The sequence below is a fragment of the Sinocyclocheilus anshuiensis genome, unplaced genomic scaffold (genome assembly GCF_001515605.1).
Source record: "Sinocyclocheilus anshuiensis isolate Anshui unplaced genomic scaffold, SAMN03320099.WGS_v1.1 scaffold1463, whole genome shotgun sequence".
Lineage (NCBI taxonomy): Eukaryota > Metazoa > Chordata > Actinopteri > Cypriniformes > Cyprinidae > Sinocyclocheilus > Sinocyclocheilus anshuiensis.
In genome coordinates this window covers 77,059-129,935 of record NW_015536784.1, presented here as the reverse complement: position 1 = coordinate 129,935, position 52,877 = coordinate 77,059, and the positions used below count along the sequence as shown (strand labels likewise).

At 36.3% G+C, this 52,877-nt stretch overlaps 4 protein-coding genes and 1 long non-coding RNA gene across 5 annotated transcripts in view; 1 reads left to right on the top strand and 4 right to left on the bottom strand.

The window, feature by feature from the left end:
* Positions 1 to 1,904, top strand: part of LOC107655678 (fibronectin type III domain-containing protein 5-like) — an 8,271-nt gene extending 6,367 nt beyond the window's left edge. The window contains exons 3-6 of the mRNA XM_016443251.1: positions 135 to 333; positions 439 to 528; positions 660 to 834; positions 1,874 to 1,904. Coding sequence (XP_016298737.1) covers positions 135 to 333; positions 439 to 528; positions 660 to 799 — 429 coding nt within the window. The 3' untranslated portion in view covers positions 800 to 834; positions 1,874 to 1,904. The remainder of the gene's footprint in view (positions 1 to 134; positions 334 to 438; positions 529 to 659; positions 835 to 1,873) is intronic.
* Positions 1,905 to 6,831: 4,927 nt separating this feature from the next.
* On the bottom strand, positions 6,832 to 30,022 carry LOC107655662 (collagen alpha-6(VI) chain-like). The gene is made up of 35 exons (XM_016443227.1): positions 29,568 to 30,022; positions 28,820 to 29,371; positions 27,872 to 28,447; positions 26,757 to 27,350; positions 25,598 to 25,929; positions 25,103 to 25,181; positions 25,015 to 25,016; positions 23,703 to 23,795; positions 23,344 to 23,397; positions 20,079 to 20,150; positions 19,602 to 19,628; positions 18,979 to 19,023; positions 18,124 to 18,177; positions 17,977 to 18,039; positions 17,818 to 17,883; positions 17,278 to 17,331; positions 16,317 to 16,352; positions 15,918 to 15,983; positions 15,741 to 15,803; positions 15,552 to 15,614; positions 14,839 to 14,901; positions 14,675 to 14,725; positions 14,442 to 14,477; positions 14,234 to 14,296; positions 14,057 to 14,119; positions 13,448 to 13,483; positions 13,302 to 13,338; positions 13,093 to 13,104; positions 12,489 to 12,985; positions 11,646 to 11,721; positions 10,073 to 10,711; positions 8,905 to 9,087; positions 8,545 to 8,715; positions 7,921 to 8,007; positions 6,832 to 7,543 (listed from the first exon to the last, which is right to left on the bottom strand). The coding sequence occupies exons 1-35, from the start codon at positions 29,899 to 29,901 to the stop codon at positions 7,353 to 7,355; spliced, it is 5,430 nt and encodes a 1,809-aa protein (XP_016298713.1). The 5' UTR covers positions 29,902 to 30,022; the 3' UTR covers positions 6,832 to 7,352.
* Positions 30,023 to 30,255: 233 nt separating this feature from the next.
* LOC107655651 (collagen alpha-4(VI) chain-like) lies at positions 30,256 to 33,818 on the bottom strand. The gene is made up of 4 exons (XM_016443216.1): positions 33,491 to 33,818; positions 31,816 to 32,388; positions 31,031 to 31,600; positions 30,256 to 30,878 (listed from the first exon to the last, which is right to left on the bottom strand). The coding sequence occupies exons 1-4, from the start codon at positions 33,816 to 33,818 to the stop codon at positions 30,256 to 30,258; spliced, it is 2,094 nt and encodes a 697-aa protein (XP_016298702.1).
* A 178-nt stretch (positions 33,819 to 33,996) lies between these two features.
* On the bottom strand, positions 33,997 to 36,533 carry LOC107655499 (uncharacterized). The gene is made up of 3 exons (XR_001630445.1): positions 36,494 to 36,533; positions 34,174 to 34,258; positions 33,997 to 34,099 (listed from the first exon to the last, which is right to left on the bottom strand). It is a non-coding gene; the product is annotated as an uncharacterized LOC107655499 (long non-coding RNA).
* A 9,004-nt stretch (positions 36,534 to 45,537) lies between these two features.
* LOC107655487 (collagen alpha-6(VI) chain-like) overlaps positions 45,538 to 52,877 on the bottom strand; it is a 32,459-nt gene continuing 25,119 nt past the window's right edge. Inside the window, exons 27-37 of the mRNA XM_016442978.1 lie at positions 51,757 to 51,792; positions 51,611 to 51,647; positions 51,402 to 51,413; positions 50,798 to 51,294; positions 50,143 to 50,218; positions 48,560 to 49,198; positions 48,114 to 48,204; positions 47,557 to 47,741; positions 47,197 to 47,367; positions 46,251 to 46,289; positions 45,538 to 45,905 (exon numbers count right to left, since the gene is read on the bottom strand). Of these exons, the coding sequence (XP_016298464.1) occupies positions 45,709 to 45,905; positions 46,251 to 46,289; positions 47,197 to 47,367; positions 47,557 to 47,741; positions 48,114 to 48,204; positions 48,560 to 49,198; positions 50,143 to 50,218; positions 50,798 to 51,294; positions 51,402 to 51,413; positions 51,611 to 51,647; positions 51,757 to 51,792 (1,980 nt within the window). The 3' untranslated portion in view covers positions 45,538 to 45,708. The remainder of the gene's footprint in view (positions 45,906 to 46,250; positions 46,290 to 47,196; positions 47,368 to 47,556; positions 47,742 to 48,113; positions 48,205 to 48,559; positions 49,199 to 50,142; positions 50,219 to 50,797; positions 51,295 to 51,401; positions 51,414 to 51,610; positions 51,648 to 51,756; positions 51,793 to 52,877) is intronic.

Below are 52,877 nucleotides of genomic sequence, written 5' to 3'. Positions count from 1 at the left end.
GAGGGGAGGGAGGAAAGGTCACATGCTCAGCACTCATATATCTGTATGTTCATGAAGCATCTGGTTAAATAGAGAGAAAGAGAAAAGTCAAGACAAAGCATTTGGTTAAACATTGTTTCATCTATCCATAACAGAAAAAAGATGTTCGCATGCTGCGCTTTATCCAAGAAGTGAACACTACCACGCGGAACTGTGCATTGTGGGATCTGGAGGCAGATACGGACTATATAGTGCATGTTCAGTCTATCAGTACAAGCGGGCCGAGTCCCCTCAGTGAACCGCTGCATTTCAAAACCCCCAAAGAAGTTGAAACACAGGCCTCCAAGAGCAAAGGTACTACTATATTATAAAACCTGTAGATTCTAATCTTATCTAATTTATCAGTATGAATTAAATAATTAATAATCAATGTTTGACACACCACTGTGTTATTCACAGACGAAGTGACCATGGAAGAAGTGGGTCAGAACGCTCAGCTCCGGGCAGGAGAGCTCATCATCATTGTGGTGGTTCTGATTATGTGGGCAGGTGAGTGAGCAGCACTGGATCAGTCAAATCCTGCTGCAACGTTCAGATTTACTGCAACAATCAATTTATTGGATGGTTAATTAAACAGGTTATTGCACATCTGCAGCGTTTGTCATTTTTGTCTCTTTCAGGTGTGATTGCGCTCTTCTGCCGTCAGTATGACATCATCAAAGACAACGAGCCCAACAATAACAAGGATAAAGCCAAGAACTCGTCCGAATGCAGCACCCCTGAGCATCCATCAGGAGGTCTGCTGCACAGTAAGGTATAACCACTGCCCTATGAGAGTTCAGACAGCACAGGCAGGTACAACCGTCCTGAATTGTCAGTTCATGTCTCACAAGAAAATATAAATATAATAATTTTCTTATTGATCATTAGTAATAAATAAATAAAGTCTTAATTTCCTTGGACTATAAACATGCACCTCCCATAATGCATTTCACATTTGATTTTAATAGTGTTATTTTAGTGTTATTGAGATATTATAATAATTTAATATTTTAAATTATTTTTTATTTTCCGGGGTAATTTAAATTTCCGTTAAAGTTTTAGTAATTATTTTTTTTATGTGTGTTTTTATTTTAATTTTATTTATTTTTTTAATAATAATAAGTCTGTGTAGTTTTCATTCATTTATATTTCAGTTTGTTCTTTAAGTACATCAACTTAAACTAAATGAAAGTGATAAATGTTGTTTATTTTATTTCATGGGTTTAATTTTATTTAACTACAAAACCCTGATGATATTTTATTAGGACTATTGGATAAAAATAAAATAAAACAAAATAAAACATGCAATTGACTAAACTACTGTATATTTTATAAGTATATTTATACTGTACATTTTTTTTTGTTTTAGTTTATTTGAGTACATTGAGTTAAACTAAATGAAAATGATAAATGTTGCTTTGGCAACTAACTGATTTTTATTTATTTTATGTATTTAATTTTAGTTAACTACAAAAACTCTGATGCTATGATATTTTAGTGAGCATAAAAGCGCACCCAAATATTGGGTAAATACTAATAGAATAGAATAGAATAGAATAGAATAGACTGACCTGCTATACATTTTATATGCATGTTTTTACTGTTTATTTTTTAACACTTTTATATATTGAAGGAATTATATGTTTTTATAATTAACAATTGTCTTGCTTCGCAATGCATTATGGTGATTGCATTCTCTGAGAACGATAAATGTGATGCTGCTCAAAACAGTTATCATTCGCATCTTTCTTTTTTCATTACTCCACTCATTGCACTATGCTCTCTGCTGATCGCTCCAGGCTGCCCTCCAATCCTCTCACTAACATCAGACATATGCTTCCACTCTCCACAGTTCCCCAAGAACAACAACAATAACCGAACGCCATCTGTGAACATTATCAAAGTGTGACAGGAATGGCTTCTGCTTCAATGGATTCTGCTTTTACCACACGGCTACAGAGGCCATATGTGCTCATCCTCAAAACAGGAAGCAGGGATATTGGAAGTTTCCTGAAAACAGCTGGAATAACCCTGCCGGCACAGCGAGCATCTGAAAGAGAGGCCAGAAAGGTGAACTTTCACACAGGCCCACTCTGGAGATTAGACCGAATCTGTGGCTGTTTCTTGGACAGGAGAAACCCCTCTGAAAGAAATGTATGGAAAAAAGACCCTTCTCACTTCTCTTTATCACTTTACAAACAACTGGTGTCGGCAAGGAGATCCGCACCCATTCAAAATCATCTCTTTTAAACTTTTAAACTCTTGAGCTTTGCTCCTTTATCTGGTTTTCTCTTTTACCCAATTCAAATAGCATGATCCACATTCCTCTCAATGGTGATGAAGGCTTTTATAATAAAAGTAAATCTGTAGTAAGCCACTAAATGCAGGACATATATTTCCAGCTGACAAAAATTTGTTCTAGGAACGTTTTGCTAACATTCCTATGTTACGAAAACGTTACATCTGTTCTCTGAACATTCAAAACGTCCAAGTTTTGGGGGGTTAGACAAACATTAAGGGAACATTCCATTTTAGAATTTTGCAAACATTGTTGCTTTTGAATGTTCTCTGAACATTCTGAAACAAGAAGTAACATTTAAAAGAAAAATGTTAGATGAATGTCCCACTAAAACGTGTGTGTGTGTGTGTGTGTGTTAATGTTTTCAGAACATTATTAAAGACCACATAACTCTGAATGAACGTTCTATTAACGTTTGGCTAACGTTCTGGCAAGGTTCTCTCATTGTTATGAGAATGTTCCTTGTTAGCCGAGTTGGTGTTTAAATGTCTGAAACCACATTAAAAATCTGGGATTTAAAAAAACAGTTAAATACATAAGGTTTAAGGATCTTGAAATATTTTAAACAAAATAAAAGTTATAAAAGTGAATGAGAAATATTTAATTCTGATATTAGTACATTTGTGACAAAGTATGCATGGGTAGATTAGTTCTATTGAAGCTCAAGATTTTCAATTTTCGGACCAAAATTTTCGGTAATTGAAATAAAGCTGAAATTAAACTAATTTTAGATGAAAAACTTAAACTAAAAAAAAAAAAAATACACAAAACTAACTGAAATAAATATAGATACTAAAATTACTAAAACTAAAATAAAAAATATATATTGTTTAAAAATTATAAAAATGACAACAAGCGCTTAAATTACTAAAAATTAAACTGAAAGCTGAAAATATAAAAATTAAAGCTAATTCAAAATATAAATAAATACTATAATAGTAAATAAAAATAAAATAACTCTAAAATAAAATTGAAAACAAGCAAGAAAGTGGTCTCAGACTTTTTGGACCCCACTGTATAATGGTTAGAACATTGACTAATAAACAGTCCTAAATATGGATGTTTGACATCGCCAGGATCTTCCAAGGTTTCATCCAGCGTTCCCATTCCCAAACTCTAAAGCAAAATATTTTCATTCAAATGGCTTCGCTTCTCAAAAGGGAGAGAAGCGTTCATCCGGAGAACAGGTGGCTTATTTTGGACTGGTTGAAATGATTTGACAGAGAGATGAAAGAATGTTGTGGAATAATTTGACTGACAGCTCTCATTCCAGCATAATGAGAAGACTTTTACTTCTATTTCTGATTGTGTTGTTGTTGTTTACACCTGCAGAGATACTTGACAAACAAAACTGGTATAATAAACCAGCAGTGCTGGGGGAGATACTTTCAAACTGTAAGCCACTCCTAATTTAAAATAGATGGAATTTAGAAAAAGATACTCTGAAAAATGTAGTTAGTTACACTTTTTAATTAAAAATGTAATCAGATTTGTTCAGGCACAAAAACAACGAGGAGTTTGAACGACTAAATGAACGCTCTCAATTAGAGCAACTAGATAAACAGATAAATTTACATTAAATGACAATATGACTAGAATTCACTAATTTATATAACCAAGCTGAAAAAATTAACAGCAACATTTAACAAAATATTTCACTATTTAAAAAATACTTAAATGCCATGCATTTTAATCTGAATTAATTTACTAAAATCAATCAGACACTGCAATGTTAGGAGAGCATGTTTGATTATTACTGTATTTCAGTGGGTGATAATGTTGGGTGCTAAACAGTACCTTGTTTGTGGATAAGCTATTAAAGCCAGCTGCACTACACTCCAAAAATATTTAGGTTTAAATTTAAGCTTTCTGAATTGCATCTAAAATTTCTGTCCATTTGGATTACACAATTTTAACATCAGCAAACTAATAAACCTGCATATTTGTCAGTCATAGATAAATGAAAAAATGGGTCAGATTTCTGTAATAGTACTAGTAAACTGACTGCGTTTTAAATACACACTAACCAGATTTATATGTGTATCATTAATAAATCCAATTTAAGTCTCCTGCATTTTGCAACTGCCTGTTCCACAGCTAGACATATTTTAACGATGTTCATACTTTTTAACTAAATACATTTCCCCATTGAACAAATTTATGCTGATAAGCCATTTGAATAAATACATTTTAAATAAAAAATTGGCAGTAGATGCAAATAGTTAGTTTTAATGCAGAAATTGTACCTGTTTTATTTATCTATGACTGACAAATAGGCATCACATTAAGTTTTTAAGTTTATGTTAAAACTGTGTAATCCAAGTGGATGTTGATTATATGTAATTCAAATACATAACTCTTAAATTTGGGCCTAACATTTTTTTATTTTATTTTTTTAAATCATTGTACTGTAAAAGATTTATTGAAAAAAGCATCTATAACTCCCCAACACTGTTAGATACTAGAATGCTATTATCATACTTTAGAATGGTTGTGTATATTTCCTTATAGTATATAGTGATTATTCTTTAATAAAAGGGATTGTAGTAGGGCTGAGTAAACATTCTAATAGTGCTTCTGCTAGTTCTACATGTTCTCATTATGATATCAAGCCTGGTTTCGATTATTTTAAATGCTGTGAGAGAATTGTCTATAAGACAAGATGAATGATTATAGGACATTTTCAGTATTTTCTGGACTGCCGATCAGAGAATTTCTCTCCAGTGCTAATATGATGTTTCTCTCAAGGACATTCCCCTGCGCTTTCTCAATACTGTCTCTGAGGGAGACTATCCTCCTCTCTAAACAAGGGCTGAACATGCTTCACATCAGCAATAATAACCACGGGGGATTCTGACCGGCCTCCAGGATTGCACTTGAACCGGCGGGACCGTCAACGGTGGTCGATAACAATATGGGAATTACAGGACTGAAGTCATTGTACTACTTTCTCAATTTAATGTGTGCTTTTACTACACTATATTAAACACATTAATTGTCATTAAATCTGATAAATGGAATTGAAAAAATATTTTGTGTTGTTACTGGGACCTCAGCTGAATACTGAATAGCAAAACTAATGACAGTTTACCAAACAAACCATTATTCCCATCCTAAACTCACACAAATGGGTTAATCGACCTTTAAATGGTTTACTTATAGTTGTCTCTGCATATTAAAGGAATAGTTCACTCAAAAATGAAATTTTGGTGAAAATGTACTCCTCAGGCCATCACAATCCACAAGTAATCCACACAACTCCAGTCCATCAATTAACATCTTGTGAAGCGAAAAGCTGCAAGTTTTAAGAAACAAATCCATCAAGTTATTTTTAACTTCAAACTGCATATTCCGCTCCTGATTCAGAGACGACTTTATCACTGGAGAAAGCATTATTATGCTTAGAGGACTGTTTGAAATTAAAAATGTCTTGATGGATTTGTTGATTTATCAGCTGTTTGGACTCTCGTTCTGACGGCACCCATTCACTGCAGAGGATTCATTGGTGAGCAAGTGATAGAAAGCTACATTTCTCCAAATCTGTTCTGATGAAGAAACAAACTCATCTAGATCTTGGATGCCCTGAGGGTGAGTACATTTTTAGCACATTTTTTTAGGTGAACTATTCCTTTAAACTGGGAAAGACAGAATGCAATTTAGCTTTAAACATGAGACAGCGCCCTCTTCTGGCATGCATCTTAACCCTAAAAATACATGCAACAGCAGATCAGATTATATAAATGTGTAATAATTTTCAAATAACTAACCTACAGTATAAAGTTTTTTTTATTCTCAATCACTAAATGTTTAGTGATTTAAAAAAAAAAAAAAACGACATCCCCTAAAAATGTTAACGGTTTAGACTGTTTTTTGGTTTTATATCCAGGGGCTTTCCAGAAACACTTATTAAAGAAAAAACAAACAAACAACAACAACAACAAAAACAATTAAAACAAAACCGTGAGCCTCCTTAAATACAAATTTGTACAACACACTCCTATCTTCATAGTGTTTTTATTCCTCTTAACAGTCGTCTTGATGACAATGTGCATTTAAAAAAAAAAATCTAATTCACTCAAGGAATTTTGTGAAATTGAGGTTTTATAAAGGTGATTTAAACAAAAATCCAAAATTACGTTTTAAATTAAATGTGAGCAATGTTTTTTTCTGCACTGCTAATGGCACCAAACAGAATTGCAATCTGTACGTTTAAGCTGTCTAACAATATTATCTCAGAAAGTGGCATGAGTTTAACCGAGCGATGGCTGAAATTACTGAAAGTGAATCATTATTTTTGCAGTTCTTTCTGGTGCAACTAATGACACATCATTATAAACTTCACCTTTAAAAATTCTGCTCTTGTAATCAAATCTTTCCTACACTCAAATTTAGCTAAATATACATTTACATTTAGCTAAATATACAAATACATATAGCTAAAACTGCTTCTATGGCTGCCATTTGAAATTTGTACAACACACTCCTATCTTCATAGTGTTTTTATTCCTCTTAACAGTCGTCTTGATGACAATGTGCATTTAAAAAAAAAAATCTAATTCACTCAAGGAATTTTGTGAAATTGAGGTTTTATAAAGGTGATTTAAACAAAAATCCAAAATTACGTTTTAAATTAAATGTGAGCAATGTTTTTTTCTGCACTGCTAATGGCACCAAACAGAATTGCAATCTGTACGTTTAAGCTGTCTAACAACATTATCTCAGAAAGTGGCATGAGTTTAACCGAGCGATGGCTGAAATTACTGAAAGTGAATCATTATTTTTGCAGTTCTTTCTGGTGCAACTAATGACACATCATTATAAACTTCACCTTTAAAAATTCTGCTCTTGTAATCAAATCTTTCCTACACTCAAATTTAGCTAAATATACATTTACATTTAGCTAAATATACAAATACATATAGCTAAAACTGCTTCTATGGCTGCCATTTGACAATCGTGATGAGAATATGATCATGAATATGATCATGACCATGAAAGAATTAAGCAGTTAAAATTCATTAGATATCACAGTTTAGATGTTTGGAGATACTTTTTTGGCCCTGAGACAGCGAATCTCGCAGTCCTCCTGAGTGTCGAACCTGTTGCTGTTCCCGTCACAGCCTCCGTACCAGAACTGGACACATCCACCACTGCGGACGTTGAAGTACCATTTCACTGAAAAGTTTGAGCAAGATCCTGCATCGAGTTTGAGCTGGCAAATGTCTATGAGCAGAAAAAGTAGAAATAAAGTTTTAAGTTACACACAATAATGAACAGACTGATGGGTTTGAGGCAAATTTAAAAAGTCACACCTTTAATACTTGTATATTTCACCATGCATATTGAGTTCAGCAATAATTTTATACTTGATTTGCATTATTGTTTTAGTGAATCAGAGATGCTCCTCGTATGTATCTCCATTTGTAAAAAAAAAAAAAAAGTAAAATAATAATAATAATAATAAATCATAATGCGATTAATTTTTTTTCATTCTAGAAATGCTAAATATTTTATGGTTAGGGTTAGGGTATTGGAATTGTAATTATCTTTATATAAAAACAAAAAACGGTCTATGGCAAGAACAGTAAATGTGTCTTTACCCTTGATACTGGAATCATCCTTTGGAGGATTTTCAGATTCTGTGGAGGAAGTTTGAACAATCTCAAAACTCTTTACAGGTAAATGGCCTACATGAAAGCATTCAATATATACATTAAAAATGTAATATTAAATGATTATAAATAGTTAAACTACTATATGTAAAAGAGGAATTAATGCATTATGCATTAAAACGTTAATATATTAATTAATGCATTAAATATTAATATATTTAAAAAATGCTTAACATATAATAATAATAATAATAAATCAACCCCATTGCTGTTTTCCGATAATTTTGACCAACAGAGAATTTTCTTTTTCATGAAAATGCTAATGTTCTCACATTGCACTCAAATCTAATAACTTTGCTTATGCAGGGTATAACAACGTTTTGTATGATTTGTTCCCACCTTATTAGACTTGTGGTATTCCTGGTGAAATATGACCAGCTTACAAAAAATTGCTTATGAATCTCTCATTATGCTATATTATTACTAAATATTGGATTTAATCTTTTTATTACCAAGGGTTAAACAAAAAAGTAAATAATTATAATTTACATCAATAAAAAAAAATGGATTATGAACAGCCTAAATATCAGTAAGCAAGTTTGGTCAATTTACCTGTAGACACACATTCCCTAAAGCACTCATCCTCTGTCAAGAATCGGTTTTCATTTCCGCCACAACCACCGTACCAGAAGTGCATGCATTTCTTAGTCTGCTGGCTGTAATACCATCTGGACATATACGATCCACAAGCACCGCCTGAATCTTTCTCAAGGAAGCATCGTGCTGTTGGAAACAAACAGTACACTCCATTAATTCCCTGCAGCACTGAATACTGAACTCTGTCAGAGAAACAGCAGAAAAGCTTGTGCATTTTTAATGTGAGTGAGGATACAGAACTACGCCAGAGATATGTGCAACTCCAAAAAAGCTAAATCAAGGGTTAAATTGGCCAGTAAGATCTAGATTCACCACCTTTAGTCTTTGAGGGCTCCGTTTTGTCCTCTTTGTGCTCTTCTGTAAATTGTTCAGTGTCATCAAGTTGACTGGGTTCAGTGATTGGTTCTGTGTTTTGCTGATCATAAACATCTTCATATTCCTCCAGAGGTTCCTCTGTTGTGAAGGGCTCTTCGGTGGGCGCTTCAGTGGGCAGAATATCTCTGAAACACAGTTAGACACATTCATATCATTAAAAAGCACAGAATGTGTCCTGTACAGCTAATTAGTGTTCAATATTGCAGCATCTGTTTGTATTTCGATGTGCAAATAAAAACAAAATATGTTTTATGAAACCCAGGTTTCCCATTTCTGGCACAGTGCAAAAACTCAAAAGTCAACAAGTAAAAAATTTTAGACCCTAAAACCATTTAATTATTGAGCCCAAAGCTTAACCGACTGTACAAAATGGTTTTGAAAACACACAATTCATGCAGTAACCGTTGTGATTTTATGTATACTAAAATAACTAAAACTAAAACTGAAATAAAAATTAATAAAAAACTATGTGAGCTTATTAAAAAAATGTATGGAAAATACAAAAACATAATTACTAAAACTTAAACTAAAATTAAATATAAAAGAATATGCATAACTCAGTGCATGCTGCAGTGACAAAGAACAACTAAAAACAAATTACTAAAATTCTGACTAAAATTGAATAGAAAACTAAGAATATAAAAGTAATTAATTCAAAATTTTTATAAAAGTGAAAATAATTTAATAAATAATAATATTTTGGGTTATATACTACTTGTAAATTATGAAAGAAGATGTTAGCATCTGTTAATTTTCAGAAGATGAGGAAAGCAGATAATACAGATTCTTTTGGGCTATTGTTCATAGAAAACTTTTTAAAATGACAAAAACACAAAATGACAAAACTTTCAAATTAAATTGAACTATAATAAAACTATAATAAATTAAACAATAAGGTTGCTGGTTAAATACTGCTTAAAAGGCAACAAAACTCTACAGAATGTTTTTTGAGATGCTAAAAAAACATTTATGTTGCAAATGATGAAAGAGGATGTTAGAATCTGTTAATTTTCAGAGGAAAAAGTCTGCAAGTTTACAAAACAGACCATGTTAGTAAGCAGTTCTATCGCAGCGGCCTTATGAAAACACAACCATGAATATTTCTTACTGTGGAGCATATGCAGGAAGGCGTAAGCGAAGCGTGTGCCATAATCTCTGTCATCCAGGAACACCAGGTGCTGCTCCAGAGGAGAACTGGTGAGCTCCTCCATCTGTGTCCAGTCGAATCTCTGTCCCGCCATGAGGATAAACATCACAACATTCTGACACTTACACAGTCTAGACAAATAATCAAGCTGAGCTTTGCTGTGCTCCGAATCTTCACCAAAAACAGCCATGACCATTCGTTTGCTTCGTGGTCTTTCTGCTTTAAGGATAATGTTAGTAATCAGCCTCTCCAAAGCAAACTCAGGATGGGATGTCCCGCCCACTTGCTTCACTGTATTAGTAATATGCCTCTTCATGATATTGCGATCTTTAAATGTGGTGAAGCTGAACTCCTCGCTGATGTAAGATGAGCCGTAAACGGAGCTCTGCTGGTAGACGGACACTCTGGTTTTTCCGTCGGCTCTGCTCGGCTCGCTGCTCACACCGATCCGGTCCAACAGAGACAGCAGGAGCTCCTTCGTGTTTACATACTGTTGAGTGTTCAGGTTATCAGACCCATCCAGCAGCACAGACATGTCCAAATCCATCTGCAGGGGTGGAGGCCGGATTACACCGCACACTGGGTCTGGGTTACAACGATCTGGCAAGAGAGAATAAAAACCCTTGGCTTGTAATTAAAGACATCCATGATCCAAAACCTACCTACATAAGCCGCATCCTAACAGAAATGGAACCTCATCAATGACTGATTCGGAACACTCTAGATAGGCAGCAACTTTGTGTGTCATGTGCTAAGAAAACACACTTAAAAAAAAAAAAAAAACATTTAGAATCAACTTTTCTGTAACTTCATCCACCATCATGCAGTAGATGGATTTTTACTGAGCTTGTTGCAATGCATTAATGGGACTGACTTCTCATTGGTCTCAAGTTGGCTTGTTGGCATTTCTAAGATAATGACATAATTCTCTAATAAGCATAAAATTAATAATGCACACTAATTTTGGTCAAATATGCACTTTTTGGATTAACATTTCTTTAACTTTGTCCACCACTAAGGATTTTTACTGAGCTTGTTGCAATGCATTATACTTGCTGCCTTAGGGGCCATTCACACAGAATGTGTTTCTGCATTTTCATGCACTACATAAACATGGGCTAGACAGACATGTTTGACTGTGGCAATCATATCTTGTGTCTATTACAACTTGCAAGCATGACACCACATTCTAAAACACAGCACTCAAGTTAAAATAAGTAAAAAAAAAAAAACGCATCTCTAGACCTTGAATCTTTCCCCTCCACTGTCCTGTGTCTTGCATTTTTAAATATGAAAAATGCATTCTGTGTAAATGTTCCCTTGGAATTTGAATAAAATTAGATATTTTAAGAGGCAGCGTAATGCTGCGTACATTTTGGAATGGCTTACACTTTGCATCAGAACCTTGTCTATGACTACTTAAAATGTTGTCTACAAAGGTTTTGGAACAGAGCTTTAATTTTTATTCCTTTAAATGTTTGGATGCTCAAAGAGATGAAAAGGATCAAATGTGAATGTCTGCACTGGAGCTTACCAAAACAAATGATGCACTGTTTAATGCGATTTACTCCTCTGCCATCAACGATAATGTAGCTTCCTGTGTCATCAACCTGAGACAGATATTTGAGGTAGAAATTACTCTTATTCAAAGCTGAGAGCACTAGTGAATTATCCGAAAAAAAACAATTTTTTTGATTTTCCACAAATTTCAAAAATCCATTCCTCACAAAATACTGGTTCTTGCATATTTATAACATTTTTAATCTAATTTGAAAAAAGCATGCATTACTCATTCTTTGTCATCACAGTCACTAATGCTGACTGAAATTAGTTTCATAATTGATTAACTGAACTGAATTGAACTGAATCAACATTGAACTGACTTGAGCTGAATAACAACACTATAGAGCTGCATTTAGCTAAATCAAACTTGTTTCATAATTGATGAACTCCACTGAATTAACACTGAACTGACTTGAGCTGAAAAAAAAGAGACTACTGACTTTTGTAGAGCTGGATTAAGCTTGTTTTACAAATTTGCATCACTACTGAGCTAAACTGCATCAACACCGAACTGACATGAGCTCAATAATGACACTATTATACTTTATAGAGCTGCTTTGTGGTTGTTTCATAACTGATAACCTTTCCGCTGATATTGTTAGCGAACTGAACTGAATCCACATTGAACCAAATTGAGTTGAATAATGACACTATTGTCTGTTTTGTGCTACTTTACAGCTGTAATTGTATTTGAAGAACTTTGCAAAATTAACACTGTTATTGTCCTGTTTATTACTGTGGAGTAATATAAATAAATATAAATGAAGGTGACTTGCATTTTTTGCATTTGCAAATCTGATGTTTTCTTATCTACCTGCATTGCTCGGCTCACATCATCAGCAGGATTGAAGGCGATCACTCCGAGGCCAATATCTGCAGCCTTGAACTCCAGCATGGCTGTTGCAAGGCTCGATTCATCCCTCGACGGCCCGTTTGTGAAGAACACGGCCACTTTCCTCATAAGCCTGCCCTTTCGGACACGTTTGAAGATGTTCCGGGCCACAAAGCTCATGGCTTGTCCGATGTCTCTAGTTTTTGTGGTTCTCTCTAGCGCGAATGTTCTTACAGCTTCCAGAAGGCTCTTCTTCTTAGGGTGGTCTGCGAAACGGATCAGGTTCCTGGACTCGCTGCTGTAGGAGATCACAGACACTCGAGCTCCCCATGGACAATTTGTTTCAGCAATGGAAATGTCTTCCAATAAAGATTGGGCCGCAGAACTCATCCGCTCGAACACTTGAGGAGTCACACCCGCAGACATGTCCAATGCTATCACCAGGTCTGTGGGGTAAACTGGACACCGGGTACCATTACCTGAAAGCATTTTGGAAAAGAAAAAAATAAATAAATAAAATTTACAATTCGCAAAAAGTTACTAATAAATGAGGCACTGAAATGTTAAAGTGTAAGGCAACGCATACCGGAGCAGCAAGCTGTGGAGACAAAATGAAAGATAAAATTTAGATGCATTTCAAATGATTTCAAGGTTTAACATACAGAAAGCTAAATGGCACATATAAGAGATCACGAAGAGAGAAATAAAATAATTGAATGAGATAATGCTAATGACTAAAATCACTAGCAGTCATTCTGCTTGGCATTCTTTGGATATTAGGCGCTCTGAACTTACGACAGTTTTTGCGTATGTGTTCGACCAGGTCACATTCCTTGACGTTCAGAAGCAGAAAATAAGGACAGAAGGAAAACAATTAAACTTTTGGAACAGATGAGTAATTTAATACTATTTAAAGATCATTTATCTTAATGTGAACCTACAGGCATTGGACTGATTCCAGGAGCTCCTTTTTCACCCTAAAAATACAATACAATTAAATAAACAATTAAATAAATACATAAACAAACAAATAAATAAATAAATATGAAGATAAATATCTCAGTACACCTTATTTACATTTGCTTAACCCGCCTTCATTTTTGGGTCACACTTGCTACCTACGCGGTCAAAAGTGACAGAATCCTTGAAATGTAACTTTATTTATTTATTTATTTTTTACGAAAACCAATGTAAAATATTTTTGTCCAATAATATTTTTTATTATTATTTAGAATTTTGAGATGATTTTATGATACTATGCAATATTTAAAAAATTTTATGCAATTTGTTTCCATGGTAGTGTTACTTTTTTATTTTTCGACTCTTTAACATATTCGAATCATGTCCATGACTTTTTTGTTCACATAGCTAATTTGACAAAAGTCACCAAGTGTCTTCCCGTTCCAATGAAGCAAAAAAATTAAAAAATTAAAAATATATTTATTTCGGTCAGTTCTGACCGAAGAGGACCAGAGGATTAAACTGACAATGTTTTGTGATGTATATAAGAATTTATTTATTCTGTAAGAAAGTGTTTGCAATTGACTGACCCTGTGTCCGTCCATCCCATTCTCTCCTGGAGCACCTGGAGGACCTCGGAGACCAGTGTTTCCCTGATCACATCAATACATAATACAACATAACTGCATAACTTCCAAAAAGTATACTACAAACATACATAAACTTCTCTATAATGTTAAGTAAAATAATATAATTTAAAAGTGTACCGGTTTTCCTCGATAACCTTTATGTCCTTTACTTCCACTGGATCCTTTGGTACCATCCTCACCCTATTATTATAATCACTGATATTAATAATGTTACATAATGTTATATTAATTTAAAATTATTATTATTATTATTATTAACATTTATACAATTACATAAAATGCCTAGTGATGAGCTGCAACAGATCATTAACTAGCTTTAACAGACCTGCAAACCAGGGAGGCCAAAGTATCCAATGTTTCCCTGAAAACAATTTTATTCTGTTAGTTGAATATCCATAAACATACACAAAAGAAAGAAAACAAGTAACTGTATTTTCCAGAAAATTATGTTTTGCACTTTGCTCATGTGCAAAGCTTTGCTCTTGATGTTAATTGCATTATATTTATAAATCGCTTTGTAAAATAAGTTATAGCATGTTTCAGATATAGCACAGATACCTTGTGTCCTTTGAGCCCTGCAGGTCCATACCCGTCTCTTCCATCTTGTCCCTTTTTACATAAAGTCATACATTAGACTGGAAAGTCGCACAAAACTATTTCATATAGTTTAGATGGGCATTTTAAGATTTTCAAATCAACAATGCACAAATGCAACAACTGACCAGAGGCCCTTTGAATCCCTCTGGTCCCAGTGTTCCCTTGGGCCCTGGGTCACCCGGTGGACCCTAAACACAAGCAGGGACAGTGTGAAAAGAGGAGCACAGAATTTCTTTACAACATTATATGGCTGCAGCACTACTACATAATATACTGGAGACCAACCAGGTATTAAAGAAATAGTTCACACAAAAACTCAGACTCTCAGGCCATCCAAGAAATAGATGAGTTTGTTTCTTCATAATTCAGAACAGATATGAAGAAATGTATCATTACATGACTTGTTCACCAATGGATCCCCTGCAGTGAATGGGTGCCGTCAGAATGAGAGTCCAAACAGCTGATAAAAACATCACAATAATCCACAAGTAATCCACACCACTCCAGTCCATCAATTAACATCTTGTGAAGTGAAAAGCTGCGTGTTTGTCAGAAACAAATCCATTATTAAGATGTTTTTAACTTCAAACTGTTGTTACCGTTGCTAAAATACAAGTCATCTATCCATAATATACTGCTTTAAATTATTATTGTCTTATCTGAATCAGCAAAGACTGTTACAAGTGGAAACAGTCCAAAACAGTTCTAACAAAATTGATGTAATGCTAAATTTCTCTAAATCTGTTCCAATGAAGAAACAAACTCATGCATTTTTCACAGAATCAGGAAAAGAGAAAGAAGGAAGTAAGAAGAAAACCAATACAACAGTCTTCCATACCCTTGGCCCTCTGGATCCTCGACCTCCCTTTGAACCTTCAGGTCCAGGTGGGCCAAAGGGACCCTATGAAAACACACATGGTTCTCTCAACATTCATTGTATTGTTCTTTCTGTGTTCTATACCATATGTTTTGTACACTAAGAGAAAAAGCATGAACATGCAAGTAGTTTAATCAACTGAATACACACCTGAATTCCAGGTGCACCCGGAGGACCATTGTCTCCTTGGAACCCTTTTGAGCCTGGTGGTCCCTGAACAAAAAAAGATCAGGGAGGTATAACAGGTCATAGAATCAAACACTAACATCAGACATCTCTTATCTGTGTGTTTCTTTTTAAATAAAGGTGAAATGTCCTAGTTCTCACCACTTGTCCAGGATAACCAGGAAGCCCTAGCTGTCCAGCTTCTCCTTTTTCACCTGAAGATTCACCCTATACAGATACACACATTTACCTCACATTACCATGACAGAACAGACCAGAACAGATTGTATTAGACAAGAACAAAATTGAACAGATTAGAAAATAGAATGTTATTTAAAACAGAATTGACTTTTTTAACAGTTCCGAGATTAATGGAATAAATGAAAAAAGAACAGAATAGATTAGAACAGAATATAAATACAACAACAGGATACAAGAATATAATAAACAATAGAATATGTTAGAATTAGGAATAGATTACAACATACAAGATTAGAAAAGAATGGTATAGAACAGAACATTTAAGAACAGAATCTTTGTATTTTTTTCATGCTACATTACCGGCAATCCTGGTCGGCCTTTTCTTCCTGGAGCACCCTACCAAAATACACTGAGAAGTTATCTGAAGGATAAAACTTCATTAAGGATGAAAAAAGGACATCCAGGCAATTAATGTTAACTATCCTGAAAATCATAATACAAAACGTTAACACAGGTACTGCTCAAATACCTCTAAAAGTCTCTGTGGTCAAAAATACAGTAGGAACAGTAGCATTGTGAAATATTATTACAATTTAAAAAACTGTTTTCGATATATTTTAAAATGTAATTTATTCCTGTGATGCAAAGCTGAATTTTCAGCACCATTACTCCAGTCTTCAATGTCACATGATCCTTCAGAAAACATTCTAATATGCTGATTTGGCAAGAAACCATTTTTATTATTATCACAGCTGAAAATAGTTGAAAAGTGTGAAAACCAAAATACAGTGTCTTTTTTCAGGATTCTTGGATGAACAGAAAGTTTGAAAAGCAACATTTATTGGAAACAGAAATCTTTTGCAACATTTTTAACAATTTCATTTGTCCCTGTTGAATAAGAGCATCAACTTCTTAAAAAAAAAAAGGTGATCCAATATTTTGAACCTCAGTCTATATCTACCTGTAACACATGTAAATCAAAAAATGCAATATGATTGTCAGACTCTGTTCCATGTTTTGTGTGTGTCCTGCTCCCCATGTGCCTTCCCATGCCCTTATTTGGTTAGTTTACTGTTCCTGTCCTGATTAGTTGTCCCTCGTGTGTGTGTGCAACGTGACAATGATATTGTGTAAAAGTGATTTAGCATGATTATTAAACTATCTCAGGATAGAGGGATACTGAATAATACAGAAACTATGCATTTTCAGAAAAGAAGTACAAAACTAGGATTGTAAGATTAGGGTATCATCCCAGTCACACCTTTGTACCTTTTTTTTTTTTTTTTTCTGAGAGTGTAGTACTAGTACAGGTAATACTCACAGGATCACTGTTATCTCCAGGGCTGCCTGGGGGTCCAACAGTGCCCTGGTCACCCTGACAACAGAACACAATCATAACACATTTTACTGAAATTGGTCACATATTCTTGTAACATGATAAAAAAAAAAAAGTGGTTCTAAATTGTACATGTTTCTGATATTTGGTCACTTGATTCTCTTTTATTAAAGTTCTTAATTTGGAATTTTTCTTCAATGAAAGTCAAAGCAAGAGCCAAGAAAGAAAGGTCAATTAAGAAGCAGCAACAATTGTGGCTGTGTCAACTTGCACAAATGTGTAAGTGGTGTTAACATAAACTTATAATTAATCACAAGTGTAAATGTGCTAACTTTGACAGCCTGCAAAACCCATAGTCGCATGGGAGGATTTTAAAGTAGTGTATGCATAATAACAGAGGAAGAATGTAATTATACAACATTTGGTTTACGACACATCGCTACTGAAACAGAAACATTCTCTCACTCTTACACAAACAAATTGAGTTAACATTTTCCAGAAGGAGTGTAAAAAAAAGACCCTCACCGGGAGCCCAGTATCTCCCCTCTCGCCTTTTGGACCTGGAATTGTGTTGTCTATTCCTGGTGCACCCTGTAACGTAAACAGAGAACATTGTACAGACAAATCAAGTCAGGTTGTTTAGACGGTAAAAAACAGCTACTATAAACACACAGAAATACTTACAGGATCTCCTCTCACTCCGCTGTGTCCCTTAGGTCCAGGACTGCCTCTGAAACCCTTCACACCCTAAAAGACAGAAATAACAGTGAGGAAGCCACTGGGTTGTTTTAAGTAGACAGCTGTGATCAAACACATGTGTGATGTAGTTACAGCACTGCCTGGGTCTCCTTTAGGTCCTGGAAGCCCATTTAGGCCAGCATCACCCTGCACACAACAGAAACAGAGTACAGTGAATCAATCAAATGACTCAATAACTCATTTAGTGACGATGCAGTGCTCAACTAAGCAGTTTCATTGCCCACTTATGGGTTTAAATTACTGCAGTGTTTACAAGGCAGCACTTTACTGATATTCCTCAAACACAATTAATTATACTATTACTTGATCATACATATGATTACGGATATTTACAAAAGATATTACTTTAATAAGTGGTCAAACGAACAAATTTAGCTTGGTGGTGGATATAACAGACAAAAAACCTATAGACTTACACTGAAAGAGAGAATTTTATACTTTATAGACGGTTTATACATAGCGTTTCAGATTTTAATTCTGATTTTTTTCAAAGTCAGATATCAATAGGTGCATTTTGATGCATATATGCATATTTAATAGTGTGTATGTGTATTGTCAACTTTCTTGCATCCATTTAAGTGTCTATAACCTAAGACAAATTTTTCATGCACAAAAAACTGAAAACAAGACTCAAACTGATTTACATAAAACAAAAGGCTTAATTCCATCTAGATATCTTCACAAACCTATTTCTCTGTACATTTGATATTTCTCTGTATATTGCATATTTTGTATTGATTTAGAATTTACAACATAGTTTTTTGCTACCTAAACTCTGTAATTTCTACTCCAACATGGATAAATAAACTTTACTCTGCTTTTTGAACAAATTCAAATATTTATATATTTACATCTAATTTATATATTATTTTACAATAGTACATGTGAATGCAAGTGTGGAAAAGGGGCAGAGGAGATAATTGTGACCTGTTCTCCATCCACTCCATCCAGCCCATCCTCCCCATCTTCTCCCTGTCAGACAGAGGTCAAAGGGTCACACACACTTACAGTCTGTTTAGGGAAGTAATCAACAACACTAAACAAATAAAAATTGCAATTGTACTTGTTTAAGACTCTAAAATAACATCTGCAGCTTGGAAAAAATTGCCAGACAAAAACTGCCTCATGAAAACTGTTAACATCATCATTATTAATGAGAATCTGAACTTGTTTTCTAGTAAAAGTGTGCAAGAACCTTTTAAGCAAAATTTTCAATATTTTTTTTTTTACTTGTTAATGTATAAAACAAGTTTAAAAAATATGGTATTGCAAAAAGATTCTATGAAAATAGTCTTAATATGTCATGCAATTTTGCCTCTCATGTAAGTTTGACTGAGACAAGACAACTATACTCAAAAAACTTTACATTATTTTTGAGATGTAAATTGTGGTTGTAGAAGAAAACAGCAGAACAATCTCTCAGAAAGCACTTTAGAAAATCTTTTTTTTTTGTCTTTTTCAGTTTACATTTTCTTCCAAAATAACTGTAAAAGTGGGTGCAATTATAGAGCAAACAGCCAGTGAATAGAATAATAACTCGTGTTACTCACTTTATTTCCAGTGTAGCCTCTCTGGCCCTATTGAAATGAGATTTAAAAACATTTTCTTTATTCAGCACAGCTGTAAAACTCATCTGGTTTACCTGTCCTCATATACAGTACAGACAATAACATAGCCTAGCCATGCAGTTAGTAATAGTCTTGCAGGTAGCATGTATCTATCCCTAAAAAAATGTATTCACACTTAATGTATGAATGTGTTTGCAACAAATAACAAAATATTAAACCATTTTATTTTTATATTAACAATTTGATTCTTTGATTAATCTTATTTTTAACGATTATTTCTTGAAAGTAGAAACAGAAAAAGTACCAGTTTAAAGTTCTATTAACAAGTGGTGTATGAAGAAATACAGTACTGTACTATCTTGCATACTAAGATAAATCCAGAAATTCCAAGCAGAACATTGCACTGATAAAAATGGCATCAAGAGATGCATCTCCAGTGATAATGGTATGTTACATTACCTTTATGCCTCTGTTTCCAGGGCAACCGTTGTGTCCCTGAGTTCCATTCAGCCCTGGTGGTCCTCGCTCTCCCTGCCAGAAACAAGATGGGAAAAATACTGTTTATCCATAGCATATACAACATACATCCTCTATAAAACATGTATATTCTGTCCTATATACAGTATCATCAGTGACACATTGCTACAGATGAGGTCTCAGGGCAAAAATGCACATGAAACATAAAATTGTTAAAACGATGTTATCAGCTACACATTGTCCTGTGAATTTCTAATGCTGAAATTTCTGAATTGGACTATTACGGCAAGATATTACAGGCAAAAACAATGGGTCTCATTCACTAAGCATGCATAGGCACAAATTTGTTCATGAAATGTGCGTACGAACGATTTTAAGAACAAATCACAATTCACCACAAATTTTGAAATTTATGAAAAAATATAGGAACAACTGAAACCACACGTACGCAAAAAGCACTTACTTTATACGGCCTTACAGCTAATCGTTTTAAGAAGTCATATTTCATCCCAGCATGACTATAATTATATGGACGTATATTGCATTAATTGTATTATATATGTCCGTACAAATACGAAATAATCCATGCAATTATTAGTGAATGAGACCCATTGTTTTATCAGGCACTGGTCAGTCTTAAAATTTTGGGCTTTTCATAAAATGTTCCAGATTACCAGAAAGAAAACAAAATAAATGTGACGAGTGGGGCGGGGCCGATAGCCGTGGGAGCGGAGCGAGGACGGTGGAGTAAATGATAATGAGCGACACCTGTGCCCCTCAACGGTCTCGAGTCCGACAGAGGAGTAACAACAGTGTTGGATGAGAGAGGACCAGGCCTGGGGCCCGTTCTTCGTATGTCGCTAACTCAGTTAGCTGGATTTGATTGTTGACGACTTTGCATGCTCTTAGATTGTTTGGTTCTTCGAAGATCATCCGTAAGCAACAGCAACATAGCAACAGGTCCGGAGAGCAGGCTTATTTCATGTAAACAGGATTAGATTGCATCTTTTTAAGCAGAATTGATACTTAAAATCTGTCCGCTACCACTGCGACTTTATTACAAGAGTACTAATCCAGGGACAATAATTTTAAATAATAATAATTATTAATAATAACACTGCTCATCGCTGGTGGAGTTTATGTTTGTGAAGTGTCGACCGTTCTATCTGCTGCGGGAGTTCACGGCCATTGTTATTGTCGCAGTTTACATCCCCCCGTGTGCAAACGCTAAGGACGCGCTTCGCGAGCTGTACATCGCCATCAACGAAAAACAAACCAATAACCCTGACGGCTTTTTCATAATAGCCGGTGACTTCAACCACGCAAACTTAAAGACAGTGTTGCCAAAGTTCTACCAACATGTGAACTTTGCAACAAGGGGAAAAAACACACTGGACTTTGTTTACACAACAGAAAAGAACGCGTACAAGGCTGTACCCCGCCCCCACCTAGGGTACTCGGATCACATCTCTGTTATGCTAATTCCAGCATACAGACCTCTTCTGAAACTCACCAAACCAGTTCAAAAACTCATCACAGTTTGGCCAGATGATGCTACCTCAACTCTACAGGACTGCTTTCAGTGCACAGACTGGAACATGTTTAAAGAGAGAGCCACCTACAACAACCACACAGACCTGCAGGAGTACACTGAAACTGTGAGTGCTTATATCAAAAAGTGCATTGATGATGTGACAGTCACCAAGACCATCAACACACGTGCAAACTCCTGTGAGGCACGACATTTCGTTCCACTGTATGTCCCCACATGCAGCAGAATGACAATAAAGCTCAACTTGAACTTGAACTTGAACTAATAATTTAAAAATTCATTTAAAGATAATATAATAATGTTGTGTATCTTTAATACTATAGACAGCCAGTTTTACTCACTGAAAGATTTATTCGTCATAAAATTATTACTTCATAATTGTATTCGAGTCTTACACACATGCTATACAGATAATGTATAGAGTCGTGCATTAATTTGAGTGCTGACAGATATTATGGGAGCGGCTTGATGGAGCGCAGGAGATGCAGATAACATGATCTTGACCCTTAAGAAATTGTAATTAATGCTGTCACGTAACAAATCTGTTCAAATATAAAATGAAATGAGTTGCTAATTACTACATTGAAATAAAAATGTAAAGCCTGTACAAATATTAGAAATCGTGAATATAAATAATTAGGAATCATGTAAAAAAAATGTAATAAAATAAAAACGGTGCACATTTAATTTATCTATTATAACACTTATGTAGTTTTGTTCGCTTAGCTGTTTCCTTATAAAAGTCCAAAAATGTGTCAAGTTTTTCGTCGTACATAGCCCCTTTTAAACCAACGCATGAACGCGCAATTATCTCAGATAACTCAATCCAGCCAGACTAATCATCAACAACAGGTGCGTTCAAAGAACCGAATTAGCCAGATCCTGATTAGCGCGATGATATAATCTTGGATGTGACATTTCATCTCGGATGTAATAAGCGACGTACGAAGAACGGGCCCCTGGACTATTTATGTTGTTGTTGTTTTATGCGGCAGTCGTCCGTGAGGGGCTGCCGCTTTTACTTTCATTTTGTGTTTGTTTATTTGATTATTAAAGTTTTATGTTTGAATGTTCGCCGGTTCCCGTCTCCTTCTTCCCAGAGCTACGAACTTTGTTACAATTAACTTTTAAGTGTTTATTGCATATATATTTGCGACTATAGATTTCAATTTCAATACCTATCCTTAAAGGCCCTTTTCCCAACACAGTAGCACGTACACACCCCAGACTTTCTATATTTACACACTCCTATCTATAGTCTGACGTTTTTTGTTTTTTTTTTTACAGAAAGGTTTGCATATTTTTACAAAATGTATAATAATACATTTTCTGATTAATGGAGAGACAAAAAAAATAGATACACAAAATCCCTTCTGTATAAACTTGACTCTAATATGTCAGCAAAAGAAACAAGAATTTTGAACCTGGCTTTATCCAATATTCAGATTTCTGTTCTGGAAATGTATGCAAATTAGTGCCTGTGTAATTAGATAATGCCTCTTTTGCTTATTTAAGCATAACATTTCATAAAACATGTAATACAAAAAAAATGTTTGGAATTTTAATGTTATCAGTCAAGTATGGTGATATTTATTAGTTACATTTTTTACCCTATTCACTTGGGGTGTTTTGCCTTAAGTGCATGTAATGTGAAGGTCATGTGACATCAGAAATCAGGCTGACAGTTTCACTTACCATACTACCTTCATCTCCCGGAAATCCAGGATGACCCTTCTGACCTTTATATCCCTAAATAATAAAAGAAAACATGGATACTGACACATAAAACCTGCATAGGCAGCATTTCTTGAAAACATCATAGCCATGTTCCTGGTGCGAAGGCTGTTCAAAAATCTAGCTGCCTTCTAACTAAGATACCTCATTTTAGTCAAATTGCATTTGTCACATTTAGTCACAATGCATTTATCATTCAGATAATGACATAATGCGTCAAGCTCAGTTAGAAAAAATCCATCCAAGATAAACAAAGCAAGAGAAAATATGTAAACCCAAAAAAATTATTTTCTACATTATCAGAATTGAGGGGCTTTGACCTTTTGACCCGAGCTTTCAGGGTGTCCTCGTGGTCCAGGTACACCGGTGCACGAACAAGGCACATCACAGCATTTCCTCAGCGCTACTGTTTCCTGAGGGGAGAGCAAGGCGCACAATGAGTGAAACTGTTTGTATTTTGTTGTTGAAGTCACAAGCCATGCATCCAATCAAATTTTAGGGTATTTTACTACAAATGTATCCGTCACTTGGTAGTAGCTTGAAAAATTAGACAGGTGGCATCCCTTAAAATTATAAACACATATACAAAAGTTGCCAAAGTTTACATATTTGTCCAGTTGCAATGATTTGTGTCGACCACAATGTGTTTTGTGTGGTGATTTATAGTCTACCAAGAGCATCTGGAAATCAAAGATGTTAATAAACAATTAAATTAATTAAAACATAATCAATATTTGATGATTGTACAATAAACAAATGTTAAATTTGGCTCCAGAAACAAAGGCCACAAGAAAAAAGAAAGGCCACAAAGCAGAATGCATTTAAAATAGTAGAAGAGCTAATTTCAAAGACACAATCAGCAGTGCACTGACCCCTAGTTTACACATCAGAAATGAGCACACATGGGTTTAGTACAGAGTGACTGCAGAGGAAATGGTTCAGGGTCACAGTCTTTGCCTTAAACATTTTGTGGAAGAAACGTCCCACAAAAAAGACAGGGAAAACATGGCATAGGCATTCATGGGGGCTACTTATACAAAATTGCAAATTAAGATAAAAGGTAGTGTTTCCAAATCAAACTAAACAAAACCAAAATGCAATTGCATCCTTTTACAAAATGTATTAAAGTTCTGCACACAACTGAGTTTTGGGTGGATCAATCTTGAAATACTTTACTTTGCAATGGCTCAGTTTTTATGGTTAAGATATAAAGTGTGGACTGTGAAAACGGAGGTATAATCCGAAAACAATGATGCATGTTTAGTGATGTGATATGGTACCCACAGATATATATGGCTGTACCAGCATTGTTGTGCCTCCTATTCACTTTCATAGTGTTGTTTAAATGCTACTTTGTACACTCCTAATATTACATTACACATATGACAGAAAATGGACTCCTTCTTGTTTAGCGGCAAAACAGAACAATTGTGCTGTCTGAATATATGGAATAACAATTTCGAGTGTGACCTGGATGCACCAGCAATTGGAGGGATATTTTGCTAATAAAATTGTAACTTTTTAATGTTTAGTCTCTTGGTATACCTCAGAGAGCTTACATTTTACCCATATGCAGTAAGGTGATTTAAGCGTTTTCAGACATTTCAATGTGAGCGAACAACATTTGGAAACCACTTGAAAGCAGAAGAGTGGACAAAACGAAAACACCGTTTTCAAATACATCCAGATTAATGTGGACATAGCCAAAGACATCACTTACCACTTTGCTTAAGTCTCTCTGAACTCGCCATTAAATGCTTAATGTTATCATCCAACCCATCTGTGAAGATTATCAAAACCTAGACACAAACATACGATTAAATGTCAGGAGATTTAGCAGCAGCATTCTGCCTGAATACCATTTTCTGAGTACCATCAACTGAATGAGCAATAAATACTTAATGCATTCTAGGTGGTATTAGCATTTAAAATTCATATTATTTTTTCCAATAGTGCTCTTACAGATGCAATTTCATTTTAAAGCATCATTTTGGGTAAAATATCATGCCAAACGCCAAGTGCATAGTGTTTCTTTGTTGTGTAAATGACAGTAAATGACTATGTTTCTTATGAGAGTCTTTCAGTAAAACATAAAATCATTTGAAAGTAACATCAGCAGAGGTCCTCCTGCTCAATTAAGGGAACATTAACAAAGAATATAATATAGCTGATAGTAATTTTGATGGTAAGTTTTATATCTCGAAAACACTCCCACCTTTGCCTTGGCTTTGGAGGAGGCTAACAGTTCTCTGAAGGAATCTAACAGAACCCCGTTGAAGGACAGGGGTGCCGTAGGTTGAAATGACATCACTTTCTTGACCACATCCTCGCTGTACTTCTCAAAGCCAAAATCATTCAGAACACTCCTATCTAGCCTATAGCCAAATCTAGTTGTAATCTTGCCCTTTTTGATGCAGCACAGATCACCCATCATGGAGATATGGTGGATGGCTGCAGAAACCAACGGTTCCACCTGAGGTCTGAACAGAGTTTGCGTGCTTGTTCGTCTGGACACGTCAAACCCAAAGGCAATGTCAATATCACAGTCTGTTCGAACAAAACAATGGGTCACAATCTTCAAGAAAGATTACAGACAAAATATTATAAATGCTTATCATTAATAAATATGCATACATAGTATATATGTACAGTCTACAGTATATTACCATGTTAGAGAAAGTTTTAACAACAGATTCCCAAAATCACAGAACAGTTTCCTAATTAACTGACCTCATCAATTTCTTAGACTATTGCTATCAGTTAATTTACATGTTTTAAGCATTTACTGTACCTTTTGTTTTATATTTTTAGAAAAACTTCTCCAGTTAAATCATATTTAAAAAAAAAAAAAAAACTAACAAAAAAAACACTTATTTAAAAATCAGTTATCTGGAGAGGTCTAATGCCAGCTAATCAATTACAAGAATCTGCCAAAACGTACATCCTAAATTTACACAGCTGTGTAATTCATTTTTAGACAGGAAAAACTAAATGTCTCTTCCCTCAAGAGACACAACATTTAAACACAGCAATATCTATAAGATGAATTTGAAACAATATGGTGTATTTATTTATTTATTTGATTGCTTGTAGATATTAGGAAGCATCTATATCTCTAGTGGAAATCAAAGATAAGATAAGAAGACTGAACCGAGATAAAGAATGAACAGTGTGTGATTCACTTTCCATCTTCCTTTTAACTATTAATCTGTTCCAAAACCTATTGAGCTTCCTCATCAGATAGCAGGTCACACGGTATATGATAGTCATTTGGAGGCAAGAGGCATTAGGTTTAGGAACAGAGCTTATATGTAGAGTATTTGGTATATAATAATTACGAATTATGAATGCTATAATAAACTATAGTTACTTACCATATGGGGGTTGTGGTATTGGTCTTGTGTCTGTACAGAGTAAATTTAACACTTTCCTTATAGTTGTCTTCAGTTCAAGGCCTTCAAAAGTCTCAATAAGGACCCGATCAGCTGATCCAGCTATTTCACGCAGTTCAGATTTCTTTATTTCATCGCCAATCCCAATGGCAGTTATTGTTATGTTCTTGTTTCTGAGATACGCTAATGCGTTCAAGTCTTTCTCATCATTAGCTTTTCCATCTGTGATCAGCAGGAGATTCTGAGCGACTCTTTCATCTATTCTGGATCCATTCTCTCTTGTGAAGTAGTATCTAATATTTCTCAGTGCGTCCCAAGTACTTGTACCCTGCTTTCGTTGTCTAATTTTGTTTATAGCTTCCTCCACTTCTGCAAAACTAGTGTATGTGTTCAGGTAAAAGTGATGCAGGAGTATATCGCTGAACTGGGCAACACCCACTCGCCATTTGTCTTGAGCAATATCCAGCTCTCTCACAATGCCAATCATGGTTTTTTTGAGAGTATTCCAACTTGGTTCGTCAATAGACTCTGATCCATCAATTAAAAAAACAAGGTCTGATACCTCCATCTCACAAACTAGGAAACAAAAAAAAACATTAATGGACAGTTTTAGGAAGCAACATTACAACTGTAGATTGGCAGTTTCAGATCACGCATTTGTACCGATAGTTAGAGATAGTTCAGTAGGTGGTCTAAGACACATAAGCAATCCACACCTGGACAAGCAATCATGGATGAAGCAACCATGAGACACAAACACTAAGCATCATATGACGACGAAGATTTTTGAAGTGAATTATATTGCCATATATCATGAAGCGTTGATTGGATTTATATCTGTATTTAAGTTACGTATAATTGGACATCGATCTGATCAATCAAGATGCATGAAATAACTAAGCAGAAATAGTCACTTAAAGTCAACTTACTCTATTGAAAAAGCAGTTATTGACAAAAATGTAGTGGTCAACATATTTTTAAATATATATAATTCCTTTGATATCATTTAATCAGAAGATACATTCACATAGAACGTTGAGTTCATTTCCAGAAAAAATGTATGGCACAAAGTGTTTGGTGATAAGAATAAGATTTACTTGGTTTGGTAAGATCGCAGAGCTCTTGGGTGATCCGTTTTTGTAGTCCACGCAGATCCTGGTAGGTCTTTGCATAGTGCACTGTTCCTTTCTTTCCCACCATCTCCTTTAGCTGTTCTGCATCTGCATCTTCAGTACCAATAGCAAAAAAGTTGACCTCTGAATTTGCCAGGGATTCAAGCCATGTTGCCAGACCACTTAAGTCATTAACCTTGCCGTCTGTAATCAGAAATAGCACTTGGGGAACATTCTTTGCCCGTCGTCCACCATGTGTTCCACCAAAGTAGGAGAGTGTATAGTTCAGGGCTCGGACCGTGTTTCTGCTTCCTCCTGAAGTTTTGAGGTTTGAGATAACCCTCAGAATATCAGTTTGACTGTAGTACTGTTTTAGTGTGAACTCTGAATGAGGGTTATTAGAGTAGGTGACAGCTCCAAATCGTACCCGTTTTTCTCCAACCACAGATTTGCTCACCGTATATTTCATTAAGTTTATCATTTCCTGGAAACCATCTTTATTTGGACTTCCGGAGGCATCCATAAGGAAGATTATATCGATCAATTCTGGTGTCTTGCATTCTGGAAAGATATATGATGTTAATGTTAGAAGTCATTTGGAAAATCCACCTTTGCTAATATTTGAAGTGTTTTTTACTATAATACACATGAAAGCTGACAAGCATTTAGCAGATGTACACATTAAAAATGTGCAGTCCTTCTCTTTTGGCAAAACAGTCATAAGCCATAAATGTCTACATGTTGTTGGTGGTCAGATTCAGATGGTCAGGTGGTAAATGTGTGCACTGCTACACTAGCATGTAGATGCCCTCAAAGATAACATACATTGACTAAAAGTCACAGAACGTTTTTTTCAAGGGATTTAACATCAACTGACAGAAGTTACTGACATGATGTGATCTCTCCTTAAAATCTCAGATTTGGTTTACATACCTGTGTTGCAGATCTTTAGAAGGATGTCATTGCTTAATTCTTTTGGGGATGCAACTGCGTCTTCAAAGAACACTCCATCATGGGATCCAGCAATGGCAAGAATCTGAGATTTGTTTGCATGTCTCATACCAATAGCATTAATGTTGATGAAATTGTCTCTCAAGACTTTAGCAGGCTCAGATACATCATCCCTACTCTCTCCATCTGTAAGAAGTATCAAGAACTTTAAAGCACTGGCGCGTCCTCCTTTAGAAATGTTGAAAGATTGTAATACTTCTTTAAGTGCTTTTCCAGTGTACATTTTTCCATTCATCTGTTCAATATTTCTAATTTTCTGTAATAATACAGCTTTATCATCAAATGTATTTAAGGAAAACTCCTCCTTTGGGTCTGTGCCGTACTGAACAACTGCAACACGCTCCTTGTCCGGTCCAATTACAAACCTATCTATCACAAGCTTCATTATGTCCTTCATATTTTCAAAGTCCTTAGCACTAACGCTTTCTGATCCATCAAGCAGGAAGACAACATCTGCAAAAAGACCTTCACAACCTAAAAATAAGAAATTCATAAAGTGATCACTCGTTCTGTGAAAGGAATCTTGAAACAAATTCTATTTAGGCCAAGAGAAAAAAATGTATCTGCATGCACTGTATTATTTTATCACCCATTCAATTAAAAAATTGTGCAAATCAGGTAACAGTGCAAACATACAGTATAAACATATGCCAATCATCGAATGTCTCACCTTCAAAGGAGCATATTTCTGTAATGATGTCTTTCTTGATTTCATCAAGGAAATCATAGTTTTTGACATAAAATGTTCTTTGTTGGCTGCCAGATATTAATTCCAGCTCTGGCTCAGATGCATCTTTCACACCAATAGCATAAATGGTGACATTCTGTTCTGTTCTCAGAAGTTTAGCAGGGACTTCTACCGACTCTTCTGTCCCTCTCGACTCGCCATCTGTGATGACAATCAGGAGCTTACGAACTTTTTCCCCACGTGTTCGTACAGCTTCTTCGAATAGCGGGATCATTTCTCTCAACCCCAAATCAGTCCTGGTGCCCCCTCCCTCCATAATGAGGGCATTCACTGCCTTTTCGATATCAGCTTTTGTGTTATAGTCATGTAATCGGAAAACTGTGGTTGCGCTGCTTGCAAATTTTACCAATCCAAAGCGCACATGGTTATTTCCAACCTCAAATGCTTCAAGCCATTGCTTAGTAAAGTTCTTCATATCATCAAACTCATCATAGGATATACTTCCTGATTCATCCAGAAGAAAGTATATGTCGGCTTTGGTTGTTTGCTTGCAACCTGCAGTGGAGTGAAATTTTGAGTATTCAGATATGAAATTTGTATTATAATTTTTTTCATCATCACTCTGCTCTTAGGGCCAGTAATTTAAAAAAGAATGAGTAAAAACATCGTACTAACCTTGTAAAACAAAGCTCTGTGAGACTCTAGGTATGATGGAATCTGTGATTTCATTGCAAAGTGTTTTGGTTAAAATATTTGAAAGTGAATTTAGTTTATCAAAGTCTTCCACGTTGAATACAAACTTTTTATATGGGTAGGATGCAATCTCTCTCAAGTCATCCTCCTCTGTGTCTTTGATACCAAGCGCAAATATAGTGACGCCAGATCGCCGCAATGCTGCCGCAGCCCTGGCCACCTTATCTGTTGATTTCCCATCAGTGATAACAACAGCAACCTGCTGAACATGCTGATCTCTTCTACTGCCTCTTGCTTTGGTGAACACATGCTCTTTGGCAAACTTGAGAGCAGCTCCAGTGTATGTTTTACCACGACCATATGGCATGCTGCTGATGTAGCGCAGGATGTCAGTCTTATCATCGAAGGTGTTGAAGTACACATCAGCTCGAGGGAAGTCACTATAGAGAACCACAGCTATTTTTATTTTTCCCTCACCTACATCAAGACCTCCGATGGTGTTCTCGAGAAAGTCGCGTACAAGTTGGAAGTTTTTGGATCTGATACTGCTGGACTGATCAACAATAAAAGCGATATCTGCCACCACGTCAAACATGCACTCTGTCAAAAAAAATATGAGAACTTTATAACACCAGAGTCTTTAGGATTATGTACTACATAATAGTTTTTCAAGTTAAAACTCTAAACAAAGGAGAAAATGAGAAAAGTTTATGGGTTTTTTGGAAAGAATAATAGATAATGCATGCACTCACCCCTTGCGACAGCAGCATCTTCCCATGTGTCAATGGCAGACTTAATTTGCTGTTGTACTTGTTGGATGTTACCTACTAACTTGTAGCTGTGTGGTTGACTAGAGATGTACTTCATTTCATGTGCATCAGCTTTGCTCAAGCCAACAGCAAAAACTGTCACTGCATCTGTTTTGATTGTGCGGGATGCTTGGACGACACCATCGGCAGATTCTCCAGCTGAAATGACTAACAGAAATTGCTTAAAGCCTTCAGAGACACGGCTTCCAGTGACATTACTGAAGAAATTTTTATGAGCATATTCAATTGCATTGCCAATTCTACGCTTCCCTGTAGGCCTCAGTGTCAGGCTGCGAATAGATGACAAAATCTCATTTCTAGCCTTATCAGTATTTAGCAGGAACTCCTCTTTGACATTTTCACTGAACTGAGCCAGGCCGACACGATTAGTATTCTTTCCCACGTTGAGCTGCTGGATCAGTCTTGAGAGGAAATTCTTTATTGTTTGCTGCTCTTGTCTAGATGCTGAACTATCAACCAATATTAAGAGATCAGCAAATTTTGGCACAAAAGCTAAAGAGAATGGAAACAAAGGAATAGAATTACTTGCATCTAAACCATAAATCAATAAATGGTCCCATACTTGAGCACAGACAACAGTAGATTGTAGTTCACTGTGATGGGACTCAAAGCTAGTAGATGTTTTTGTAATAATTTTAAGGTTTTCATATTCAACAATCCCACAGTATAGACACAAATAGGAAAGCATACCAAATAAAATCTGTTACCTTGTGATTGGAGCGTCACAGTAAAGCACACCTTGTTGCGCAGACTTTCTTTTAGACCTTGCAGTTCTTGATAACTGTCAATACTGAATAAGAACTCTTCATGTGGGATATTAGCAATGGTATGCAGTTTTTCCATGTTGCCCCTTCCCACCCTGATGACAAAGATGGAAACTCCTAGGTTTCGTAGTCTCTGGGAAGGTTCCTCCACATCATCATTTGATTCCCCATCTGTGATGACTATGGCAATGCCAGGAACATTCTGTCTGGCCAGTCTAAAGTAATTATCACGGATGAAAGTCAGAGCCAGACCAGTGTTGGTGCTTCCTCTACGGTAGATGAGATCAGTCAACTTTTGGTGCAGATCTCTCTTATCTGAATAGTCACCGAGCAGGAACTCTTGGTACGGCCTGTCACTGTACTGAGCAAGTCCCACTCTCACCTTGTCGGGTCTAAGGTTAAAACTATCCACAAAAGAATGGAGGAACTTCCTCACTTCTTCAAAATCACTCTCTCCAATGCTACCAGACGAGTCAACAAGGAGCACAATGTCTGCCTGAGCAGTCTGGTTGCAGCCTAGGCAAATAGAAGAATTTTAGATAGAACTTTGACCACTTGATTCTGCTCTTAATTCTTATGTTTGCACAAATAAAATAATACAAAGGTCATTTTAATGGTGTAATCAGTTTTTGCTGTAAATGTGCCACTGTTGTTATGTTGCCTTAACCACAATATTTTTAAAAGTCAGCCGGTTTTGACTCAACCTTCTCTGTATTTTCTACCTAATCAGACTTAAAAAGAAAAACTAATCAGACTTTAAACGAAAAAGCTATTTCCTACAGAAAAATCTTTTAAACTTCCATGATAAACGTCTCAGGTAACGCATAGATCGTGTGTGTCATCAGATGTTAAACAACGTCAACACGGATGCACACATCCTTAAACGCTTTGCTAGTACTCGCCATAATGAGATAAATAGAGATCGCTCTGACCACAGAAATGCACGCTTCAAACAAAACAGTCAATGAAGACGAAGAAGAGAATGATGTGTGCTCCCGGCGCCTATTTATACTATAGTCGCACCGGTAGTGACGTCATGGCTGTCGCCGGCCAACGAGTTGGTGTTTTTTCAATGTATGCTTCAGACACGGGTCACGACGAGGCGTTCCCCATAGCGACCCCTAGAGGACGCAGTTCGAAGTTCCCATGAAAGGGAACTTCTGAGTTTCCAAGTTATGTGCATCAAAATCAGCACAGACCTTCAGGCTGTGCTGACTTGGTTTGCATTATTTCTTGTAAAGTATTAGACTTGGACTTGGACAAAAATCCCCCCCAAACCCAATTTACATTGACAGAGCGTTCTGAATCTTGCTTGGAACTGTTTTTGATTTGATACAAATGTTCAAATATTTGATACAACTATACAACCTTCGGACTCCAAACCAACCCTCAAAATGTATTAAACACCCAACCAAGACTTTGTCAAACTAATATTCAAAGTTTCTAAAAAATACCTTGAATATAAGTCAATAAAGAGCTTAAGGGTTTTGTTGCAACTGGCTACTGATCTCTCAGTAGGTTCTTTCATTAAAAAATTAACAGTAAAGACGTGACCCAGAAGTGCTGCACTACTACATTTAATGCACATAATTAATAGTTTTACAATGTAATATGTTACCTCTTGACATCAGGATGACCTCTTTTTGTGTTTCCTCTACAGTGGTACACACTTTCCGGATTACACTCTGAGAGATTCCCTGCAGAGTTGCAAAGTCTGATACGCTGTAGACGTGCTGATCATACGGCTCGCTCGCGATCTGTCTCAGTAACGTTTCGTTTGCATCTTTGATCCCAATGGCGAATATTTTGATTCCCCTTTGCCTCAGCTCCTGAGCCTGTGACTTGACCTCATCTTGAGAGTCACCATCTGTGATAACAATGGCAATCTGAGGAACATTCTGCTGTGCTCGACTTCCGGCCTTTTCAACAAAGTGTTGTTTCAGCATGAACTCCAAACCCTTGCCGGTAAACTTCCCGCCGGTTTTATAACGAAGCTTTTGGATGTAGCTGAGAATTTCCTCTTTATTCTGGTAAGTGCTGAGCGAAAATTCAGTATACGGCGTGTCACTGTACTGGACCAAACCGATCCTGATTCTATCAGGAGCAACTTCAAAGTTCTCTACGAGCGAGGAGAGGAATTCACGGATTTGTAGGAAGTTCGCCGGCCCAATACTGTTTGAGCCATCCACCAGGAATACAATGTCAGCCACTGTGTTCTGTGCACAGACTGAGAAAAGAAAACAACAATCAGAATTGAAAATAAATTTAGCAATAATCTAATCTAGTAAATTCTGTCCCTACCAATGTTTTGGCCATTGCTGACAAGAAAACTTAATGACAGAACAAGAAAGCCAAGTAATCCCCACTCCTTCTCCATGCTTGTTCCCTGAAAGAAAGCAACCAATGATGTTAAAAGTTTCTGCACAATTTGCATCACCAAACAGAATTACAAATATAATATGCATGTAAAAAAAAAATTATACAAGTTGAAAGAGAATGAGATCTTTGCATTTTCCCACTGATCTTTCCTGTTTTATATGAAAATAACAAACAGAATATTTGTAAAGACTGATATATTGAGATATGTGAGCTACCGTTTTTGTGAGTTACTGGCCTACGACCATTTATACTTCTTAGCACACAAAGGCCTCGTCCCAAATGGCGCACTTCATGTTTATTTGTGTAAACAATGGCCATTAGGTCAGCAAAATCACAAACTATTTTAAACAGATCAAATGCACACCACCAGTACAGCATGCTTGCAGCAGCATTTGCCGAAATTACATTTTGGTCTTGTGGATTTGTTACACTGCACACAAACGGAGCAACTACAAATCTATACATATATTTAACAAATCTTCAGATACAAAAATATGTAATGTATGCATGTCATGTTTCTCAGATAAACATTTCAAGGATGAGCTAAAACACATCCACTGTTGTCTGATTGTTTATGTAGGACAGCACTGAGAGGGTTCTCCTCTTAAGGGCTAATGTTTGTGGATCGTCTCTCAATTACTCTTACATCCTCAGAACATCTGCCTACAGTTAAACAAAACATTTATTTGAGATGAACATCCAGACCGGCAGATGAAGAACAGGCAGACATCTCAAGCATCTCAAGGACAGATGGTTTAGAAACATCATTCACTTTCAGGTTATTCAGTGTTTCATGTTCACAATTAGTGAACATAAATGTAAATAAATGATAAACTACTACAAAATGATAAACTATTATGATTCATTTTATCAGTCTTCAATATTATTTAATCACCGGTTTTACAAAATATGGTAACGCTGTAGATTACAGCCCGCAATTTACAGTGTAAGTAAACCGAATTTACAGCGTACCTGTAATTATAGTGTACCTATACAGTAGCCTGTCTGCAACATTTAGGGAATAAAGAGGTATTAACCTGGAAAATTACAAATTATTTATACTAAGTATATTGAAACTAAGGGGTACCTATTTTAATATTTATATTTATAATACTGTACGTTGAACCGACTATGTCTGTCAGCCGTTATACTGTTTTAAGTTCCCTTAAATTAGTTGTTATTTTTTAAAGTCTAATAAATGTTAAAATTGATAGCTCTCAGTTATACTGTAATGTTGAATGGCTAGTCAATGGTTAAATAATGGGGGAAAACAACAATAGAGGCATCAGTAATATTGTTATCAGTGATACTTGTCTTCAGTCATAAAAAAGATGCCATTAAACAAATATTAAAAATATACTGTTCTTTATGCTGTTTCTACATTAATTTGAATTCATTCAATTCATTAAATTCATTAAAGATTGAATGTGAAATTATTGTAATATAAAATTATATTTAAAAACTTTAATGTTAGGTGGGATTAATCGTGATTAATTTAAGAAAAAAAGGTGTGATTAATTAGTTAATTTTTTAATAGACTGACAGCGCTAATATATATATATATATATATATATATATACCTAGAATTACTACTAAATTTAAATTAAATCATATTTAAATTAAAATTAAAATCAATTATAGGAATTATTTAATTCAATTTTACATTTTATAAGTGAAGACTTAGCATTTAGTCAACATAAACCTTGTCTTGGTATCATTTTATCTTGAAATGTAACCAAACACTCATATTTTCAAATGCTATTCAACAGGCAAGTTTCACACTAAAACTTTTCTAATATTTCTAATTCATATTCATCCCAAGCCAGTAACAATAACGGAAGCAGAGCTCCTAGAGATTTGAAATGCAGCTCCAAATGTGTCCCCAGTTTTAGCAAAGGATTGTCAGCCAGCTCTATGCTTCTTTCCTAATGTGTTTAAAATCAGGCCTGAATCTATGAAAATACTGGCTTGTGAACATGACACTCATGATAGATCTGAATCCAGAAAAACAGACTTGAATTAAACACATAAATAAAATCTATGCTTAAGATTGCTTTAATAGTTTTTTAAACAAACCTGAAAAACTCAGTCATCTTTTCTGTGAAGTATTTCTTATAAACATAGGCATTCTCACAAACGAATGATTTTAAAAAATACTATAAATCATGTGATTACCTTGGTACAAACAGCTCTGAATATAATCTAAATATAATAAAGGAAGAGAGTAAAGAGGTGAACTTACACAGAGCCCAGGCATGGATGGGATGAGTCCAACCCGAAGACTCTGAATGAGAAACTAAAAATCAGAAACTGTTCATACAAACTTATCAAACCACTCCTCAACACCACAATTTCCATTTTAGGAGAAGATGACTTCAAAAACATGTATATACAGACCCACAAGTGCATGATAGATTTATCTTTTGTTTATCCTCACCATTAAATAGCTGGAACGCAGTGTGTTCACATTCCCCTTTTGGATTATTGCAGATGTTGACAGCTTTGTGTTTGTTGCTTCCTTAAATTCTTAGTTTAATCTAATTTAGTTCACCAAAAAAGGAAAATCATGTCATAATTTCTCACCCTCATGTCATTCCACGCCTTTAAGTGGTTGTTTTCTCTGTTGAATAAACTCTACAATGTGCAAAAAAAAAAGCATTATACTGATTATGTGCTAAATTTCCAAATCTTCTCAACTTATTTTATAGCTTTAATATCATTCACATTCAAGTTGGCACTCTGTAATGGATAAAGGCATTTGTGAGAACCAATGGCATTTGGTATCAAATACATGAAATCTGGTGTTTATAATCATAAAAAAACATTATTAATAATTGAGCACCAACAATAATTGAGCAGCAAATCAGTATATTAGAACGATTCCTGAAGTGACACTGAAGACACAAAAATTCAGCTTTGCATCATAGAAATAAATTACATTTTTAAATATATTCAAATAGGAAACAGTTCTTTTAAATTGCAATAATATTTCACAATATTCCTGTTATTACTGTATTTGTTATCAAATAAATGCAGCCTCAGTGAGCATAAGAGACTTCTTTCAAAAAAAAACAAAAAAAATCTTAATTATTTCAAACTTTTGGTCACCAGGGTTGCATGGAGCAGCTGAGATCATGTTCTCATGAGATCACATGACCAGTTGAATCCTACTCTCCATAACCAGTCTGTTATCAGCCACTTCACTTCATGGAAGACCACAAGAAAGCATTCTGGCTTCAGATCCCAGCTGCTCTTCCAAACAACATGTGTCTTGTCTAATGCAGTCTGTATACAGAAAACACAACATAGACACATTCCTACACCACATATAAGGCATGACATGCTGTAAACATGGATAAACAAAACTAGCATTTTAGCATTGTTTATGTCAGGCAAGAAAAGCATTTTAAAAGGTGTTAGAACCCAAAAATGGTCATTTACCATGAACCTATCATTCATTACTTGATTCACATAGCTCAGGTTCAGATGTGTTTGGATGGGTACAGTGTTGGGTTGGTTATATCTCAGTTATCAAAAATAACTCAGATCCTCATTAAAGCTAAAGTCACTTGGCTGATTCCTTCGTTTGTGCATTTTTAACACAATATTATTTATATCGTTAGCTCTCAAGAGGTAGGTCACTCACCAATGACTGAGAAAAACTGAGCTCACTTTTCCCGAAGGAGGGGAGAGGGCAGGACTCTGCTTTTGACTGGTAAGCTCATATATTACTGTATTTACAATGATAATATGCATTTATTTGATAGAATTATAATTTTGAAATGTAAAAGCACAGCAACTAAGCCAATAACCTGTTATTTGACAAAATATGTAAAAACTGCATTTAGCATATGCTATGTTGCTTGAAAAACACTCTGCATGCATGCAGACTTGAATAAAAGTGTCATTTGAGTAAATTTATGTTTTGATATTGTGAAATAGATATTATTGCAGTGCAAACAACTGTGTGCATAAAAACGTATTTCTTTGTTTCAGTTTCTGATGAAGATTATGGACCACCAGTGCTTGGCACAGAGGGGCCTCACATCTCCAGGAGGCAGGCCAGAGGAAGGTGATTCTTAACATAGGGGACAAAATCCTAGTGTTGCACAGAAGTGAAATGATACAAATTTGGAAGATGTGGAACATGTTCTATACTGTAATCACAAAAACGATATTTGGTCTCATTCGTTTATACCATTTTGCATATTACTAGTTGTGCATCTCAGAGACAAAAATAACAAATGAAGAAAATTAAGCAATAATCAAGAAAACTGCTATAGCATATAGAAAATGTGAATATTTTGGGTAATGTAGTTTATAAAACCTGTTATTGCAAAGGACACTTGTAGACGCTAAATAGGACAAGTCGCCTTCCTTCAGTTATATTTCAATAACTCTTGTATAGAAAATGGAATAGAGGAATTCTTTTTTCTACTGTAGTATATTCTGCCACCTAGGGGAATCAAACAAAATAATCAGCAGGTCCCTAGAGCACAACCTGAATAACAGACTTTCAAATACAGGACTCTGGAAAAAAATAATATCAAAAAGTACCTTTTTTTATGTTTATTATAATATTTTAAATACATATAATGTTATTTATGAAGTATTGCAATCTGATTTTCTTAGTTTGAGGGTTCTTGCTGTAAATTGACACCAACATTTTACATTTCTTCCACTGTATGTATGTGGGGTGAACATTTAAAATGGGGTATGGCAAATTTCAATCAAATTTCATGGTGGAATTTCAAAATATGCCCCAGAGTGGAAGGGGTACAATGGGGTTCAACTGGGTAAAATGAGATGACATTATTCTACTCACCCTTCAACCATCGAACATTAAAATTACATTTAAAAGTGTAAAAGAATAGTACCTTTAATAGACTATGAATAACCCCAAAAGTGCGATTCTTTCCACAGCAATAACGGACGGGTGAAATATCACTTTAGTAGTCTAATACAATATATATACAGTGGGTACGGAAAGTATTCAGACCCCCTTCCGTACCCACTGTATATATATATATATATATATATAAATATATATATATATATATATAGGCTTATATATATCTGTTTTATGTAACATACGTTGCCCTAGTCAAATATGTTTATAAACTTTAGCATTGCGTGATACCATGTCATACTATTTCAAAGTGATTTCCGTCATTTTGACAGATAGCCTAATAAATTGTATTTACCTGAGAAAACAAACAAACCTGGAAAGAGACGTGAGGATTTGAGAAGAAACACGAGAGATTCTTCGCGCATTCCAGTGAATTATTAATGGGATCTATAGTAAATTAAATCGGGAGAATAGACCACAAATGCGGGTGTTAATGTCAAGGCCTGACTGTATATTAGAAAACGTCTCAGGTTACTTATATAACCATGGTTCCCTGAGTAGGGAACAAGACACTGCGTCCTCTAGGGGTCGCTATGGGGAACGCCTCGTCGTGACCCGTGTCTGAAGCATACATTGAAAAGTGCATCTCATAGATGGAATGGTGCATCCCAAAACCAATATGTTTGAGAGTCACCAACTCGATCTAAGGATAAAGCTGGATTGGCTAGCAGTAAATCTCTAGCGGAGGGGGGCAAACACCCAGCTCGCAAACGAGAGGGGAGCTCGACCTACCACATGTTCCGATGCTGGAACAGCTAGCAATAATTTACTTAGCTGAGGGAGCACAGACCCAGCTCTCAACGAGAGAGGGGCCTCGCACAGCATGATCGTTAGAAATCAGAGGGTAAGCGTACTGCAAGCTAGCCAAAAAACTAGTGAAGGGCCTATGCTCACCTGATGCTGCTGGTTCCAGGTGCTCTGGGAAAAAAAACAGAGGGAGCACTGCCTGAGACAGCATTACACAAGAAGGTTCTCGCAAATGCCACCTATACTTCCCGCTCGATGCCTCAGCAAGAGGGGATATCCTGGAGCCCGGACATCCAGGAATTTTTTGCAGTGTCGTGCCGGGGGCCTGATGATCAAGAAGGCTCCCGCAGAAGCCTCTGACCTGGCCGCATGGTCCAGGAAGCATGAAGCCGGAACCAGGGCTATCATACCAGCTGGACACAATATCGACGAGTGAGGTAACACTGCAAGTCAAGCACCTGGTTTCTGAATCCAGCAAAGGGTTGCTCACAGAGGACCTACCTTAAAAAGGACAGAAACACACAGGTCCCGGAAAACGCTGCAAAGAAATCTCACAGAAGGATTATACACACATAACCACCAGCATATTAAATACATATATATATACACATATATATGCGCCGGAACCCCGTTCCAGAGGCGATTCCAGAGAAGCCTCTAGTTTGGACCATCAGTAAAGTGGTTGCTATGAAGTCATAGAACCAACCAAAACATCATAGGTCCATCGCCGGCCAACGAGTTGGTGTTTTTTCAATGTATGCTTCAGACACGGGCCACGACGAGGCATTCCCCATAGCGACCCCTAGAGGACGCAGTTAGAAGTTCCCTTGAAAGGGAACATCAAGATTTCAGTTATAAATAAAAAATAATATTTCTTCCTATCGTTTTTAGGGAGTTGGATGGGCCTGTGTGTGTTTGCACACAGATATAGATGTTTTGCACCCGTTTGGGAACCTGCTGATGAGGGCCGTGCACAGGGGGGTGGCCTGGTGGCTAGAGCCACTGCCCCTTTCCCCTCATCAGCTGAGGTGCCCCTCTCACCAATCCCCCACCCTCACCCCAGCTCAAAGCGTTCAGTTACCGCTCTGCTAAAGATCCGCTGATTCCGCTAATCCGCTCCGTGTTTTCCCGCCCGCTCCGAAGCATCACTCACAATCGGTGTGCTGCTATCTGGAGTGGAGACCACAGTTCCCGAAGGTCGTTCATTAACAGGTAGATGCATTACAATCCACATTACAGTCAGTGGATGATTCGCTGAATTAATAATTTGGTAGTTTGTTTTTGTATTTCTGTCGGTAAAGTGATTAAAAGTGATTACAACAAAATATCCACGTTCTTAAAATTAGAATGTCTGATCAAATTATTATACCCGATCAGATGAGGTGCCCCTCTCACCCCCCCCCACCCTCACCCCAGCTCAAAGCGTTCGGTTACCGCTCCGCTAAAGATCCGCTGATTCCGCTAATCCGCTCCGTGTTTTCCCGCCCGCTCCGAAGCATCACTCACAATCGGTGTGCTGCTATCTGGAGTGGAGACCACAGTTCCCGAAGGTCGTTCATTAACAGGTAGATGCATTACAATCCACATTACAGTCAGTGGATGATTCGCTGAATTAGTAATTTGGTAGTTTGTCTGTTCCTGCTCCGCTAAAGATCTGCTGATTCCGGTAATCCGCTCCGTGTTTTCCCGCCCGCTCCGCAGCATCACTCACAATCGGTGTGCCGCTATCTGGAGTGGAGACCACAGTTCCCGAAGGTCGTTCATTAACAGGTAGATGCATTACAATCCACATTACAGTCAGTGGATGATTCGCTGAATTAATAATTTGGTAGTTTGTTTTTGTATTTCTGTCGGTAAAGTGATTAAAAGTGATTACAACAAAATGTCCTCGTTCTTATAATTAGAATGTCTGATCAAATTATTATACCCGATCAGATCTAACATAACACAAAATTCGCAGTTGTGCCTTCACAAAAAAGAAGACAGAGACAGAGAGAAAGAGCGAAGGGAGGCTGCTAAAGGCAGTTCAACATTGCAAACATGAATTCAAAGATCCAGCAAGCCAGCAGGTAAATCATCATATAGAATATTTAGCAGTTTGTCACACTTTAATTCTTGTAATTAAGAATATTTCCCATTATAATCACTTGTCTTGGTACTAGTAATCTACAACACATCATATTTTATTAAAACCATATTAATAGTAGGCCTGTAAATAGTTTAAAAATAATATAAATGTTCTAAATTAGTTGTTTATTTGTATATAATATAGATTAATGCTGTAAAATATTAAAATAAATGTCTAATACTTATAGGGGAGAGTGGGCTAAGATTAGCCATTTTTTACTTATGTGGTCCTCAAGGGAAAATGACACAGAAATACAAAGAAAGTATCTATCCTATCCTATCCTAACCTATCCTAATGAAAGTATTCCTATCATTTTAAATAATCAGAATGTATCTATGACAAAGTGTTCTAAAAAACATGGCTTCTTATAAAAAAAGGGTTCTCATGGCTCAGTTTGCCCCCGGTTAGGGGTAAGTTGACCCCAGTCGAGTCAGTGGGTAAGATGCACCATCTGGGTGTAAAATGACCATCTGCCCAAATCTGATTCAAACCCATGTGAAATAAATAACAATTAAAAAACTAATTTAATAATTTCCTTTTACAAACAGTCATATTTATTTTCATAAAGCTAACTTTAACAACATAAAACCAACCAAATTAAGTTTAAATTTCAGTATTTAATTGTTTGCATTTCTGAAACAATATGTTGAACGCCAAAGTTGTAGCCTTCCTAAAAACAGACTAAACAGAGAGTTTGTTGGCCATTAGTGACTACAGGTGGAAAAATATATCTGATTATAATGTGATGAAAAACATTTTCTGATTCTTATCAGAGAAGGATTTGGTACACTGTCCCTATCAAATAAACTACAAATAATATGTATATATGATAAACTAAACCAGTAATATCACATTAAAACACCAGTTTATAATTCAGAGATTTAACTTAACTACAGTACCTTATGGTGAGGTAAGTTAAAATGAATAAAATACAATAAAATACATTTTAAAAAATAATAATAAAAATAAAGAAAAAAATGTGTTTTACATTTCGTTTTGACTCAAGTGGGGGGACAGGGGAAAAATAATCTAAACATCGAATCTCTATAATGGCTCAATCTTATTTAAAATCTGATATGTTTTAACTGCTTTTTTGCTTCTTTTTAATTTACACAGGGAATCAGATACACTTTTTAATTCAGAGTAAAATACAATAAAATCTGGTTTAGAAGCTGTAACTTAAGACTTGTGAATATGACTTTTCCTAGCAAGCAGAAGATTTTTACAGTATTATTTAAAAGAGCAGAGCAAGTGTTACAAAACAGAAACAGGACCATTTCTTCTGTAATATCAATGAGGTTATTAAAGGATGTAAAAATCTAAATTTGAAATCTCAGTCCAAAATGATACTGTGAAGGGACATCTAAAGAACTGATGAAGCACCGATTCATTTTCAGATCCAAAAAAAAAGAGCATTCTGGTTGAATACCCATAAACTTGGATACAAATAACTTATAAGGATAAAATTTGTGAAGCATTTTAGTATGAATTTATTTAACCTTGCTTGGTATTACAAAAATTATTATGAATAGACCATATATTACCAGAGAGAAATGGACTGAGCGACTGTGATTACCTGCATCATCTTCTTCTTTTATTGTTTATTGGCTGTTGGCAGAATAGCTTATTAGTGCATTACTGCCACCAACTGAACTGGAGTGTGGCGTGTCGTAGAGTGTGTAGCTACCAACTCTGCTGGAAATACAGATAAAAAAATCTGGGAGTCTTTTTTAATCACTATTTCATGTTGTGGTATAACTGCTGCTACTCCTGTTTTCTTAGATCCTGGATCCTTTGAACTATCTGTAAATATTTGTGTCATATATCATAACATTTCTGGTCAATATATTGATTGATTCTTATTTTTATTGGGTCACAAACCTGTTTCTTCACTTCTTATATCAAATGAAGGTCTATAGGCATTACAAACTTCCAAAGTGGAATTGCTGGCATTTGTATTGTATGACCATATTTTATATTATTAGATTGCGCCATTCACGTCTTTTCCCGATTACCTGCATCAGATACAGCATTCATTTTTCAGGTCAGTCTCATATTCACAATAAAACATTAGTTTAAATGTCCACTGAGGAAAGCCAAATCTTTTTCGTAGTATCCTTTCAACTGTTAAGGGATTTTCCAGCATAACGCTGGTCAATGCAATACAAGGTGTTGTTGAAAGTAAAAATCATATATGTGTATAGGTAGATGCCTTATTAGAGGCTCTTTCTATGGGCCACTATACATAATCCGTCTGCCATATTGGAACACTCAAAACACCGGTCTGTGAACACTGGAGAGCAAGTTGACTGTGCATCTGCAATGCAACTGTAGTTATAGGCATGCATGAATATCTATATCTGCAATAAACTTCAACAGATGATTTTGCTGAACTAACACAATACAAGATGAAGCCATTAGCAAACACGACATTAAAAAGTTACCAGAGTTTATAAAACCTGTAATATTGAGTTAATACATATTAACACACAAACCAACACATTTTTAACTGTCAAAGATTATCCCATTTCTTTGTGAATTTAAATGTTGGCGAATTTTACAACCAGATGCTGTGCAATGTTGTGGCATCTTGGAAAACTCGTTGATTTTTGACCATGAATGACAACACACAGACCGTTCCAAGATGGTAAATAAAATATTATTTATTGAATAATAATCAATAAACAACACCCATCATAAAAGTTGATAAACAATTCAGTCAAAAGTACAAAGGCAGTGCTCTGATACAGCATTAAAGTTATATAAAAATATAAAATTATGAAAGAGGACGTGTCTAGATTGTCTTAATGCAAGCTGAGGAGGATATTTTGAGTGGCCAAGGATCACAGCTGGAGAGCTACAGAAAATAGCTACAGAAAAAAGCCTTAAAAATGTATCAAACATCACCTATAGCACCGCATGTTGTTTGGGAGGGTTTCAAGAAAAAAACAGGAAACGTAAATGCTCTCACCCGAGAACAAACTCCAGCATATTCACTTGCCAGACACTACTGGGTCTTCAAACGGGACTGGGTTCTATGGTCAGATGAAATTAAAAAATGAGCATTTTAGCAGCAAACACTCAAGATGGGTTTGGTGCACACAGGGGTGAAAAAGTACCCTATGTGTACAATGAAATATACTGCTGCATCTTTAATGTTGTGGGCCTATTTTTCTGCCGGAGCTCCTGGACATCTTGTTCAGATTCATGATATCATGGATTCTATCAAATACCAACAGATAAAAAAATCTAAACCTGACTGCCTCTGTTAGAAATCTTTTAATGGGCCATAGTTAGATCTTCCAATAGGACTAAGATCCAAAAACAAACATCAAAATCAAAACAAAAAATGGGTCACTGAGCACAAAACGAAGGTTCTGCCCTGGCCAACCCAGTTGCCTGACCTGAACCCTATAGAAAATGAGTGGGGTGAACTGAGCTGTTATCTTGGGAAAACGAGGTCGCAAAAAGTATTGGATAAAAGGGTATGATTAATTGTGGTCAATGTGTATTAGAGAAAGACATTTATTTCATAATGAGATTTTCCCTCCATTTTAAATTCTTATTCCCTTCTTTAAATTCCCTTAGATCAAAGGGATTAATGCCGATTTTTTCCCACATGTTTCTTTGTTCACATTTACCAAGGGTGCCAACAATTCTCACCATGACTGTATCACAGTTTAGATGTTTGGAGATATTTTTTGGCCCTGAGACAGCGAATCTCACAGTCCTCCTGAGTGTTGAACCTGTTGCTGTTCCCGTCACAGCCTCCGTACCAGAACTGGACACATTCACCACTGCGGACTTCGAAAAACCATTTCATTGAAAAGTTTGAGCAAGTTCCTGCATCGAGTTTGAGCTGGCAAACATCTATAAGCAGAAAGAAAATAGAAATAAAGGTTTTAAGCAACACGCAGTGAAGATCAGGCTGATCAGTTTGAAGCCATTTAAAATAGTCACACTTTTGATACTTGCATATTTCCCCATGCATATTGAGGTCAGCAATAATTTTATACTTGATTTACATGATTGTTTTAGTGAATCAGGAATGCTCCTCATATGTATCTCCGTTTAAAAAAAAAAGCGATGAACCTGATTTAATTCTAAAAATTTAAAATATTTTATGGTTTGGGTTAGGTTGTAGGAATTATAATTAGCTTTAAATAAAAACAGTGGGAGTCTACGGCATATCCGTCAAGTAAATGTGTCTTTTACCCTTGAAACTGCAATCATCCTGTTGAAGATTTTCAGATTCTGTGGGAGAAATTTGAAGAATCTCAGAACACTATACAGGTAAATGGCCTACATAAACCATCCATTATATCCATTCAAATAGTATATGTACTAAGTAAATTAATTATAAATGGTTATATGCCTATATGTAAAAGAGGAAATGAAGCATAATGCATTATAACTTTAATATATTAATTCATGTATTAAATATTAATATATTAAAAATAATAATTAATTAACGCTCATGTTATGTTCCGGTCATTTTGGCCTGGAGAGGTTTTCCTTTTCCTAAAAAAATGTCTTAGCAACTTTACAGATCTTCTTTATGCACCAAGAGCTTGTAACACTCCAAAGAGAAAGGAAAAATTAAAATCGCATCATATGACGCCTTTAATGTTTTCGCATTGCACTAAAACCTAGTGACTTAGCTCACACAGGGTATAACTTCCCAAAAAAGTCAATAATTTTTATACAATTTTGATTATTTTTCCCACTGTTATACTTGTGGTATTCCTGGCCAAAAATGACCAGCCTACAAAAAGGCCAGTTTTCCTCTCATTGTGCTATATTACCAAATATTGGATTTATTCTATCCACTTATTTTCTTTCAATTAGCACAGGTTGTGTTTCTTTTTGAAACTGATTGATTGTAGGCCTCATTAATCTAAGCTTATGCACCTCAGTTTTTGAGTAAAAACTCCCAAAATAATCCAAAAATAATGCTTTTTGTTCACTCAAAAACTGAGGTGCATAAGCTCAGATCAATGAGGTCTATGACAAAACCTGCACTAATTCAAAGAAAACAAGTTGACCAAAAAAAATTAAAAACAAGGGTTAAATAAAAAAGTAAATGATCAGAATTTACATCAATAAAAAAATATGGATTATGAACAGCCTAAATATCAGTAAGCAAGTTTGGTAATTTTACCTGCAGACACACATTCCCTAAAGCACTCATCCTCTGTCAAGAATCGGTTTTCATTTCCGCCACAACCACCGTACCAGAAGTGCATGCATTTCTTAGTCTGCTGGCTGTAATACCATCTGGACATATACGATCCACAAGCACCGCCTGAATCTTTCTCAAGGAAGCATCGTGCTGTTGGAAACAAACAGTACACTCCATTAATTCCCTGCAGCACTGAATACTGAACTCTGTCAGAGAAACAGCAGAAAAGCTTGTGCATTTTTAATGTGAGTGAGGATACAGAACTACGCCAGAGATATGTGCAACTCCAAAAAAGCTAAATCAAGGGTTAAATTGGCCAGTAAGATCTAGATTCACCACCTTTAGTCTTTGAGGGCTCCGTTTTGTCCTTTTTATGCTCTTCTGTAAATTGTTCAGTGTCATCATATTCACTGGGTTCCATGATTGGTTCTGTGTTTTGCTGATCATAAAAATCTTCATATTCCTCCAGAGGTTCCTCTGTTCTGAAGGGCTCTTCGGTGGGCGCTTCAGTGGGCAGAATATCTCTGAATCACAGTTAGACACATTCATATCATTAAAAAGCACAGAATGTGTCCTGTACAGCTAATTAGTGCTCAGTATTGCAGCATCTGTTTGTATTTCAATGTGCAAATAAAAACAAAATATGGCTAATGAAGCCCAGGTTTCCCATTTCTGGCACAGTACAAAGACTCAAAACAGTAAAATTTTTAGACCCTAAAACGTTTGGATTATTAAACCCAGAGCTTAACCGACTGTGCCACACCACCTACAGTGTACACACAAAAACATGCAAAGAAAATGCTTCTCCTGCTACAGCCAAATGGTTTTGAAAACACACAATCCATGCACTAACCTTTGTGATTTTATGTCGGAAGACTGTTAGTAAATCACATTACCTCTCTGTGGTTTGTGGTCCAGAGTCAACAGGCCTCACCACAAAACCACGACAATCACGAGTCTGTATTGATGACCGGGATAAGATTCCTCCTGCAAAACAACAGCAGATACACAGCAGGGTTATTATCATTAACTAAAATTAAAAATAAAGCCATAAAAATACAATTGTTAATACTTAAATGTTAAATGAAATGAAATAAAATAATAAAGAAAAAAACCTTGTTTTACGCTACTTTCGAAGGCTACATTTATCATTTTTGCTGAAGTACAAAAATAACAAAAACTAAAACTGAAATAAAAATCAATAAAAAATTAATAAAAACTATGTTAGCATCTGTTAATTTTCAGAGGAAAAAGTCTGCAAGTTTCAATAACAGGACAGGTTAGACCAGACCAGGATCTTTCGCAGTGGCCTTATGAAAACACAACCATGAATATTTCTTACTGTGGAGCATATGCAGGAAGGCGTAAGCGAAGCGTGTGCCATAATCTCTGTCATCCAGGAACACCAGGTGCTGCTCCAGAGGAGAACTGGTGAGCTCCTCCATCTGTGTCCAGTCGAATCTCTGTCCCGCCATGAGGATAAACATCACAACATTCTGACACTTACACAGTCTAGACAAATAATCAAGCTGAGCTTTGCTGTGCTCCGAATCTTCACCAAAAACAGCCATGACCATTCGTTTGCTTCGTGGTCTTTCTGCTTTAAGGATAATGTTAGTAATCAGCCTCTCCAAAGCAAACTCAGGATGGGATGTCCCGCCCACTTGCTTCACTGTGTTAGTAATATGCCTCTTCATGATATTGCGATCTTTAAATGTAGTGAAGCTGAACTCCTCGCTGATGTAAGATGAGCCGTAAACGGAGCTCTGCTGGTAGACGGACACTCTGGTTTTTCCGTCGGCTCTGCTCGGCTCGCTGCTCACACCGATCCGGTCCAACAGAGACAGCAGGAGCTCCTTCGTGTTTACATACTGTTGAGTGTTCAGGTTATCAGACCCATCCAGCAGCACAGACATGTCCAAATCCATCTGCAGGGGTGGAGGCCGGATTACACCGCACACTGGGTCTGGGTTACAACGATCTGGCAAGAGAGAATAAAAACCCTTGGCTTGTAATTAAAGACATCCATGATCCAAAACCTACCTACATAAGCCGCATCCTAACAGAAATGGAACCTCATCAGTGACTGATTCGGAACACTCTAGATAGGCAGCAACTCTGTGTGTCATACAAAAAGAGCTCTTCATTGACATAAGGAGTTGGCATGCTGACGTTGCTTTAGATAACAACACACTAATAAGCATAAAAATAAATCACATAAATATTGGTCAAAACGTTTTTGTTTTTTGTTTACAGTCAACATTTTTATAACTTCGTCTGCCATCATAGCTGCATTATGGGATTGACTTCTCATTAAGAAGTTGGCTTGCTGACATAACATAATGCTCTAATAAACAAAATTATTAATGCACATAAATATTGGTCACAACATGCATTTTTTTAATTTACAATCAACATTTCTCTAACTTCGTCCACCATAAATTTTTACTGAACTTGTTGCAATGCATTATGGGATTTACTTGCTGCCTTAGGGACCATTCACACAGAATGCGTTTCTGCATTTTCCTGGACTGCTTTTTCATTGTTTTTCTTCATAAACATAGGCTAGACAGACATGTTTGACCATGACAATCATATCTTGCATCTTTTGCAATTTGACACACATGACACCATATTCTAAAACACAGAGCTCAAGTTAAAATAAGTCATCTTGTAAAAAATGCATTTCTAGACCTTGAATGAATGTTCCCTTAGAAGCTGAATAAAATTAGGTATTTTTAGAGGCAGCGTAATGCTGCGTACATTTTGGAATGGCTTACACTTTGCATCAGAACCTTGTCTATGACTACTTAAAATGCTATCTACGTAGGTTTTGGATGAGAGTCTTCAATTTTATTCCTTTAAATGTTTGGATGCTCAGAGAGATGAAAAGGATCAAATGTGAATGTCTGCACTGGAGCTTACCAAAACAAATGATGCACTGTTTAATGCGATTCACTCCTCTGCCATCAACGATAATGTAGCTTCCTGTGTCATCAACCTGAGACAGATATTTGAGGTAGAAATTATCAACATGCAAATGGATGTGCAGAACTTTGGGAATGATGACATTCCAATTCCATGGAAATCTGAGGGCACAGAAATCTGCAAAATGTTCCACAGTTTTCCACAAATTGTTACATCTTGTATATTTGTTTATTAAATATTAGAGCTCATCTGCTTTCAGCTACCAAAAAGAGTGTAGTACTCATTCGTTGTCATCACAGTCACTAATGATGATTCAAATAATTTTCATAAATGAACTAAAATGATCTAAAGTGAATTGAATCAACACTGATCTGACTTGAGCTGAATAACGAGACTATTGACTTTTGTAGAGCTGGTTTCTAGCTGAATTAAGCTTGTTTTATAATTGATGAAATTTGAAATTTTGATGAAATTGAGTTGAATAATGACACTATTGTCTGTTTTGTGCTACTTTACAGCTTAAATTGTATTTGAAGAACTTTGCAACATTAACACTTATTTTCCCGTTTATTACTGTGGAGTAATATAAATAAATATAAATGAAGGTGACTTGCATTTTTTGCATTTGCAAATCTGATGTTTTCTTATCTACCTGCATTGCTCGGCTCACATCATCAGCAGGATTTAAGGCGATCACTCCGAGGCCAATGTCTGCAGCCTTGAACTCCAACATGGCTGTTGCAAGGCTCGATTCATCCCTCGACGGCCCGTTTGTGAAGAACACGGCCACTTTCCTCATAAGCCTGCCCTTTCGGACATGTTTGAAGATGTTCCGGGCCACAAAGCTCATGGCTTGTCCGATGTCTCTGGTTTTTGTGGTTCTCTCAAAAGCCAATGCTCTTACAGCTTCCAGAAGGCTCTTCGTCTTAAGGTGGTCTGTGAAACGGATCAGGTTCCTGGACTCACTGCTGTAGGAGATCACAGACACTCGAGCTCCCCATGGACAATTTGTTTCAGCAATGGAAATGTCTTCCAATAAAGATTGGGCCGCAGAACTCATCCGCTCGAACACTTGAGGAGTCACACCCGCAGACATGTCCAATGCTATCACCAGGTCTGTGGGGTAAACTGGACACCGGGTACCATTACCTGAAAGCATTTTGGAAAAGAAAAAAATAAATAAATAAAATTTACAATTCGCAAAAAGTTACTAATAAATGAGGCACTGAAATGTTAAAGTGTAAGGCAACGCATACCGGAGCAGCAAGCTGTGGAGACAAAATGAAAGATAAAATTTAGATGCATTTCAAATGATTTCAAGGTTTAACATACAGAAAGCTAAATGGCACATATAAGAGATCACGAAGAGAGAAATAAAATAATTGAATGAGATAATGCTAATGACTAAAATCACTAGCAGTCATTCTGCTTGGCATTCTTTGGATATTAGGCGCTCTGAACTTACGACAGTTTTTGCGTATGTGTTCGACCAGGTCACATTCCTTGACGTTCAGAAGCAGAAAATAAGGACAGAAGGAAAACAATCAAACTTTTGGAACAGATGAGTAATTTAATACTATTTAAAGATCATTTATCTTAATATGAACCTACAGGCATTGGACTGATTCCAGGAGCTCCTTTTTCACCCTAAAAATACAATTAAATTAAATAAATAATTAAATAAGTACATAAACAAACAAACAAATAAATATGAACAGAAGCATCTCAGTACACCTTATTTAAATTTGCTTAACCCTCTAGGCCCCTTCATTTTTGGGTCACACTTGAACGTGAACGTGACAGAAGCCTTGAAAGTGTTTTTTTTTTTTTTCAGGAAAATCTATGTAATATATTTTTGATTACTAGTTAGTATTGCGAGGGGAATTTATGATATTTGGCAATATTTATCAAATATTTATGAGCTTTTTTTTTTTTCAATTATATTAAAACTCTCAGCCCCTTCAGTTCCTCTTCAGGAACTTGAGCTGCGTCGAAAACGCTAGGGGAACACCTTCTGCGACCCACGCTCTGAATCACATGTGAAATCAGTCCAATAGCTGAACGGGACGTCACGGCGGATGACGTCATGACCAGGAAGCTATAAAAGCACGTGCGGCGGGGCCAGCGTCAGCTTTCTGTCATTCAGCAGAATGACAGTGTGTGTCTGTGTGTGTCAGTCATATTTATTGTTGTCTGTCTATTGTGAGAAAAAGTCTAATAAGCAGCTATGTCTAAGGCTCACGCTAAGACAAAGCATGCAAAGGGCGAGTGCAAGCCACGTTATAGGTTGTGTGTTCCTCCCTGCCCACGTTATATCACGAGTGGGGATACACACAGCCTGTGCATGATTTGCTTGGGAGCGAAGCACGCAGAGTCGCCTCTTGAGGGGGCCGGCTGCCCGCATTGCGAGCGCCTCCCACTGCGTACGCTTCGCTCCCGGAGGGCTCTCTTTGAGGAGGGAGCCTTCGCCAGCGTTCCTCGCGGTGCTGGCCCCGCTTCCGTCGAGTCGGAGCGGCGGCTGCATTCGTGGGGTTCGCAGTTGGATCTGGCGGAGGGAATGGAGACGGGCGAGTCCCTATCTCCTTCCTCACCCACCAGATCCAGTGCCCGATCTCTGGGTTCGGAAGTCCGTTCTGCGGCTACTTCCTCCCAGGGTGACGGCTCGACGCTTCTCCTGTCTTCCTCCGAGGAGGTTGACGTGGAGGACGTCGAAGAGGTTTCGCCCCCTCAAT

Coding starts and splice junctions, on each gene's coding strand:
- LOC107655662 (XM_016443227.1), bottom strand. CDS start 29,901: ATGGAGGGAGGGGGCACCAGGACTGATTTGGGGTTGAGAGAAATGATC. Junction 29,372..29,567: donor AGAAATATGCTCCTTTGAAG/GTGAGACATTCG, acceptor TCTTATTTTTAG/GTTGTGAAGGTCTTTTTGCA. Junction 8,008..8,544: donor TAGGGAATGTGTGTCTACAG/GTAAATTGACCA, acceptor GCTTTCATGTAG/GCCATTTACCTGTAAAGAGT.
- LOC107655651 (XM_016443216.1), bottom strand. CDS start 33,818: ATGCTGAAACAACACTTTGTTGAAAAGGCCGGAAGTCGAGCACAGCAG. Junction 32,389..33,490: donor GGTCATCCTGATGTCAAGAG/GTAACATATTAC, acceptor CTATTTGCCTAG/GCTGCAACCAGACTGCTCAG. Junction 31,601..31,815: donor TGTGACGCTCCAATCACAAG/GTAACAGATTTT, acceptor CATTCTCTTTAG/CTTTTGTGCCAAAATTTGCT.